General features: G+C 42.4%; 3 protein-coding genes across 14 annotated transcripts; 2 read left to right on the top strand and 1 right to left on the bottom strand.

Annotated features, from left to right (window-relative positions):
- The first annotated feature begins 607 nt into the window (after positions 1-607).
- Positions 608-2224, top strand: otulina (OTU deubiquitinase with linear linkage specificity a). Its single transcript, XM_055928076.1, has 3 exons — positions 608-829; positions 1297-1418; positions 1569-2224. The coding sequence occupies exons 1-3, from the start codon at positions 716-718 to the stop codon at positions 2008-2010; spliced, it is 678 nt and encodes a 225-aa protein (XP_055784051.1). The 5' UTR covers positions 608-715; the 3' UTR covers positions 2011-2224.
- Positions 2225-16630: 14406 nt separating this feature from the next.
- LOC129859368 (uncharacterized) lies at positions 16631-28355 on the top strand. 11 transcript variants are annotated; one of them, XM_055929073.1, is made up of 12 exons: positions 16637-18170; positions 19342-19398; positions 19510-19762; positions 20178-20858; positions 20986-21171; positions 23235-23522; positions 23655-23740; positions 23871-23977; positions 24247-24390; positions 24687-24809; positions 25488-25757; positions 27281-28355. In XM_055929073.1, the coding sequence occupies exons 3-12, from the start codon at positions 19608-19610 to the stop codon at positions 27494-27496; spliced, it is 2256 nt and encodes a 751-aa protein (XP_055785048.1). In that variant the 5' UTR covers positions 16637-18170; positions 19342-19398; positions 19510-19607; the 3' UTR covers positions 27497-28355. The 11 variants fall into 11 exon arrangements, with proteins under 11 accessions (XP_055785054.1, XP_055785048.1, XP_055785047.1 ...); XM_055929072.1 differs by having other exon boundaries at positions 19342-19428; XM_055929077.1 differs by having other exon boundaries at positions 16637-18182.
- Positions 28356-28390: 35 nt separating this feature from the next.
- LOC129859369 (progressive ankylosis protein homolog) lies at positions 28391-55024 on the bottom strand. 2 transcript variants are annotated; one of them, XM_055929082.1, is made up of 12 exons: positions 54490-55024; positions 49088-49304; positions 48717-48835; positions 48191-48274; positions 45790-45960; positions 45352-45486; positions 44457-44549; positions 44237-44329; positions 37304-37433; positions 36721-36844; positions 29652-29751; positions 28391-29242 (listed from the first exon to the last, which is right to left on the bottom strand). In XM_055929082.1, the coding sequence occupies exons 1-12, from the start codon at positions 54583-54585 to the stop codon at positions 29132-29134; spliced, it is 1473 nt and encodes a 490-aa protein (XP_055785057.1). In that variant the 5' UTR covers positions 54586-55024; the 3' UTR covers positions 28391-29131. The 2 variants fall into 2 exon arrangements, with proteins under 2 accessions (XP_055785057.1, XP_055785058.1); XM_055929083.1 differs by lacking the exon at positions 28391-29242 and having other exon boundaries at positions 29652-36410.
- Positions 55025-55251: the final 227 nt, after the last annotated feature.

Genomic DNA, 55251 nt, shown 5'->3' with positions numbered 1-55251 from the left:
GCAAAGATCCCAAAGAGATGGGCTGAAGTGCTAGAGGAAAGAATAAGAGACTGTCAGTGTCCACAGAGGCTTTAAAGAGAATACTCTGTATTTCTATTTTCACTAGTGACTAGAACAAGGTCATCAGATATTTATTTCCCAGATATGAATAGTGCGCATTTTATTTGGGATGGGTAGTAGATGGAAAGGTTATTGATAATACCAATCGTTAAAATGCATAAAATACTATCTATGATGCAAATAATTAACATGTAGGCTACAGTAAAGGCCCATTTGCATTTCTGTGTAGGCTATCTTGCCTTTGAAATAGACCTACTCCTTGGATGTTTATGAACTACATTCTCATTAATGTTTTCAGATAATTAGTTTTACTTGTTAAAAAATTTGGGATAGAGTAAACAAATGTAGATGACAAACAGTGGTACAGTAGGCCTTCATATTTTTTAGCAGCTCTGTAGACCTGTATGGGTTTAGCGCCATCTACAGTCTAAATAAAACCTAATCTGGAGACGAGTGTGTAATTTTACTTCACCGCAGTAGATGGCAGAATGTAAGCACTAGTCTCTTTAGGTATACATTGCCATCCAAAGAAGAAAAAACCTCAACGCGCATTATGATGACGTCGTTAAATGTTCTGGCCCACGTGACTTGCAGTCAAACTATGTTATTAAACGTTCAAGCTTGAAGAAGCTAACATTCCTTTTTAAAGTCCACGATGTCTTGGGTTAAGTCTGTACAGTACAGTGGAGAGGATGTATTTGACGAGGATGCGGATGATATTAATTTACAGGACAAAGAATGGAAGTACAATATGAAGAAACGTGTGAAGGTAAATGCATGGATAATGTTTATCAATCATGTTTCCACCTAGCTGGCTGTCATAGCTAGCTACATGTTCATTTTTCGTATTTTTTTTCCTAATATTTTACATATTGCGTTGGTTTATTGGACTTGTCACAATTATTTGGTTAATCAGCCAGTTATAACTAGAATGTTCACTTCTCTGTAGCACAGGGCTGTTCAATGTCGGACCTGTAGGGGCGAAACATTTCTCGTTTTCATGGTCCTCTCCTTCTAATAAGGGTAATTCAGACATGGGAAACCAGGAGAATGCAATTAACTACCAGATTGAAACAAACAACTCGAAGTGTTTCGCTCTGCTTCTAGCTTCACCCAGCACACAATGTGGGCATTGTAGGCAGCTAATGTAAATACAAACTGGCTGCATTGTAACCCACAGCACCCTCTCTAGAAACAATGTAACGAACGTTATGCTGTTCTGTGGTTCTCTGTCAGGACGGCTATGTTGATGGCATCGACCATGGAAAAGAAGCAGCACTCCAGCTTGGTTTCAACATGGGATACAGGGAAGGAGCTGCAAGCACCATGGCCATTGGGCAGCTAAAAGGAATAATAAGGTAGCTTTCTTTCCATGATGTGACCATATGACTATTTGTGCTGGCTACGTTATTGCTGTCCTCTTTGTTGTGCATGACCCATGCCTGTCCCACTCTGTTCTCTCTCCCATTGTCTCTGATTCTGTTGGCCCTTTGTATCTCTCTACACAGTGCTATACAGTGCTGGTGCCAGCTCCAGAGACCAGACACCCCCACCCCTGCCTCAGTGACTGACCTCCTACAGCGGGTTGTAAAGCATGAGGACTCTCTCATGGAGGCAATGAAGACGGCTTTGGAGAACCCCGTACCCAGCGTCAGTGACGTCTCGGAGAACATGGAGGATCTGGGGGTTGGAGAGGTTGAGTCGAGCTGCTGTGGAGGCGGGGGATGCAGCAAGGGCTCAGACTGCTGTAGGAAAGACAGTGATATGGACATTGGTCCCATCTTGCCACAAAAGCCCCGTTTGAGCTTCACACTGCCCACAGACCCCTTTTCCATTACAGGGGAAAGTCTTGAGCAACTTCTACAGTGTTGCATGGACATGGTGTCTGAACTGGGTCTGTCCCAGGAACTGATTCAGCATCTACAGCAGCTGAAGAGTGCAAAGGAGTGAATGTTAGCTCAGATGCAAAAAATAATGCCACGGAAAACTGAACGGGTCTGAATTTAATTGAATTTGTAATATGATACTGTATGTAATACATTATTTACTATACATTATTTTCTTATAATCCAATTGCATATATGCTACAGGATAAGTTGAATCCTTATACTATAGTGCATGTTATGCTAAATATTAAAAAGATAGACTTGTAGTCTGCACATGATATGTTGTCTTCATTTCTTTTTTTGAACGATTTTGTTGTCTTACCATGCAAACAATGAGCTAGATGTAAAATGTATTTACAATGCATTCCTGTACAGATGTAATGAAATATAGGCTATACCATTCTGACAATTAGCTGTCTTTTGTTGATGAAGAAATAGTCTACTACTGGTACTGCTCCTGGGTTATCTAGGCTGGTACAATATTTTGTTGTTGAGTGATTTCCATTGTTTCCTTCACAGAATTAGGAATTAGAATACTTCATATGTAATTTAAGAGGATCTCTATGTTTTTCCTTCACATCCCTAAAACTGATCCCGCAGCAGATTCGGAGGATCAGGACCATGGAGAGTAATGAAAAATCTATTCTATCTCTAGTGCACTCTATGTTGTTCAATCATTCAGCACTGAAAAATGTCATTCGATTAAAGTTATGAATGACTCAACCTCCCGGAAGTAATCTTAACACCGAAAGATTTTTGGTGTTGTGAACAATGATGTGTATATATATATAAACCCTGGATTGCTCATGCTATTTATTGGCTAGTCAGAGGCTTTGAAGCTACTAGTTGGCCATACTGAGGTGCTTAAGTACTTGAACTTGGCACTCTGAAATTCAAGTAGGCTCAGTGGCAGTTTTAGCATGTAAATCTTGGGGCAAACTCCCTCAAAAATGTTTAGGTGCATGCCAGCAAAGCCACAATACTAAACAATACATGTATTGCACTATAACGGTGACAAACGGTGCCCACAAACTGTTAGGGTCTACATAAAGCTGTCCCAACAGCAGAACTTTCTTTTCAGCACCAAGGAGGGAATTCTTACCACCGCTACACCTGGCAATCAGCGGAGCCTTGTCTGTCAGCAAAACAGTTCATTCACCCTCATTTACTGCCTTTAAAAAAAACTTAGCTGATATGGCTGACTTGCTGAAACAAGTGTGGTTTCTACTGACAATTGAAACGTACAAACTATGGCATAATGGGACGATGAGCAGGTAAGAGGCAATCCGTAATTTTGATTAGACAAAAATCAATTATTTTGATTAGACACTGACAATCTGTAATTTTGATTAGGCAGGCTGTACAATTTCACCTCTGGCCTTCACTATGGCCATGGAAGTCATCAGGACATCGAGATGGGTTGTCGGCGGTGAGAGAACTAAGGAAGGGCTCCGTCTCCCACCTATCCGAGCATACATGGATGACATGACTACACTGACCACCACTGCAGCATGTACCAGGCGGCTACTTGCAAAACTGCAGGATAACATCAAGTGGGCCTGGATGAAAATCAAGCCAAGCAAATCTCGAAGCATCTCCATAGTCAAGGGACAGCTTAAAGATGTGAGGTTCTGCATTGGAGATGACCCGATACCAACAGTGTCTGAGCAACCCGTCAAGAGCCTGGGTAGATGGTACAACGAAAGCCTCCGGGATAAAGATCAAGTGCAGCAAGTAAGGCAGGACATCGCCGACGGTCTTAAGAACATCAACAAGACCCTACTGCCTGGGAAGCTCAAGCTTTGGTGCCTACAGTTTGGACTTCTCCCCCGGGTAATGTGGCCACTCACCGTCTATGAGGTCCCAATAACAACAGTGGAGAAGATGGAGCGAACCATTACCTCATACGTGAAGAAATGGCTGGGTGTCCCACGATGCCTGAGTAACATCGGTCTCTATGGCAAAGGGGTCCTTGAACTACCTCTTACAAGTCTAACGGAGGAGTACAACTGCTCTAAAGTAAGACTTCAGATGACATTGAAGGACTCCAAAGACCAGACCATTAGCAAGGCTGCACCTCCCCTACAAACTGGATGGAAATGGACATCATCCAAGGCCGTGCAGCAAGCAACATCAGCCCTGAGACACCAAGACATTGTGGGGAATATCCAGCATGGAAGAGGAGGCTTTGGCCTGGCAGCAAGCAAACCAACGTTCCATAAGGCAACAACATCTGAACGCAGGAAGCTGGTGGTCGAGGAGGTGCGCAGACAGGAGGAGACTGCAAGAAGTGCAAAGGCTGTCTCTCTTGCTAAACAAGGGCAATGGACACGGTGGGAAGGCCTGGAGAGGAGAAAGATCAACTGGAGTGAGCTTTGGAAAATGGAGGCAAGCAACATCAGCTTCATCATAAGAACTGTTTATGATGTGCTTCCATCACCAAAAAACCTACATCAATGGTATGGCGAGGACCCGACCTGCCCCCTCTGCCCAGCTCCAGCGACTCTCAGGCATATAATGACAGGTTGCAAGACCAGCCTCTCACAAGGCCGCTACACCTGGAGGCACAATCAGGTCCTCAAGAGCCTGGCTACAGCACTTGAGACCAAGAGGAGTGCAACCAATTCATTACCTCCAAAAACAAGCAATCCCGTCAAAACAACAACATTCATCCTGGAGGGACAGAAAAGGCCCAAGCATCCTCCTACGAAGCCAGAAACTGGACACCTAGCCATGGCCCGGGACTGGAAGATGCTTGTCGATATTGGCCAGCAACTCATTTTTCCACCTGAGATTGCTTCTACCAACCTTTGGCCAGACATGGTACTCTGGTCCCCTTCACGAAAGGCTGTGTACATCATAGAGCTCACAGTCCCGTGGGAAAACTCTGTTGAAGAGGCCTACGAGGGTAAGAAACTGCGTTACACAGAGTTGGCAGCAGACGCAACTCAGCGTCTGCTGATAGCTAAAATACCGGGCAAATGTAGATTCAATCCGGCCTTCTGGGATCGCTCATGAAGCATTTTACTTGTTGTGTATTATATTTTTGTTCAATATAGTTTATCCATCTTTTTTCACCACGACATCACTGGACCAATAATTAATTTGCATTTTATTGCATGACATAAGTATTTGATCACCTACCAACAAGTAAGAATTCTGGCTCTCACAGACCTGTTAATTTTTCTTTAACCTCTTTCAGCTAGGGGGCACTATTTTTATGTTTGGAAAAATAACGTTCCCACGGTAAACGGACTATTTCTCAGCCCCAGATGCTAGAATATGCATATAATTGACAGATTAGGATAGAAAACACTCTAAAGTTTCCAAAACTGTCAAAATATTGTCTGTGAGTATAACAGAACTGATTTTGCAGGCGAAAACCTGAGGAAATCCAACCCGGAAGTGCCTTTTATTTGGAGAAATCCCTGTTCCATTGGCTGCCCATCCTCCATTTAAAGGGGTATCAACCAGATTAATTTCCAATGGCTTCCTCAGGCTGTGACCAGGCTTTAGACATAGTTTCAAGCTTTTATTTTGAAATATGCGCGAGATTTATCAAAATGCGTCAGGTGTCCTTAGATTAGTTCATGCGCCCGAGAGTTGTAGCTCGACATTTTCTTTCTCTATAGTATTGAATAGTTTACCGTCCGGTTGAAATATTATCGATTATGTATGTTAAAAACAACCTGAGGATTGATTATAAAAAACGTTTGACATGTTTCTACGAACATTACGGATACTTTTTGGAATTTTCATCTGCCCTCGTCTGTCCTTCAGGACCGGCACGAGCCTGTGGTTTTCTGAACATAACGCGCAAACCAAATGGAGGTTTTTGGTTATAAAAATAATCTTTATCGAACAAAAATAACATTTATTGTGTAACTGGGTGTCTCGTGAGTGCAAACATCCGAAGATCATCAAAGGTAAGCGATTCATTTTATTGCTTTTCTGACTTTCGTGACCAAGCTAATTTGCGGCTAGCTGTTCTTACTGTTTTGTCTAGTTTTACTGTTTGATAAACTCACAAACGCTTGGATTGCTTTCGCTGTAAAGCATATTTTCCAAATCTGACACGATAGGTGGATTAACAACAAGCTAAGTTGTGTTTTGGTATATTTCATTTGTGATTTCATGATTATAAATATTTTTAGTATTTTTATTTTATTTGGCGCACTGCAATTCAGCGGTTGTTTACGAAAATGATCCAGCTAAAGGGATCCGTGCGTCAAGAAGTTAAGAAGCTCTCCTGTTCTCCACTCATTACCTGTATTAACTGCACCTGTTTGAACTCGTTACCTGTATAAAAGACACCTGTCCACACACTCAATCAAACAGACTCCAACCTCTCCACAATGGCCAAGACCAGAGAGCTGTGTAAGACCATCAGGGATAAAATTGTAGACCTGCACAAGGCCGGGATGGGCTACAGGACAATAGGCAAGCAGCTTGGTGAGAAGGCAACAACTGTTGGCGCAATTATTCGAAAATGGAAGAAATTCAAGATGAAGGTCAATCACCCTCGGTCTGGGGCTCCATGCAAGATCTCACCTCGTGGTGCATCAATGATCATGAGGAAGGTGAGGGATCAGCCCAGAACTACACGGCAGGACCTGGTCAATGACCTGAAGAGAGCTGGGACCACAGTCTCAAAGAAAACCATTAGTAACACACTACGCCGTCATGGATTAAAATCCTGCAGCGCACGCAAGGTCCCCCTGCTCAAGCCAGCGCATGTCCAGGCCCGTCTGAAGTTTGCCAATGACCATCTGGATGATCCAGAGGAGGAAAGGGAGAAGGTCATGTGGTCTGATGAGACAAAAATAGAGCTTTTTGGTCTAAACTTCACTCGCCGTGTTTGGAGGAAGAAGAAGGATGAGTACAACCCCAAGAACACCATCCCAACCGTGAAGCATGGAGGTGGAAACATCATTCTTTGGGGATGCTTTTCTGCAAAGGGGACAGGACGACTGCACCGTATTGAGGGGAGGATGGATGGGGCCATGTATCGCGAGATCTTGGCCAACAACCTCCTTCCCTCAGTAAGAGCATTGAAGTAGGGTCGTGGCTGCGATAATACTGCCATCTGGTGGTGACTAGAAACAATTGCATAATATGAACTATTACAAATTGATGGTCCTTGAAAAGAAATTGGAGTGCTTGAAAAAGTACTTAAAAGTCCTTGAATTTGAATAGCCACTGTCTGTACGAACCCTGTATTAGCACTCCCCAGAAGAAGAAGTCCTCCATATGAATGAATGGAATTCTACAGTATTTCAATAAAAATTTCCAAGGACAAAAATACATGTATTTAAGTATTTTTGGGGGATAGTAACAAAAGAACTGTCAAAGAAATTGACATTAAGGAAAATGTTTTTATATATTTTTTAATTGTTATGTTTAGCTAACATAATATAATTTTAAAGTATGATTTAAGGTGTCTGTAATAGAATAACGTGGCAAAATATAGACATTAATGAATTAATTTCTATAGCTTCTAAAATATTATTTACAATGGTGGGGGGGTGCCAATATGGAGGCACGGTGGCTTCAAAACAGTGCCCCCTGTCAGTCATCTAGTGTATATATAAATCATTGGTTGTGACAGAGGTCGAAATTAAGTAATGTTTAGGCTTTTTCAAATTTACTGATATAAGTGGATGCATGTGTCATTCCGGTGTGATGGTCCTGATGGTTTGTCGAGATTGATGGTTTGTACAGTTGTGGCTGGGGAATCCACGCTTTAAAATTGACCAATCGGAATACACAGTTCAAGATTATTTTGATCACGCGGGTAGCCTCAGAGAATAATATAGATTTATACGCTGATTCGGTGAGTGAGTTCATAAGGAAGTGCATAGGAGATGTTGTACCAACTGTGACTATTAAAACCTACCCTAACCAGAAACCGTGGATAGATGGCGGCAGTTGCGCAAACTAAAAGCGCGAACCACTGCATTTAACCATGGAAAGATGACCGGGAAAATGGCCGAATACAAACAGAGTAGTTATTCCCTCCGCAAGGCAATCAAACAAGCAAAATGTCAGTATAACGACAAAGTGGAGTTGCAATTCAACGGCTCAGACACGAGACGTATGTGGCAGGGACTACAGACAATCACGGACTACAAAAAGAAAAGCAGCCACGTCAAGGATACCGACGTCTTGCTTCCAGACAAACTAAACACCTTTGCCCACTTTGAGGATAACACAGTGCCACCGACGCGACCCGCTACCAAGGACTGTGGGTTCGCCTTCTCCATGGCCGACATGAGTAAGACATTTAAAAGTGTTAACCCTCGCAAGGCTGCCGGCCCAGATGGCATCCCTAGCCGCGGCCTCAGAGCATGCGCAGACCAGCTGGCTGGTGTGTTTACGGACATATACAATATCTCCAAATCCCAGTCTGCTGTCCCCACATGCTTCAAGATGGCCACCATTGTTTCTGTACCCAATAAGCCAAAGGTAACTGAATTGAATGACTATCGTCCCGTAGCACTCACTTCTGTCATCATGAAGTGCTTTGAGAGACTAGTCAAGGATCATATCACCTCCACCTTACCTGTCACCCTAGACCCACTGCAATTTGCGTACCACCCCAATAGGTCCACAGACGATGCAATCGCCATCACACTGCACACTGCCCCATCCCATCTGGACAAGAGGAATACCTATGTAAGAATGTAGTTTATTGACTACAGCTCAGCATTCAACACCATAGTATCCTCCTAGCTCATCATTAAGCTTGAGGCCCTGGGTCTCAACCCTGCCTGTGCGATTGGGTCCTGGACTTCCTGACGGGTGGCCCCCAGGTGGTGAAGGTAGAAAACAACATCTCCACTTCACTGATCCTCAACCCTGGGGCCCCACAAGGGTGCGTGCTCAGCCCCCCCGTACTCCCTGTTCACCCATGACTCTGAGTGCCCTCACCTCCTCCCTATAGGCTGTCTCGTCGTTGTTGATCAAGCCTACTACTGTTGTGTCGTCTGCAAACTTGATGATCGAGTTGGAGGCGTGCATTGCCACGCACAACATGGCCATGCACGCCTCCAACTCGATCATCAAGTTTGCAGACGACACAACAGTAGTAGGCTTGATCAACATCATCAGAGAGGCTGCTACCTACATACAGACTTGAAATAATTTGTATTTGTATTTATATTTATTATGGATCCCCATTAGCTGCTGCCAACGCAGCAGCTACTCTTCCTGGGGTCCAGCAAAATTAAGGCAGTTTAGACCATTTTAAAACATTACAATACATTCGCAGATTTCACAACACAATGTGTGCCCTCAGGCCCCTACTCCACCACATATCTACAATACTAAATCTATGTGTATGTATAGTGCGTATGTTATCGTGTGTGTGTGTGTGTATGTGTGTGTCAATGTTTGTGTTGCTTCACAGTCCCTGCTGTCCATAAGGTGTTTTTTAATCTGCTTTTTAAATCAAATTTTACGTCAGTTACTTGATGTGGAATAGAGTTCCAAAGGCCGGCCGGGCTGCCCTGTTCTGAGCCAATTGCAATTTTCCTAAGTCCTTTTTTGTGACACCTGACCACACGACTGAACAGTAGTCAAGGTGAGTCAAAACTAGGGCCTGTAGGACCTGCCTTGTTGATAGTATTGCTAAGAAGGCAGAGCATCGCTTTATTATAGACAATCTTCTCCCCAACTTAGCTACTACTGCATCAATATGTTTTGACCATGACAGTTTACAATCGAGTGTTACTCCAAGCAGTTTAGTCATCTCAACTTGCTCAATTTCCACATTATTTTTTACAAGATTTAGTTGAAGTTTAGGATTTAGTGAGTGTTTTGTTCCAAATGCAATGGTTTTAGTTTTAGAAATATTTAGGGCTAACTTATTCCTTTCCACCCACTCTGAAACTAACTGCAGCTCTTTGTTGAGTGTTGCAGTCATTTCAGTCGCTGTAGTAGCTGACGTGTATAGTGTTGAGTCATCCGCATACATAGAAACTCTGGCTTTACTCAGTTAGTGGCATGTCGTTAGTAAAACTTGAAAAAAGCTATGGGCCTAAACAGCTACTCTGGGGAATTCCTGATTCTAACTGGATTATATTTGATAGACTTCCATTAAAGAACATCCTCTGTGTTCTGTTAGACAAGTAACTCTTTATTCACATTATAGGCCACTCTATCATTGGCCACTCTAACAAATGGATCACTAGTCACTTTATTAATGTTGTTTACATATCTTGCATTACTCATCCCATATGTATATACTGTATTTTATACTATCTTTTGCATCTTGCCTATGCCACTCGGTCATTGCTCATCCATATATTTATATGTACATATTCTTATTCCATCCCTTTACTTAGATTTGTGTGTATTAGGTAGTTGTTGTGGAATTCTTAGATTACTTGTTGATATTGCTGCACTGTCATAACTAGAAGCACAAGCATTTCGCTACACTCGCAATAACATCTGCTAACCATGTGTGTGTAACCAATAAAATTTTATTTGGATAACAGTTATTGACAACTGTAGCGTTTTAGCTAAACCTAACCGTAACACTTCGATCCCACCGACAGTGTCATTGCACAAAATAGTATGCAGCATCATCTGGATATGTATGCAACAAAAATTCAACATTCACCTTCTGCTACCATTTCTGTCAAACGGGCTATGCATACAGTTGCACTGCGTTCGGTGTGGTGCATATGTGTTCGATAAATCCAACATATGCACCACACCGAACGCAGTGCCACTGCATCTGCAAGCAATGCTGCAAGGCAAACGCAGCGCTTCACTGGAAATGAGTGTCATTTTGGTGTACCAAAATGCAATGACGCTGTCGGTGTGATCGAAGCGGAATCCTTTTCCTAACCTTAACCTCATTCTCCTAACCTGTTTGTTAATTATCCTAGCCTGCTGTGTTAGGTCTAACCTGCTATGTAAAGTCACTTCTGTCCATAGCTGGGTTAGGCTTAGCTAAAATCAATCTCGACAAACCATCAGTATCACCACACCGGCAACTTTGAGAAAAACGATCTAGTTGTGCCTATCATTCGCATGCGTATCTGCCCTCTCATTGGCTAGAATGGTCCCACCTGATCTCGTCTGCCTTCCCTCGTTGAGGACATTTATTTCCATTGTTAGAGCGTCACTCAAATATCTTGTCAATATAAGAGCTAATCTTTGGTTGTGACTAGATAGAGTACTGCTATGACCGTAAGTGACTTTTCCTAGCAGGTTAGGAGAACATTTGAACTAACCCTAACCCTTTTCCTAACTTTAACCTAATTCTCCTAAGCTGCAATGTTAATTATCCTAACATGCTGCGTAAATTTTCCTAACCTGCCACGAAAAAGTCACTTCCGGTCGTAGCTGTATAACACTAGTAAAAACCGATTTTAGAATAGAGACTTAAGAGGAAGCGGGACATCCCACTCCCTCAATTTTTCTGGTTCATATACAGTCAAATAGAGTTTGCCAGCATATAGTACTAAAAACCGGAAATTAGTTTGTTCAGCCATTCCTATGGGGAAAGAATAGCGTTTTGGGATAACCACAGAGAATACGGTCTGATGTTAACACAGGCTTAGCCTACGTTTTGTTCTATGAGATAATATCAGTCAGTTGAGTTCAGTTTATTTTTACAGGGACAGTGTACATTAATCAACGTTTCAGTAAAAGTGCCAGTTTTAGCCAGCCGGCTAATTTTCAATCGCAATCCCTGAAACATGACCTTTATCAATTCTGAAGCCTTTATGTGCTTTTAAAAAAATAACATACATGCTTAAAATATGTTTTTTTTAATGACGTTAGCTGATGAAGATGATCTCATAGAACAAATCATAAGATCTCCTAAGCCTGGGTGTTCTACAGACCTTATTTTCGGCATTTATCCCAAACCCATACAAAAACTCAATTTCCCCATATAGGCTTTGGCCAACGAGCCATAGCGGAGTTAGTGCCTACAAAAAAACGCCATTACTATTACTCTTTATAAATTGACAGACCAGGCCCAGCTGCTATCGCATTTTGTCAATAGCAACAAAACCGACGTGTGCATGGGACAAAACAACATCTAAACTATTTATTCTCCAAATGTTTAGTAAAATCATAAACACATTTGTACAATGAACACTTGTTAGAACATTGTTAGTCATTACAGTCGTTGGTTAGCTAGCTAGCGCATGTTATACATATTAACATAGACATGGCATGAGTCAAAACAAGACATGGTATCAATTACAAGGTACACTGAGCTGAAACGAGCCACCTATGATTCCTCTCATGCCAGCTTCTTGTCATTGTTGCTAGCTATCTGACCAGCCTTCTGCCTCATCCATGCACATGCATAATTTTCATAAAGTTGTCAGCCAACCCTTTTACGGGAGAGTAACTTCCGAGATACTGTACTTTTGAGGAGATGGGAAACGCCATTTAAATCGTATTAACACTGACTGTCTACATTGACTGTACGTTGTTAGCGGGGCATTCTGGGTAAACTCCGACAAAGAGATCTCTGCTTCAAGAAGTCGATAGGTATGGAAGTACAGAGAGAACATATGAATAAAACAAGCATTCCCTAGTTATGTCGAGATCACAACTTATTTATCTCATTATCACGACATGAAAAAGTTGTTTAGTTAAGATCACAAGATAATTTTCTGGCGATCACAAATCAAATCAAATGTTATTTGTCACATGCGCTGAATACAACATGTGTAGTAGACCTTACCTTAAATGCTTACTTACAAGCCCTTAACCAACAATGCATTAAGAAGTTTTTAAAAAGTGTTCAGTGATAAATAGATAAGTAAAAAATAGAAGCAGTAAAATAACAATAGCGAGGGGGTACCGGTTAGTCAAGGTAATTGAGGTAATATGTACATGTAGGTAGAGTTAAAGTGACTAGGCATAGATAATAAACAGAGAGTAGCAGCAGCGTAAAAGAGGGGTCTGGGTAGCCCTTTGATTAGCTGTTTAGGAGTCTTATGGCTTGAGGGTAGAAGCTGTTAAGAAGCCTTTTGGACCTAGACTTGGCGCTCCGGTACCGCTTGCCGTGCGGTAGCAGAGAGAACAGTCCATGACCAGGGTGGCTGGAGTCTTTGACCATTTTTAGGGCCTTCTTCTGACAACACCTGGTATAGAGGTCCTGGATGGCGGGAAGCTTGGCCCCAGTGATGTACTGGGCTATAGGCACTACGCTCTTTAGTGCCTTGTGGTCGGAGGCCGAGCAGTTTCCATACCAGGCAGTGATGCAACCAGTCAGGATGCTATCGATGGTACAGCTGTAGAACCTTTTGAGGATTTGAGGACCCATTCCAAATCTTTTCAGTCTCCTGGGGGGAATAGGCTTTGTCATGCCCTCTTCACAACTTTCTTAGTGTGTTTGGACCATGATAGTTGGTTGGTGATGTGGACACCAAGGAACTTGAAGCACTCAACCTGTTCCACTACAGTGAATAGCATTCTCACATAGGTGTTCCTTTTGTCCAGGTGGGAAAGGGCAGTGTTGAGTCATCTGTGGATCTGTTGGGGCAAAATGCAAATTGGAGTGGGTCTAGGGTTTCTGGGATAATGGTGTTGATGTGAGCCATGACCAGCCTTTCAAAGCACTTCATGGCTACAGATGTGAGTGCTACGGATCGGTAGTCATTTAGGCAGGTTACCTAAATTTCAATTTCAATAAGAATTTCTCTACGGCTGTCCATGCTTTCCTCCTGGCTACCCCAACCCCGGCCAACAGCTCTGCACCCCCGCAGCTACTTTCCCGAGCCTCACCAGCTTCTTCTTCACCCAAATCCAGATAGCAGATGTTCTGAAAGAGCTGCAAAACCTGGACCCGTACAAATCAGCTGGGCTAGACAATCTGGACCCTCTCTTTCTAAAACTATCCGCCGCCATTGTTGCAACCCCTATTACCAGTCTGTTCACTCTCTCTTTCATATCGTCCGAGATCCCTAAAGATTGGAAAGCTGCTGCGGTCATCCCCCTCTTCAAAGGAGGTGACACTCTAGACCCAAACTGTTATAGACCTATATCCATCCTGCCCTGCCTTTCTAAAGTCTTCGAAAGCCAAGTTAATAAACAGATTACTGACCATTTTGAATCCCACCGTACATTCTCCTCTGTGCAATCCGGTTTCCGAGCTGGTCATGGGTGCACCTCAGCCACGCTCAAGATACTATTTGTATTAATTTTTTTATTTCACCTTTATTTAACCAGGTAGGCTAGTTGAGAACAAGTTCTCATTTGCAACTGCGACCTGGCAAAGATAAAGCATAGCAATCCGACACATACAACAACACAGAGTTACACATGGAATAAACAAAACATACTAAATGATATCATAACCACCATCGATAAAAAACAGTACTGTGCAGCCGTCTTCATCGACCTGGCCAAGGCTTTCGACTCTGTCAATCACCGTATTCTTATCGGCAGACTCAATAGCCTTGGTTTCTCAAATGACTGCCTCGCCTGTTTCACCAACTACTTCTCAGACAGAGTTCAGTATGTCAAATCGGAGGGCCTGTTGTCCGGACCTCTGGCAGTCTCTATGGGGGTACCCCAGGGTTCAATTCTCGGGCCGACTATTTTCTCTGTATATATCAACGATGTCGCTCTTGCTGCGGGTGATTCCCTGATTCACCTCTACGCAGACGACACCATTCTGTATACATCTGGCCCTTCTTTGGACACTGTGTTAAATAACCTCCAAACGAGCTTCAATGTCATACAACACTCCTTCCGTGGCCTCCAACTGCTCTTAAACACTAGTAAAACCTAATGCATGCTTTTCAACCGTTCGCTGCCCGCACCCACCCACCCAACCTGCATCACTACTCTGGACGGTTCTGACTTAGAATATGTGGACAACTACAAATACCTAGGTGTCTGGCTAGACTGTAAACTCTCCTTCCAGACTCATATCAAACATCTCCAATCCAAAATCAAATCTAGAATTTAATTTCTATTTCGCAACAAAGCCTCCACTCACACCGCCAAACTTACCCTTGTAAAACTGACTATCCTACCGATCCTCGACTTCGGAGATGTCATCTAAAAAATAGCTTCCAATACTCTACTCAGCTAACTGGATGCAGTCTATCACAGTGCCATCCGTTTTGTTACCAAAGCCCCTTATACCACCCACCACTGCGACCTGTACGCTCTAGTCGGCTGGCCCTCGCTACATATTCGTCGCCATACCCACTGGCTCCAGGTCATCTATAAGTCTATGCTAGGTAAAGCTCTGCCTTGTGTCAGCTCACTGGTCACGATAACAACACCCACCCGTAGCACGTGCTCCAGCAGGTATATCTCACTGGTCGTCTCCAAAGCCAGTACCTCCTTTGGCCACCTTCCAGTTCTCTGATGCCAGTGACTGGAACAAATTGCAAAAATTGCTGAAGCTGGAGACTTACATTTCCCTCACTAACTTTAAACATCAGCTATCTGAGCAGCTACCCGATCGGTGCAGCTGTACATAGTTCATCTGTAAAAAGCCCACCCAATCTACCTACCTCATCTCCATATTGTTTTTATTTACTTTTCTGCTCTTTTGCACACCATTATCACTACTTGCACATCATCATCTGCTCATCTATCACTCCAGTGTTAATCTGCTAAATCGTAATTACTTCGCTACTATGGCCTATTTATTGCCTTACCTCCTCACGCCATTTGCACACACTGTATATAGACTTTCTTTTTTTCTATTGTGTTATTGACTGTACGCGTTTTTATTCCATGTGTAACTCTGTGTTGTTGTTTGTGTCGCACTGCTTTGCTTTATCTTGGCCAGGTCGCAGTTGTAAATGAGAACTTGTTCTCAACTAGCTTACCTGGTTAAATAAAGGTGAAATAAAAATCAAAAATGTAAGTGTTCTTGGGCACAGGGACTATGGTGATCTGCATGAAACATGTTGGTATTACAGACTCAGTCAGGGACAGGTTGAAAATGTCAGTGAAGACACTTGCCAGTTTGTCAGCGCATGCTCGGAGTACACGTCCTGGTAATCTGTCTGGCCCTGTGGCCTTGTGAATATTGACCTGTTTAAAGGTCTTACTCACATTGGCTACGGAGAGCGTGATCGTCAGAGGGCATAACGGGATTTCTTATAAGCTTCAGGGTTAGAGTCCCACTCCTTGAAAGCGGCAGCTCTACCCTTTAGCTCAGTGCGGGTGTTGCCTGTAATCCATGGCTTCTGGTTGGGGTATGTACATACGGTCACTGTGGGGATGACATCATTGATGAACTTATTAAGGAAGCCAGTGACTGATGTGGTGTACTCCTCAATGCCATCAGAAGAATCACGGAACATATTCCAGTCTGTGCTAGAAAAACATTCCTGTAGCTCAGCATCTGCTTCATCTGACCACTTTTTTATTGACTGAGTCACTGGTGCTTCCTGGTTTAGTTTTGGCTTGAAAGCAAGAATAAGGAGGATAGAATTATGGTCAGATTTGCCAAATGGAGGGCGAGGGAGAGCTTTCTACGCGTCTCTGTATGTGGAGTTAAAGGTGGTCTAGAGATTTTTCCTCCTGGTTGCACATTTAACATGCTGGTAGAAATGAGGTCAAACGGATTTAAGTTTCCCTGCATTAAAGTCCACGGACACTAGGAGCGCCACCTCTGGATGAGCGTTTTTCTGTTTGCTTATGGCCATATACAGCTGCTTGAGTGCGGTCTTAGTGCCAGCATCGGTTTGTGGTGGTAAATAGACAGCTATAAAGAATATAGATAAACTCTCTTTGTAAATAATGTGGTCTACAGCTTATCATGAGATACTCTACCTTAGGTGAGCAAAACCTCTAGACTTCCTTAGAAGACAACAAAAGTTGTTTTGTCAAGATCACTAGATAAACTCTATAAATAAGAGTGGACGTATTGATTATAGATTGACAGTACGGCTGAGGTGGCAGCGGTGGATCAGCGCATACATTTTTATTGTTTGCTACGTTTCATACTAACATAATGCTCTCATTTGTGTTTGGAGCTCATTACCAGTTAATATATTAGAACGTTAGCAAGATAAATGTCCCTTACCTTGAGCTAAAGAGCTTGTTGGGGAGCTAGCTCACAAGAGTAGACAATTATGCTGTGTTGTTTCTTGCATGCGATTGGCTGAGGTCTTGGGGGGAGCGCAGCCTGGGAGACAGAGCTGCCTGTCAGGCATCGTTCAGTGCTTAAATGCCCCACGAGATCACAGGGCTCCTTGAAGTGGTGCTTTAACATGCATTTGAACAAATTAATTAATGATGCATGATACTTTTTACTATCTCGTGATTTCGACAAAACAACTTGTGTTATGTCGTGATCATGAGCAAATGATCTTGTGTTTGATAACGTTCCATTTATTCCAATTCAGCAATTACAATGAGCCCATCCTCCTATAGCTCCTACCACCAGTCTCCACTCATACAGTCATTGATTAACAAGGGTCATGGCTAGAAGGGATCCAGCTTTTGTCAAATGTTAGACCCAACCAAATTCACATAGAATTATACATCTGTCATTCTCATTGAAAGCAAGTCTAAGAAGAGGTAGAGGTTCTATGTGAGCTATTTCTATGCACCCCCTTCTGAAGTTGGGCTCCCGAGTGGAGCAGTCTACGGCACTGCATCTCAGTGCTAGAGGCGTCACTACAGACACCCTGGTTCGATTCCAGGCTGTATCACAACCGGCCGTGATTGGGAGTCCCATAGGGCGGCACTCAATTGGCCCAGCGTTGTCCGGGTTTGGCCGGTGTAGGCCGTTGTGAATAAGAATTTGTTCTTAACTGACTTGCCTAGTTAAATAAAGGTTGGAAAAAAGTATCGTTTTTGCTTTTACTTTCGGTTTTGTACACCAGCTTCAAACCACTAAAAATACAATATTTTGGGTTATGGATAATATATTTCACAGCGGTTTAAATGGTACAATGATTCTCTACGCAATGACTGTTTTTTTGTCACATGAAATTAGGCGAACTATTTGAATTTTAGCAACCAGGAAAAGGCGGAGCGATTTCTGCATATTGCACCTTAAGCAGACCGGAACTGTGACCTTTTTTTTCAATGGTAAAATGCTGAGTATGACATCTTCATATATCAAACATCTTTGTTGTATATGTTGAACTGTCAAACACCCCCCCATTCCAGCAGAACGACGATTATCAACTGGTGGCTGTATTTCACAACAAGTGGGACAACTGTAAAACTATATTTTGGAACCGTGTACAGCAGCAGTCAGTGTTGAAAGTAAGTAGACATGTGAGTGTCGAATGTGCGTCGTTCATGTATATATCCTTAGCATTATGCTGTGTGTATGTTGGCCAAGAATCACATTTTTCAGACCTGAGCTGTCAAGAGTTTCAGACCATATTATGAAACTGTCGTGCGCTAAACTTCCTGCGTATGCAGCTGTTTTGTCTCGAGCGCATGCTGCTTGTAACATTGTAGCAAACTGTTATTATTAGCTTGCAAGCTTAGCTGTGCTACAATGTTGGAAGGAATAACAGATAACCCTTATCCTAGCGTTCTCACAACAAATTATATGAAACGTTTTCCAATAATCTACGTCACAATATTTGTCATTAAATCTAATGGCTCGCCACACTACACATTTCTTGCTGTTGGAAGACACACCCTCCACGTTTATTTATTGCACTTCCGTGCATCGGACGGGGTGGCACAAGCGTTGATCACGCCAGTCAGTAGAATTGGCTAAACAACATTCTCACGTTTCGAGGAGCGTCTATGACAGCCCAGCCGTGAATGATACAGTATGTTGTGTCTTTTCTGAAAATGAATCGAAACCGAAGGGTAATCGCAGCACCGTATGGTGGTAAACAAGCAACATCAAGGTGAGGTGCCGCTATTGCTCTTCGGTGTTTGCTATACGGGATCCTTGGGACGGCCCTACTCGATTGAAGTGGAAGTTTAAAATGGTAAGGGGGGGGGGGGGGGGTATGGACCACCCAAGGATCCAAAATTTGCACCGACCGTTTATCTTCTCTCCCACAGCCGCCTGCGGAGACGAGTCCTAATAGCGCATGCGCCTTTTTTTAGTATTTTTATTTTTTTTACTCCTTTTAAAAAGTGATTTGCATGCCATTGCTCCTCATGTAATTTTAGTCAGTATACATATATTCCAATCAGTATAAAGATATAGGCTACTTCATACAAGGGTGAAATAAATAGGATTCTGATGTTGAATTTCACTGCATGTCAGTGGAGGCTGGTGGGAGGAGCTAAAGGAGGACGGGCTTATCGTAAGGGCTGGAATAGTGTTAATGGAGCGGAGTAAAACATGTGGTTTCCATATGTTTGAGGTGTTCAATAACGTTCCATATATTCCATTTCAGTGAGCCCGTCCTCCTATAGCCCATCTCACCAGCTTCCTCTGCTGTATGTTCTCTTTTGCTCATAGGACCAACAATAAATCCTGACGCTACAGTATGGCCTGGGCTCTCACAGCATGGAATTGGTATCCTCTCTCTGTCCTATAGAGTTTTAGGTCAGGTTTTTACAAATGCTCTGAACAGTTTGTAATGGACCTAAAATATATATTTCTGAATAAGATCCTCCAATTCACCAGGGTAGGAACCAAGACCCTGTGGATTTCAGAGTAACGTTACACCATTTTACCCAAGACCTACTTTCGAGAGGCAGAGGGTGTGCGTTGTCTAAGTGGGAATGGGAAACTGGTGTTGTCCTGCTGCTAGTCCCTGTGACAATGTGGAGGAAATAAGTGGGTTACTTCATGGGGGTGTCAAGGTTCCAGAATCCTCATCAGAATGTGGAGAGGTCTCTGGATTCCACAATGGTTCCAAGGAAGATTCTGAAGTGAGGTAAGATTATGACTCAACACTGCCGTTGGTTACCTAATTAAATCAGTCATTGATTGGACTGCAATCAAAACCCACTGTACAAAAACTGGTTGAATCAACATTGTTTCCAGGTCATTTCAACCCCCATAAACAATGTGGAAAACTGATTGGATTTGCAAAATATCATCAACATAAGGACATTTTGTATTCTATTTCACCCAACTTGTAACCTAAATAGTTAGTTGACAACTCAACCAAATGTAAATCAAAACTGGACGTTGAACTGACGTCTGTGCCCAGTGGGAACACACCAATTGAATTAACAAGTCAAACCATTGGCAAACACATGAAGCACTTGTAATCTTCCATAGTTTTGCCTGGTAGTACATGTATTTTGAAACATGTTAGTTTTGTTTCCGTGGATGATTTATCGCAGGAAAATGGGAGGAGACGATGCAGAGGAAAAGAAAGACAAAGAGGTGGCTGTTGTGACTGTGCAAGTGTGGCGTGGTGTCCCTCCCAAAACCAATGGAAAGGAAGACATTGCCCAGCCCCAGACTATAGAGAAGAATGGACTCCTCCAGACAGACAGACAGGCTGAGGAGCCGTCTCCCAACACAGGCACTGGACTCATAGAAAACTCCATCCTTACAGCACTGGACAAAAGCATTGAGGATACAGCCACAGAGAGCACAAATGTAGAAGCTCAGATATGCACTTCAGATCCTCCCCAGGGTCCCCATAAGGAAGATGCGCAAGGAGGAGGAGATGCAGAGAAGGTCCCGGCTGAGATAGATGTAGCTGTACTTGCTGAGCAGACCTTCACCGTGGTCCAGAATGAACACTCAGATAATATAACAATTACACCTGATGCTAAGGACAAATGCCCTGAAGCCTTTGCCCTCAAAGCTGAGATACCAGTAGAATCCATTACCTCTGAAACTGTGGATGAGGATTCAACAATACCCCTCCACAATGCGGAGCCAGAGAAGTGTTGTCTTGGCACTGTGGTGGTCACATCTCTCCCAGACTCCCAGCTCACCCCACCAGAGGCCTGTGAGAAGGCAGCATCTACCGACAGTGTCCCTCACCTGCCCTCATCTCCATCTCCCACTATGTAAGTTAAATGTCTATGGCTAAAACGGCTGTAGCTTCAGTTCAAACCATTGGGATTTCTGGGTGACTCTTTGTGTATTCACAGTGTGCATTACATACATCTTTCCTCCCTGTCCCCTCGTGTATAGCACTGTGATGAAGGGGGTTGATGGTAAAGCAAATAGGAGCTCTGTAGCGCACCTGAATGACAGTCCACAGGATCCTGAGGCTTCTCCAGCTTTAACAGGAGCTACACAGAATGGTCTGGTTCCCCAAAACCTCACTGAACTAGTGAAGGAACCAGTGAGATTGAGTCCTTCTGGGACCAGGAAGAGGTGAGTAGACTCATATTTACAATGGAAATGTACAACTTATCAACTTATCACAACTTGTTGAAATAAACTGAATGATATAAACTGTGTAAAAAATATATTTTGGGTTGTAATTTCCTTTGCCACCATTAGGGGGCATCCAAAGACCATAAAAAGAATATCACACAACGGAATTGTGCAGGTGTGCTTTCAACCATCTATCTCTATGATGTAATATGAAAAGAATGCAGTCCTTAATTTCCTAAAAGTTAAGCAAAAAATGACCATGATTAATAGTGAAATGAGTTTGAGTGATAGGAATGAATTACTCTGAGTGGTCCACATTACTGTTCTCCTGGAAAGGCCTTTCAAGTCTCTACACCTTTGGCGTCTCAGTGTTATTTTGAGTGTAATTTGATCTATGTTCCATACTGTTTCCTGCTGTGAACATAAACTCAGCAAAAAAAGAAATGTCCTCTCACTCCTCTCACTGCGTTTATTTTCAGCAAACTTAACGTGTAAATATTTGTTTGAACATAACAAGATTCAACAACTGAGACATAAACTGAACAAATTCCACAGACATGCGACTAAAAAATTGAATAAGGGGGGAGGGGGTCAAAATCAAAAGTAACAGTCAGTATCTGGTGTGGCCACCAGCTGCATTAAGTACTGCAGTGCATCTCCTCCTCATGGACTGCACCAGATTTGCCAGTTCTTGCTGTGAGATGTTACCCCACTCTTCCGCCAAGGCACCTGCAAGTTCCTGGACATTTCTGGGGGGAATGGCCCTAGCCCTCACCCTCCGATCCAACAAGTCCCAGACGTGCTAAATGGGATTGCGATCCGGGCTCTTCGCTGGCCATGGCAGAACACTGACATTCCTGTCTTGAATGAAATCACGCACAGAACGAACAGTATGGCTGGTGGCATTGTCATGCTGGAGGGTCACGTCAGGATGAGCCTGCAGGAAGGGTACCACATGAGGGAGGAGGATGTCTTCCCTGTAACTCACAGCGTTGAGATTGCCTGCAATGACGACAAACTCAGTCTGATGATGCTATGACATACCGCCCCAGACCATGACGGACCCTCCACCTCCAAATTGATCCCGCTCCAGAGTACAGGCCTCGGTGTAACGCTCATTCCTTCGACGATAAACGTGAATCCGACCATCACCCCTGGTGAGACAAAATCGCGACTCGTCCTGTCTGGTCCAGCGACTGTGGGTTTGTGCACAGAGGCGGCATTGTTGCCAGTGATGTCTGGTGAGGACCTGCCTTGCAACAGGCCTACAAGCCTGTTGGTATAATTCGGGCAGTTGTTGTTGCCATCCTGTACCTGTCCCACAGGTGTGATGTTCGGATGTACCGATCCTGTGCAGGTGTTTGTTACACGTGGTCTGCCACTGCGAGGACGATCAGCTGTCTGTCCTGTCTCCCTGTAGCGCTGTCTTAGGCGTCTCACAGTATGGACATCGCAATTTATTGCCCTGGCCCCATCTGCAGTCCTCATGCCTTCTTGCAGCATGCCTAAGGCATGTTCACACAGATGAGCAGCGACCCTGGGCATCTTTCTTTTGGTGTTTTTCCAGAGTCAGTAGAAAGGACAGTATAAAGAGGCCTAAGTTTTCATAACTGTGACCTTAATTGCCTACCGTCTGTAAGCTGTTAGTGTCTTAACGACCGTTCCACAGGTGCATGTTCATTAATTGTTTATGGTTTATTGAACAAGCATACAGTGTTTAAACCCTTTTACAATGAAGATCTGTGAAGTTATTTTGATTTTTACGAATGGTCTTTGAAAGACGGGGTCCTGAAAAAGGGCTGTTTCGTTTTGTTGCTGAGTTTAGATGATTCCTCAAAAGGTAGATCAAAGTGTCGTCTTCTACAGTTGAACATTAGAATGGCACTAACATTGTGCCTCGCCTGAGGCCAGACTGTACAAGAGGAATGTGGTGTAAGAACATAAGACCATGACAGTAGCGATGCTCTTCTCATGAAATGTAGAGTGTGATGCCTGCCTGTATTACGTGAAGTGCAAACGCATGCAATTCATAGAATGGCTTTATCGACTTCTCTCTCCAGTCAAAACTCCTGTGAACAAGCGAAGGAAGGTATCCAGGGTGGATTGGTTGAAGTCCCATCTTTGAAAGGCCTCTTAGATGAAGGAGCAGAGGAAGAAGTGCCAGAAACAAAGGAACAGGAGGATGAGGAGATGGAGAGTGCTGCTGCAGGGGCCATGACAGGGGATGAGACGGGAGGGGAGGAGGTCCAAAAAAGAGAGGGCCATCAGGGGCCCAGCACCTCAGCTGATGTGGAGGTGTTACAAGTGAGGGAAGAAGATGGTCCTGCTGGGGAGGATCTGGGAGTTAGGTTTGTCAATATCTCCCTTTGTACCTTAGAACTGACTGCAGATCAGTGTCAATGTCACATAATTGAAGCAAAATTATCTTCTATTATTTGACATGTTAATAATAACATCATTAACTATCATCCGCTTTTTAGCGAGGAAGACCTGTATCGAGGAGCTGAAGAGCTCCCCCAGGGGCCAGTCAAACATGTAGGACCGGAGCCACTGTTTGAAATCACACGTCAGTCACTTTCAGATCATTTCCTTTTTTCCCAGAACACCAGTGTCTCCTTTAATGGTATACCCACACATATTTTGATTCAATATTTAGTATTCTCTTTCTCAATTTTTCTCTTCTCTCCCTATCTCAGTTCCAAAGGTTGAGGACCGATGCAGTCTGGAGCCAATGGTGGATATTACGTCCTACAGTGAGAGAGAGTGGAAGGGATACACTGCCAAAAGTACCCTTATTAGAAAGGTCAGTTGATTAGCCGGTTACTATGATCTTATATTTTAAAAAGGAAATATGGGATTGGTTCCTTCATTTATGGACCTTTTGTAAAGATGGAATCCGGAGTAGGGTGAAACGGCGCCACTGACCGCCCCACCACTGCTGTTTTTGTTGCGGAGCAGAGGAGCGACTGCGTTGTTGTTGTTCAAATACCAGATTGTCCCATTTTAAGATGAATATTTAGGACATTCTTACAAGATGAGTCATACTAGTTTGCTCTTCCTGTCTGGTCCCAGGGTTACACTGAGTTGTCTCAGAGGTTTGGGAGCCTGAGACGGGTGAGAGGAGATAACTACTGTGCCCTCCGAGCCACTCTGTTCCAGGTGCTCTCCACCAGCACCCAGCTGCCTGTATGGCTGCAGGACGAACACATTTCCACGGTACACCATGCTTGCATAACTAATGCTGTGTACACTATTAAACTTGTATATTAGCCCTCATACTGTCTATACCTACGACCCCAGTACCATGGACATTAGCTGCCTGATGGTCAGTATGGCTTGCCGTTATAATCTGTTGTATCTTGGTCGCATTCATTAGTGTGCACCGTAGCTAAACATTTTGCAATGGAAATCAAAAATTTCCTATTAGACAAGTTCAAGGATGTCCCTCCCCATTTTAATCAGTTTTCTTCTGTTTGGTGCATAATGAATACACCCCTGTTTCTTCTCCACAGTGGCTGGAGGAGCTGGAGGGCCTGATTGGCCAGTGGATGTTCCCCTCAGAGTGCAGACCGAGTGAGGAAAGCGAAGACGCCGCCCAACAGCTCAAACGCTACATGGAACTCCTCCAGAACAGGGTACCGCCCATGCCTTCCTTACCCAGCCCTATGTACTGTACACGTTGTACTGTATTTAAGACAGAAACACCAATGTCTTTTCTCAGACTTTCAATGGAGACGTAGCTGATTCCCAAACCTTATGGTTGTAATTATGACCACATGGGAGAGGGTTTTAATGGCAGTTTTAGAGTAGTTTGTGGTATACTGCACTGACTGCACCCTCCCTTGTGGATTGTTGTGTTTTATTGAAGCAGCCTGGTATTAAACAGGAGGAGACAGGACAGATTGATCCTCAGTCTTCAGGAAACAGTTTAATACATATCTGTGGAAAGTAGACTGTATCGCAACGTGAGACCTCTGGCTGGCATCAAACAGCCTATTCCACCTCTGGAGGATTCTGTTCTTGATTAGACTTCAAAGACTTCTCCCTCTGTCGTTAGATGGTTGGTAGCTGTACCCTAATATCACCAACTAATGGGAAAATTGTGTATACTGTCACCTTCATATTATGGTGACAACTGACTGACACTGAAGTCATGAATTGCAAGATAAGAGCAGTATGACATCCAGCCATTAAAATGTTGACTGTGTGTGAATTGTGGTTGAGAAAAGAGCAATAATTCAATATACATGCAGTATATGATTTCCAGCCACGGTGATGTTGACAGTATGTGGCGTGTGTGTTGTTGTGCCCAGTGGCAGGAGGCGGTGGGCTGCTCCAGTGCGGAGGAGAGACTGTGTCTGTGTGAGCGTGTGTTCCAGGGAGGGGAGGAGGAGCTGGGCCTGCTGGAAGCCCTGAAGCTCCTCATGCTGGGCCGGGCCGTGGAGCTCCACACCACCATGCAAGAGGGAGGAGACGTGCCCGTCTTCTGCTGGCTTCTCTACGCACGCGACTCTTCCGACTGCCCACGCAGCTTCCTGTCCAACCACCTGAGCCAAGTGGGATTCAGCGGGGGGCTGGAGCAGGTGAGCAGCAGGTTGCTGTGGAGACGTAACACACAAACATGGTCCCCTCCCTTGTTCAAATGAACATGCATTAATACTTCTAGATATACATACGCCCAAACACTGTCTCTAATGGAGTTTTCATAGGCATCAATTAAACGTCTTTCAGTGTTGGGGTAGTGAACTAAATGTAGTTCAACTAGTCATTTAACTATATTTTTCAATAGCTTGGTGGTAGTTGACCTAAATAAAAATGTTTTTTTTTTTCAGTAGTTAAGGACCCTCTTGCCATGTAGAGGTGTAGCTAACTACTGGAACTACACACTTTTTTTTGCAAAAAGAAAAACTCTGGATGAAGTTGACGTTCTCTTTTTCATCGTCAGACCTGCCTAATTCTCTTGAAACAGTTTTTTTTGTTTAATAGACTAATCTGAGAATTCTGTTCTCGCAACTTGTACTCTGACATTTCAGATTTTCATGCTATCATTTTTCACAAAGTACTTTTTTAAAGTAACTATATAAATATATTTTAAGCTGCAATATGTACCTTTTTTGGGCGACCTGACCAAATTCATAGAGAAATGGTATTTGTTTCATTAGTCCAATGTTGGAGTCCCAAAATGTTTTGCTTGTCAGCAATCAAAGTTTCAACATAGAGATCTGACCCGTATGATGCCCCGTTTTGCATCATCGTACGGATCAGATTTCTGTATTTTGAAAGTTGCATCTCTTGAAACTTTGATTGCTGACAAGCAAAACATTTTGGGACTATCAAAACAAATACCAAAATAGTTTTGGGGTGGAATTTTCCTTTAAGGGTAGCTTGGTAAAATATATTTTCCCCAACACTGCAGCCTTTCCTGGCAGTTAAATGGTGGTAAACCAGGACCTTTTTGGTATTTTAGCTGGACTTTTCCCATCCAAACCCATAGTAGAGGTACCATTTAACCGGTAGTCATAATCCGTGTTGAGCAAAACAAGAGGATACAATAGGATGGGTGTGTTTTAGTTTTCCCACAAACCAAACCTTGAAGTCTAACATGCACACACTTGCACTGTACCATCTGTTCTTATGTCCTCAACAGCAGTTCAGCCTAAGCCTCAGGGTCTTTCTGGATTGTTCAGTGACTCTTGGGAAGGTCAGAGCAGGCCAGAGATTAACATTCGAGTTTGGATTTGAAGCTTAGTATCAATGACAGAGCAGTGTCTCAGGGAAGAATGTATAACATAGTATGGGCTCGATTCAATTCCGAGCTATAGCGCAATAGAATTTAAGGCAATGTTCCCGCGTTCGGAGACTGCATTCACGTTAAGTGCTGCAATATGTCGGCTCAATCGGAAATGACTTTGATTTAACTCGCGCTATAGCGTTCAACTGATCCGAATAAACCAATATTCGAGCCCTAGTACTTAAGAGGCTTGTACAGAACTTAATTTTCAGAGTCCTCAGACAATGGATCCAATACTCCCACTAACTCTCAATACCATAATGATGTTCTAAGTATAAAGCGTCAACTCCCTATCTCATTGGTTCCTGAGTGTAGGTGGAGATGTTTCTGCTGGGGTATGCCTTGCAGTGCACCATCCAAGTCTACAGGCTGTACATGGCACACACAGAGGAGTTTGTCACCTATTTTCCCGACGACCATAAGGAAGACTGGCCCTGTGTATGTCTGGTCACAGAGGATGACCGGCACTACAATGTCCCAGTGGGCCAGCCCAATGGACTCCAGGTCCCAGAAGACCTCAATGCAAGCTGATTGGACTCAAAGTCCCTGATTTGCCACTGAAGAAGCTGCTCATGGCAGGCAGAACAGAAAGCACTCATGTTGACTGGGTGAACACTGAACATATTCCTGCCTATTGACATTATGGCCCCATTTACACCTGTTGGAAAAAGAGCTTTTGGAATCTGACTAGAACTGATGATGGGATGCATTTTTTTTAATAGCAGGTGTAAATGGGTACTAAAACACCCATAAAGGGTGAGAGCAGAGTAGGCTACAGTATGCAGAGGTTGATTCCTCACAGCACATTTTAGCATTGTTTGACACTGAAACCATGACCTTGAATCAATTTTAGCTACCAGTTAGTTATTGGTACTTAAATTTAGAAGATTTATTTTATGTAACTCGTGAAATACACAATTTTAAGGCACTGGTAAGGTTAGCAGTAACTGCATTACTGGAGTACAGAAGGGAGGAGTTTGTTTGATCATTTGTCCCTGCATCAGTGGCATGCCAGGTCTCTGCTTGCTGCCATACGCTCGAGTAAAGGTGTGGTATTATTTCAAAATATAACATGCTGACTTTAACCAAGGTGGTCTTGGAGAAAATGCATTGTGCCAATGTTGTTGCAAAATCCAGATACTGGCAACAGCTTCCTGGTTCATTGTCAAACCAGCAGCCTCTGAGTTGGGTTCTACATGTTGCCTTAAGTCATTTATGCACAATATGGGTGAACATTGGTTGCTGCCTGGAGACCATTTTGGAAGAAAAGGTTGAAAAAAAGGCTAACACTGATTATACCACTTGGGTAAACACTTTTCTACAGTGTTGAATTTGTGCAGTATGATTGCAGAGTTTTTAAAGGAAATAAAATCAATATTTTCAAAATAAATTCTCACTACGTGTCAATGTTTCAATAGTCAGATGGGCTCTTTAAATAACAATTTATTTGCCAAATAATATAATGCCTTTACAATATGTACATCGAACAGTCAGAATGTGCTATTAAGAAAATAGCTATACTTGTCAAAATAAAATGAAACATTCCCAGACTGCATAAAGTGGACGAGCATAATGATGCAAACACAGTCACACACACCCACTAAGATACTGAGGGATTCCCGACCCCTTTCTGCAAGTTAATATACACTTTGCAAATTCCCGTCGCCTATATAAAACAGAACTATAGTTCTTGAACACAATTCAATGTAAAATACACTTGCCCAACTCAACAGGTCCTTTTAAAATGTTCCGGCATTAAAATAAAATAAAGCTGTGCTTCTTTTACTTGATTATCCAAGTAAAATAATGTTTCAATTTCTCCAACACATTTCCCTTAGCTGAGGACTGGTTTTCCTACCATCAGTTATTTCCCATGCTCAATTAGCAGTAACACGATGAAAGTGATTAATACTTATCCTATTTCTGCAGTTCATGAATACATTAATTGTCCAGAGGATTGGAAGGTATTTACATGGATTTCAGTGCATGGCTTGTCTGTACAGTGCGTGTTCCTCATCATGGCAGATCATCCACTCAAGGAGCCTATTAAGCGATCTGTGTTCTCTCAGGTCCGGTATTAGAGCCTACCAATGGTCCTCTTCCGCTGGAATTCCCTTTTTCTAATGGAGCTCAGCTCCAATTTCTCCTCTCTCTCTCCAAGTGCCTCTACTCCTGGAGCTCCTCAATGGCATCCATCTGAGTTCTGGAACACACCTCGCTCATAGGAGCCGAGTCCTCTCCCTCCACCACCAGCTCGCTGGCCATCTCATTGTTTTTCTGTGGGAAAGGAGAGAAAGAGATGAAGAGCAATTTCTAGTTATTTTGTACTTCACTGTTAAGACTATACAGCAGGGCTCATCAACTAGATTCAGGCACGGGACAATATTTTCTTGAGCAGATGGTCAGGGGGCCGTAACATAACTACAAATTGACCGCAAGAAGCACAAACATATAACTACAACAATCATGCTTGCATTTGTAAAGGGTCACATATCTCACGTGTGGGAATACTTTGGAACAGATTTCCTAAATTAAAATAACTTGGAGCTTACTCTGTGTTTTTACAGTCGTATGTTCAACAATAAATTGCTCAACTTGGGGGGCCAAATGAAAATCACCCGAGGGCCGCCAGCTGGGGAACCCTGCTATACAGTTTCTTACTCTTCCTTTATGTAGGGGTTCTCACCTGTTTTCGATAGACATAGCAGGCAGCAATGGCCACCATGGTAGACTCCCCTATGAAACCAGCCAACAGGGACCCAACCCCCAGTGTGGCCCCGTGGACACTGAAAGACAAACCCCAGCTTTCATTAACACTGGAACAACTGACAGTAGAGCTCAGAATACAGGATATACCGTAGGCCTATGTGGTACAGACTTACCCTATTGGGATACATTTTGGGGGGCCGTATAGACTAAAATAAGCCCATTTCACCCTTCCTCCAAAGAAACTAAAGCAAAATGGCCATTTAGTGTGTGGCAAGTGAAAAATGTGCGAATTAGTTCTGGAAGAATGCAAGTCATCCTAGATGTCTTGTTGTGAAATAGCCTGGCGTCTAGCAAACACGGATGTTTTTTTCTGGGGTAAAGAAAGTATAGCAGCAGGTCTGATGTACTGGCTTCGGCTTGTCAGTCCGGATGAGAGGCGTTGCTAAGCGATGGAAGTCCTCTCTAATATGGTCAGTCTTTTATAGTGATTTATGCTCAGATACCATTTGCCCACAGTGAAATGACCATCTTGAAGTGACACCGCTTTGTCGCATGTGGTTCAGACAGAAATGGCAGTGACACATTCACTTGCATTTACAGATAAGGTAGGGTAAAAGGGCAGCTAGTATTGTCGATGAGTCAAATTCTTGTGCAACAAAAACACTCGCTTTGAGCATAGCACATAGATACATGTTTTATTAACTCGGTACCAGTCCAAAAGTTTGGACACACCTACTCATTCAAGGGTTTTTCTTTATGTTTATTTCTACATTGTAGAATAATAGTGAAGACAAACTATGAAAGAACACATAGTAACAAGTGTTAAACAAATCAAAATATGTTATTTGAGATTCTTCAAAATAGCCAGCCTTTGCCTTGACAGCTTTGCACACTCTTGGCATTCTCTCAACCAGCTTCATGAGGTAGTCACCTGAAATGCATTTCAATTAACAGGTGTGCCTTAAAAGTTAATTTGTGGAATTTCTTAACGTGTTTGAGCCAAAACAGTTGTTGTGACAAGGTATGGGTGGTATACTGAAGATAACCCTATTTGGTAAAAGACCAAGTCCATATTATGGCAAGAACAGCTCAAATAAGCAAAGAGAAACGACAGTCTATTACTGTAAGACATGAAGGTCAGTCAATACGGAAAATTAAGAACTTTGAAAGTTTCTTCAAGTGCACGAGCAAAAACTATCAAGCGCTATGATAAAACGGTCTCTCATGAGGACCGACACAGGAAAGGAAGACCCAGAGTTACCTCTGCTGCAGAGGATAAGTTCATTGGAGTTAACTGCACCTCAAATTGCAACCCAAATAAATGCTTCAGAGTTCAGGTAAGACATCTCAACATCAACTGTTCACAGGAGACAGAGTGAATCAGGCCGCCATGGTCGAATTGCTGCAAAGAAACCACTACTAAAGGACACCAATAAGAAGAATGGACATTAGACCGGTGGAAATCTGTCCTTTGGTTTGACGAGTCCAAATTTGAGATTTAGTTTTTAATATTTATTTAACTAGGCAAGTCAGACAAGAACAAATTCTTATTTACAATGACGGCCTACCAAGGTTTCAACCGCTGTGTCTTTGTGAGACGCAGAGTAGGTGAACGGATGATCTCTGCATGTGTGGCTCCCACCATGAAGCATGGAGGTGTGATTGTGTGGGGGTGCTTTGCTGGTGGCACATTTAACCAGCATGGCTACGAAAGCATTCTGCAGCAATACGCCATCCCATCTGGTTTGCGCTTAGTAGGACTATCATTTGTTTTTCAACAGAACAATGACCCTCCAAACACACCTCCAGTCTATGTGAGGGCTATTTGAACAAGGAGAGTGGAGTGCTGCATAAGATGACCTGGCCTCCACAATCACCTGACCTCAACCCAATTGAGATGGTTTGGGATGAGTTGGACTGCAGAGTGAAGGAAAAGCAGCCAACAAGTGCTCAGCATGTGGGAACTCCTTCAAGACTGTTGGAAAAGCATTCCTCATGAAACTGGATGAGAGAATGCCAAGAGTGTGCAAAGCTGTGATCAAGGCAAAGGGTTGCTACTTTGAGGAATCTCAAATATTTTGATTTAACACTTTTTTGGTTACTACATAATTCCATATGTGTTATTTCATAGTTTGTCTCCACTATTATTCTACAATCTAGAAAAGAGTAAAAAATAAGGAAACCCTGGAATGAGTAGGTGTCCAAACTTTTCACTGGTACTGTATATTATGCTACCTTATGTTTAATTCAAAACCATGCACAAAGAACCGGTCTAAAGATTTAATGAGGCTATTGGTTAAATATAAAACCGCAGAGAACCCATCAACTCATACCCTCACACTGAATTTGCAAAGTCTGCATTTGATGGTAGGTGATGTGGTGAACAGTAACAATTTACATATTCCTGATTACATTTCTATTCATGTTTGCTTATCATGAAACAGAGAGCAGCTCCTCAACTCCGTGTCAGATTGGAGTCCAATCAAAATTTCACACTAAGCAATAAACAAAGTTTGCTGAATTCAAATAGACCATCTTTAGATATTCAGTTTTAGAATTGGACATAAATCATATTGTAATGTGTCAAATCAAAGTTTATTGTTCGATTTGAGGATGTTGTCGTAGGTGCAGCGAAATGCTTGTTTCTAGCGCCAACAGTGCAGTACAACACAAAAATAAACATTACACACATAATCCATAAAATTTTTTATTAAGAAATATCAAAACAATCAATGTCAGACCAGAATATAAATTGTGTGTATATATTAGAGGTCAGCCGATTGTGATTTTTCAACGCCGATACCGATTATTGGAGGACCAAAAAAAGCCGATACCGATTAATTGGCCGATTTTAAAATAAAATGTATTTGTAATAATGACAATTACAACAATACTGAATGAACACTTATTTTAACTTAATATAATACATAAAATAAATAATGAACCATGTTCAATTTGGTTTAAATAATGCAAGAACAAAGTGTTGGAGAAGAAAGTAAAAGTGCAATATGTGCCATGTAAGAAAGCTAACGTTTAAGTTCCTTGCTCAGAACATATGAAAGCTGGTGGTTCCTTTTAACATGAGTCTTCAATATTCCCAGGTAAGACGTTTTAGGTTGTAGTTATTATAGGAATTATAGGACTCTTTTTCTCTATACCATTTGTATTTCATCAACCTTTGACTATTGGATGTTCTTATAGGCACTTTAGTATTGCCAGTGTAACAGTATAGCTTCCGTCCCTCTCCTCACTCCTACCTGGGCTCGAACCAGGAACACAGCCACCCTCGAAGCAGCGTTACCCATGCAGAGCAAGGGGAACAACCACTCCATCTCAGAGCGAGTGACGTTTGAAATGCTATTAGCACGCACCCCGCTAACTAGCTAGCCATCTCACATCGGTTACACCAGCCTAATCTCGGGAGTTGATAGGCTTGAAGTCATAAACAGCGCAATGCTTGAAGCAAAACGCACGAAAGTGCTGTTTGAATGAATGCTTACGAGCCTGTTGCTGCCTACCATCGCTCAGTCAGACTGCTCTATCAAATCACAGACTTAGTTATAACATAGCAAACATTATTTGCTGAGAAAATAATGGAAAACAAAAATGACCCTAAAAAGCTTTGGAAATAATTTAAGGAACTAGGCTGTAGTAGTACTACCAAAAACAAACTAAACAGTATTGGACTGAACATCAAAGGGGAGATGGTATATGAAAAGGCTGAGGTTGCCAATGAATTCAACTCTTTTTTTACTTCTGTTGCCAGCAAGCTGGTTAGCAAGCTGCCCACCAGTTCTGGTTTGTATGGAAGCAACCAAGTCAAGAAGTATTATGTAGAGTTAGGGGTTCAGCAAAACTCTTTTTCTTTTGCAAAGGTAGCAACAGCCAAAATAGTCAGTATGCTGGCAGAGCTTAAATGCTCCAAAGCCACAGGCCTGGATAATATTCCTGCAAGGTTTCTAATAGATTCTGCTGAGCAAATTGGCCCTTGTATTACGCATATTGTTAATCTCTCTCTTGAACAAGGCACCTTACCCAGGGACATGAAACAAGCTAAAGTTATACCTCTGTATAAGAAGGGGATAAAGTCTGACCCTGGGAATTATAGGCCTGTATCTATCATCTGTGTAACATCAAAGATCCTGGAGAGAATTGTACATGAGCAAATGTATGAATATGTTAACAAACAGGGTCTAATGTATGATTTTCAGTCGGGTTTTAGAAAAACATACTCCACTGATTCATGTCTACTTTACTTGACTGACTTCATCAGGAAGGAGATTGATGAGGGAAATCTGTGTGGAATGGTACTGCTTGACCTACAGAAGGCCTTTGATACAGTTAACCACTGTCTCCTAATCTCCAAACTTTAGTCACTGGGGTTAAGCTGTATCCCTCTAGGCTGGGTAAAGTCCTATTTATCAGGAAGGGAGCAAGTAGTAGAGGTAAATGGTTCACTGTCTCAGGCAAAACCAATGAGTTGTGGCGTTCCGCAGGGGAGCGTGCTTGGGCCTCTGCTGTTTTTATTGTATATTAATGATATGAAAGATGTTGTTCTTGCCGTATTTTTCTTTATGCGGATGACTCTACACTTCTGGTGTCTCACAAAAGCAAAACTATGTTGGAGAGCATACTTAGTACAGAGCTTACTAACATTAGCAAATGGCTTGGAGATAACTTATCTCTGCACTTAGGGAAAACTGAAGCAATTCTTTTTGGATCCAGGCCTAAATTGTGTAGGTTGTCTGAAATCAGAGTGGAGTTAGGGGGTGAGGTGCTGACTACTAAAACCTCTGTTAGCTACTTGGGATGTATCCTTGATGGATGCTTGGGAGGTGTGAGCATGGCCAATAAGGTGCTATGGAAGGTTAATGCCAGGATTACGTTTTTGGCTAGAAAGTCCAAGCTGCTTGATAAGGACTCCATGAAAGTGCTAGCTACTGCCATCTTTCAATGCCATTTTGACTATGCTAGTACTTCCTGGTTTGGGGGCTTATCTAAACTTATGAAGGGGAAGCTCCAGATAGCCCAGAATAAGTTGATCAGGGTAGTTTTGAAGGTGAGTCCACATACTCACATAGGCAGGAGCTGCTTTTCCCAGATTAGACTAGGTTTGGTTTACAGGAGTATTTATGGTCCTGCGCCCAGATATTTAAGTGATTACTTTCATTGTGTGCATCCCTAACACGATCACAGCACCAGATCAGGTGTTGCTGATGTGTGCTTATACAGGTTCAGGAGTAATGCTGGGAAAGGTACTTTCTTGTATACTGGAGCCTCAGAATGGAATGAGTTGCCTCTGCCTATTAAAACAATGTCCTCTCTGGACAGCTTTAAAAATAAAGTCAAAATATGTTTGATGTCCTCTGTGCCATATGAATAACCCTTATGATGTAACTGGAATGATGAGAGAGATGTTCTTCTTTTATGTTTTTGTTTTATTATTTCACTGCCGTACTGTGTTCGATCTTGTATAGCCTTCTTGTCTCAAGAGGACCACAATGGAAATAAGTCCCAGACTTTATTGTGTGTTATCCTCGATGATTTTATTCATGTGCATGTATGGCTTTTAAGTTTTATGTGTGCTTGTTTTTTTAAATGGTCGAATTAATAAACTAAACAACACACAGAAATACGAGCCTTAGGTCATTAATATGGTCGAATCCGGAAACTATCATCTCGAAAACAAGACGTTTATTCTTTCAGTGAAATATGGAACCGTTCCGTATTTTATCTAACGGGTGGCATCCATAAGTCTAAATATTCCTGTTACATGTTACAACCTTCAATGTTATGTCATAATTATGTAAAATTCTGGCAAATTAGGTGGCCCAAAAGAGAAGTGACACAATTTCCCCTAGTTAATATTGCCTGCTAACCTGGATTTCTTTTAGGTAAATATGCAGGTTTAAAAATATATACTTCTGTGTATTGATTTTAAGAAAGGCATTGATGTTTATGGTTAGGTACACATTGGAGCAACGATACGCACCGCATCGATTATATGCAACGCAGGACACGCTAGATAAACTAGTAATATCATCAACCATGTGTAGTTAACTAGTGATTATGATTGATTGTTTTTTATAAGATAAGTTTAATGCTAGCTAGCAACTTACCTTGGCTTACTGCATTCCCGTAACAGGCAGGCTTCCTCGTGGGGTGCAATGTAATCAGGTGGTTAGAGCATTGGTGGACTAGTTAACTGTAAGGTTGCAAGATTGATACCCCTCGAGCTGACAAGGTAAAAATCTGTCGTTCTGTCCCTGAATGAGGCAGTTAACCCACCGTTCCTAGGTCGTCATTGAAAATAAGAATGTGTTCTTAACTGACTTACTTGCCTAGTTAAATAAAGATTAAATAAACGTATTTAAAAAAAATCTGTGTCCAAAAATACCGATTTGAAATCGGCCCTAATTAATCGGCCATTCCGATTAATCGGTCGACCTCTAGTATATATACACACACACAGTGGGTAAAGCACTATGTAAACATTATTAAACTGACCAGTGTTCAATGACTATGTACAGGAGTCTCTAAGGTGCAGAGCACTGGGCGGAGGCCGGCTAGTGGTGACTGTTTGTTTAACAGTCTGATAGCCTGGAGATAGAAGCTGATTTCGTCACTCTCAGCATATCACACAATGTTATGCAAATTGGTTTCTGTAGTTGATGACGCTTTGGCATGCTGGGTCTGTCAGTTCTAGAGGCGTTTATGTGCGTCAGGTCGGTGCGCGCTGTTGATCCAAATAAACAACAATTTGATTATTTCATGGGAAATTATCGTCATGGGCTGTTTATGCTAGTTAACAAACTACGTGTGAGTTTTGGTGGCCATACAGGCTCGTTACAATATCAAATCTCTCATACCACATCAAAATTAGGCCACATCATAGCTTACATTATTATGAGACTGGTGAATCAGGAACTCATACATGTTAGCTAAAGGAAACAGACCGTGTGTACTAAATGGAACTCTATTCCCTTTACAGTGCACCCAGTCAAAAGTAGTGAATAGGGTGCCATTTCAGTGAGGTGTCCACCTACCCCATATAAGGCAGCACGACCAGGCTTGTGATGAGGACGATGATGCGGAGCACAGAGCTGGGGGCCAGCACAAAGGTCTTCTTCAGGGTCATGAGCCAGCCAGTCAGGTGGGCCCGGACTGTCACTACACACACGGGATAGAGTCAGTGGAAACGTCACATCAGACTGCTGTCTCAGCAGACCATGGCAGCATCCCAAATGGCCCCCTATTCCTTTTGTAGTGCCCTACTGGCACCCTATAACCTTTTATAGTGCACTACTTTTGACCAGATCTAATGAGGTTTGGTCCAAAGTAGTGCACTATATAGGGAATAAGGGTGCCATTTGGGCCACAGCCATGACTCCGGGCTCAGCATTGTGTTAACACACAGAAAACCCTCGTACTCAGATAGGAACAGGTCAGGACACTACATACTAGGAGGCTCATTTGGGTGACTAATCCTAAATGGTCAGACATTTCCAGCAGACATTTCCTGTAACACTTCCTGTTATATATAGCAAGTATGTGTGGGTCATGGGGGAATCAAACTCACAACTCTAGTGCTGCAAACAACAGATATTACGCACTTTGTGCACTCCTTACCTGGCAGAGGGAAGAAGGAGAAAATCCTTAGTGGAACCACACAGAGCTCAGCGAAAGCAAGGTCCACACCAATCACATTCACTAGAATCTTCTCAGAGATGTGAGGGGTCCAGAACACCACAAAGCAGAGCTGGCCGCACAAAAACCCACAGAGGTGTTATACACCACACGTAGCCGGGCAAACAAAAACAAAGTTATTTAACTCAGTTACATAACCTTGCCAAAACATTCCTCGTTGGAATTTACTAGATCATTAAGGCGCGTGAGTTTAGGTTCACCTTAGTCCCTTTTGAAGTTAACACAAGCCAGGCGTGTAACCCAAATATAATTCATTCTAATTGCAGTAACAATGTATAATACCGTACATAACACAATATTGCAACTCAAAATCACTGAGGTAAAAGACAACTTATAAACTACACAGAACAAAAATAAACGCATGTCCCATGTTTCATGAGCTGAAATAAAAAGAATACAAATGTTCCATACGCACAAAAACCTTATTTCTCAAATATGCTGTGCACAAATTTGATTACATCCCTGTTAGTGAGCATTTCTCCTTTGCCAAGATAATCCATCCACCTGACAGGTGTGGCATATCAAGAAGCTGATTAAACAGCATGATCATTACACAGGTGCACCTTATGCTGGGCACAATAAAATGCCACTTAAAAGTGCAGTTTTGTCACAACACAATGCCACAGATGTCTCAAGTTTTGAGGAAGCACGCAATTGGCATGCTGACTGCAGGAATGTCCACCAGAGCTGTTGCCAGAGAATTGAATGTTCATTTCTCTACCATAAGCTGCCTCCGTCGTTTTAGAGAATTCGGCAGTATGTCTAACCGGCCTCACAACCGCAGACCACGTGTAACCACGCCAGCCCAGGACCTTCACATCTGGCATCTTCATCTGCAGGATCATTTGAGACCAGCCACCCGGACAGCTGATGAAACTGTGGGTTTACACAACCAATAATTTCTGCGCAAACCGTCTCAGGGAAGCTCATCTGCGTGCTCGCCTTCCTCACCAGGCTCTTGACCTGACTGCAGTTTGGTGTCGTAACTGACTTCAGTGGGCAAATACTCACCTTCGATGGCCACTGGCATGCCCCGAGAAATGTGCTCTTCATAGATGAATCCCAGTTTCAACTGTACCCTGCAGATGGCAGACAGCGTGTATGGCGTCGTGGGCGAGGGGTTTTCTGATGTCAACATTGTGAACAGAGTGCCTCATGGTGGTGGTAGGGTTATGGTATGGGCAAGCATAAGCTACGGACAATGAACACAATTGCATTTTAAATCGATGGCAATTTGAATGCACAGAGATACCCAGATGAGATCCTGAGGCCCATTGTTGTGCCATTCATCTGACGCCATTACCTCATGTTTCATCATGATAATGCACAGCCCCATGTCGCAAGGATCTATACACAATTCCGGGAAGCTGAAATTGTCCCAGTTCTGAAATGGCCTGCATACTCACCAGACATGTCACCCATTGAGCATGTTTGGGATGCTCTGGATCAAGGTGTACAACATTGTGTTCCAGTGCCTGCCAATATCCAGCAACTTCGCACAGCCATTGAAGAGGAGTGGGACAACATTCCACAGGCGATAATCAACAGCCTGATCGACTGTATGTGAAGGAGATGTGTCGTGCTGCATGAGGCAAATGGTGGTTACACCAGATACTGACTGACTTTCTGATCCACGCCCCTACTTGTTTTTAAGTATCTGTGACCAACAGATGTGAAATCCATAGATCAGGGCCTAACGAATGTATTTCAATGGATTCATTTCCTTATATGAAATAACTCTGTAAAATATTTGAAATTGTTGCATGTTGCGTTTATATTTTTGTTCAGTGTATATGATGTGTTCCTCTGGTTCTGGTTAGAAATATTTGAATTGTCAAAGAAAATGTAGCAGTGCAGTCGTGCCGATGAATCTCGGATGTTTTGCTGAATGTCTATGTTTAGTCAGCATGACCTGTCTATTTGTATACAGTATTGTGACTGAGTCATCATTGAATCAGTGGTTTTCCTCCGTTTTTCACCAGACTTCCTCACTCTGTCTAAACCCCTAAAGCCATCTAAAGTCAATTTGTTATAAAGAAAATAATTTAAAACCCATTTGCTCTGTTTACAGTCTAAACTGGCAGTGAAACTTTTCCTTTGTGGTGTTTATTGTACACTTGTCCGTCTTCTCTCTGCACTGTTTTCTTTCCCACAGAGTCAGACGCAATCAGAGCAAGTCTTGGCATGTGGGCTGTCAGAGGCTGAGCCTTGGTTTCCATAAAGCCCGTAGGCCATGGCTATCTGGCCCAATGTGCAGTATGCTATATACAGGTAACTGCCAAAATAAAGGAAACACCATCATACAGTGCCTTCAGAAAGTATTAATACTGCTTGACTTATTCAATTTTGTTGTGTTAGAGCCTGAATTCAAAATGGATTAAATAGATTATTTTTTCCTCACCCATCTACACACAATATCCCAGAATGACAGTGTTAATTGACTTGCCTAGTTAAATAAAATGTCAAATGAAAAATATATATTTTTTATCATTTAAATAAGTATTCACACCCCTAAGTCAATACTTTGTAGAAACACCTTTAACTGCAATTACAGCTGTGAGTCTTTCTGGGTAAGTCTCTAAGAGCTTTCCACACATGGATTGTGAAACATTTCACAATTATTATTTTCAAAATTCTTCAAGCTCTGTCAAATTGGTTGTTGATGATGCAGGTCTTGCCATATATTTAAGTTGTTTTTTTTAAACTCTAATTCAGCCACTCAGGCATATTCACTGTCTTCTTGGTAAGCAACTCCAGTGTATAATTTGGCCTTGTGTTTTATGTTCTTGTCCTGCTGAAAGGTGAATTAATCTCCCAGTGTCTGGTGGAAAGCAGACTGAACCAGGTTTTCCACTAGGATTTTGCCTTTCTTTTTGATCCTGAAAAACTCCCCAGTCCTTAACATGATGCAGCCACCACTATGCTTGAAAATATAGAGTGGTACTCAGTAATGTGTTATTGGATTTGCCCCAAACAACACTTTATATTCAGGACAAAAAGTGAATTGCTTTCCCACATTTTTTGCAGTATTACTTTAGTGCCTTGTTATTCTGTACAAGCTTCCTTATTTTCACTCTGTCAATTAGGTTAGTATTGTGGAGTAACTACAATGTTGTTGAGCCATCCTCAGTTGTCTCCTATCACAACCATTAAACTCTGTTTTAAAGTCACCATTGGCCTCATGGTGAAATCCCTGAGCGGTTTCCTTCCTCTCCAGCAATTTAGTTAGGAAGGACACCTGTATCTTGGTAGTGACTGGGTGTGTTGACACACCATCCAATGTGTAATTAATAACAACTTCATCATGCTCAAAGGGATATTACATTTTTTGTTTTAACCCATGTACCAATAAACCTCCTCACTGTCACCTGCATTTTTTTTCAGCAAACGTAACATGTGTAAATATTTGTATGAACATAAGATTCAACAACAGACATAAACTGAACAAGTTCCACAGACATGTGACTAACAGGAATTGAATAATGTGTCCCTGAACAAAGGGGGGGTCAAAATCAAAAGTAACAGTCAGTATCTGGTGGCCACCAGCTGCATTAAGTACTGCAGTGCATCTCCTCATCATGGACTTCACCAGATTTGCCAGTTCTTGCTGTGAGATGTTACCCCACTCTTCCACCAAGGCACCTGCAAGTTCCCGGTCATTTCTGGGGGGGAATGGCCCTAGCCCTTACACTCTGATCCAACAGGTCCCAGACGTGCTCAATGGGATTGAGATCCGGGCTCTTCGCTGGCCATGGCAGAACACTGACATTCCTGTCTTACAGGAAATTACGCACAGAACAAGCAGTATGGCTGGTGGATTTGTCATGCTGGAGGGTCATGTCAGGATGAGCCCGCAGGAAGGGTACCACATGAGGGAGGAGGATGTCTTCCCTGTAACTCACAGCGTTGAGATTGCCTGCAATGACAACAAACTCGATGATGCTGTGACACACTGCCCCAGACCATGATGGACTCTCCACCTCCAAATTGATCCCGCTCCAGAGTACAGGCCTCTGTGTAACGCTCATTCCTTCAACGATAAACGCAAATCCGACCATCACCCCTGGTGAGACAAAACCGCGACTCGTCAGCAAACTTTTTGCCAGTCCTATCTGGTCCAGCGACGGTGGGTTTTTGCCCGTTGTTGCCGGTGATGTCTGGTGAGGACCTGCCTTACAACAGGCCTACAAGCCCTCAGTCCAGCCCCTCTCAGCCTATTGCGGACAGTCTGAGCACTGATGGAGGGATTGTGCGTTCCTGGTGTAACTCGGGCAGTTGTTGCCATCCTGTACCTGTCCCGCAGGTGTGATGTTTGGATGTACCAATCCTGTGCAGGTGTTGTTACACGTGGTCTGCCACTGCGAGGACGATCAGCTGTCCGTCCTGTCTCCCTGTAGCGCGTCTCACAGTACGGACATTGCAATTTATTTTTCTGGACACATCTGCAGTCCTCATGCCTCCTTACAGCATGCCTAAGGCACGTTCATGCAGATGAGCAGGGACCCTGGGCATCTTTCTTTTGGTGTTTTTCAGAGTCAGTAGAAAGGCCTTTGTCTGTAAGCTGTTAGTGTCTTAACGACCATTCCACAGGTGTAAGTTAATTAATTGTTTATGGTTCATTGAACAAGCATGGGGAACAGAGTTTAAACCCTTTACAATCAAGATCTGTGAAGTTATTTGGATTTTAACGAATTATCTTTGAAAGAGAGGGTCTTGAAAAAAGGAACTGAGGTTAGGTGCCCTTTGCGAGGCATTGGAAAACTTCCCAGGTGGTGAAATCTGTGTTTGAAATTCACTGCTCAACTGAGGGACCTTACAGATAATTGTATGTCTTGGATACAGAGATAAGATCGTCATTCAAAAATCACGTTAAGCACTATTATTGCACACAGAGTGAGTCTGTGACTTGTTAAGCACATTTTTACTCCTTAACTTATTTAGGCTCGCCATACCAGAGGCGTTGAATACTTCGAATAGCTTTGCCTAATAATTAATAGCCCTTACTTTAGTGAACTTGCGAGACATTGCAAGCCAAGAAATTGTGAGATACAGCTTTTGATTAGTGATACATGGTTCTGACTGTATGCCTGGTGGCTGACCTGCCTGGATGTGCCCCTCTCCCACATTGCTCTTTCTTTACTGTGAAAGATGCGAGAGATTGTTCTCGGAAGTAGCCTACGGCAACTAGTCTACTCAGTCTCCTCCGTTGCAAAACTACTGAATCTTAGGAGTCGAGGAGTTGATTCTTAGCATAATCAAAGCTTGACACCGGGAATAGACGGGCAAGGAGTCGAGGAATCGATTATTTTGGAGTAGACTCGCAGCCACTCTGTAGCATGGATTTCGTACTCCTCCACAACTGTGTAGCACCCACTTGGTTGATGCTGCTGCTACAGCGCAAAAAAAAGCCCACTAAACATCAGTCCAGACCAGTAGTCACCCTCACTACGAGCACTCTTCCATTTCCATAATGCAGTCAGGTCTCATTGATCAAAAAGCAGCCGGTGCTGCTGATGGATCTTTTAAATGCAAACGTTAACGTTAATCAAGTCAACCTGCAATCAGTCCTGCAACTATGTGGGTTAAAACAACCATATCTCAAATCAACAAGTCAATAGCTGATACATCTAAAATATGTACACAATTTACAGAGATCTCGGTTTAGGCTGCCTTACGGCACCATGGCAACCACAGAACCCTGGTTGCCAGGCTTGAGCCCACACCCACTTGTTTATAACAGTGGAATTCCACATCTGGTTGGCATGCTACTGCCACTCCTCTCTGTGGCTCCAAGGCCTTAGCTTTTCCTCCAACTTCCTGTTTTTCACATCCCAAGTCATTAGGGACACATTTTTTCCACCCCATCAAATCAGTCTCGGGTTTTTTTTCTGTTCCCATTTCTACCCTGTATTTACCACATATCCCGATACCGAAACCGTGAAAAAACAGATTTATGACAAGGCGGAACTATACCTTTCTCAACAGTGCTTTTACAAGACCAACTTGTTGTGCTCTGTTCTATTATCAATAGAGCTGGATGAAAAATAGAAGTCAGCTTTCATTACTTTGCTCTGAAATACACATGCATATGTAAACTGATATGTTATGTGAAACACATATGTTTATGGAAATGCCACAATTGTATTATGCCCTTTAAACCAGGAGAAGTGTTCGGGGAAACGACAGTACACCAACCTGGTGTGCCTCTCTCTCTCTCTCGCTCTGACACTCACACACTACAACCTGACTCCTGAAGTCAGATATAGAACAAAAAAAACACTGCTATATAAATACTGTACATTCTGTTCAAACATACAGGTATTGAAACCACTTATTCCGCATAGCTGGTTCTATACCTGCTCATTTGGTGGCTTAGCGCTTCAAGCTCCAGGGCTTATCCAGAGCCTAAGTATATATTTATCTATGGCATAGTGTTTATCCACCCAGTGTCATCTTCGCCTTACTTCTTCCTTTTCACACGAGGCGTCGTTTTCAGCAAGGACAAAAAAAAAACAAAAAAAATAGGCTACTGTCCAGAAGATTATTAAGTAGGATTACCCGTCTGACTAGATCATTATGTAAGAAGCATTGACAGGAACAAATGCCGAGAATGCCCACGTAGAACACTGAAAGGATGTTCCGCTCTGCTTGCGTGAGTCTCAAAACTGTTTTTTTCTGATCTGTGGCACAACTGACAAACAGAACACAAGAGCTAAGATCGTCTGGGTTTTGGCTCTGAATTCTACACTCTGGATTCTCTATTTCTCTCTCTATAGTTAGTATACTTCCCAATAGTATTCGATTGTGTGACAGTATTGGAATAAAAACAAAAAAAGAGCCATATATCCTTCTTACCGTGAGCGATAGCACCAAACAGCAGGCTGTAAACTTTTTGATATGAGTCTTTGTGACCGGTGTGCCGGATATGAGCTTATTGCTGGGATTGGTCTATTGAAGAAGAGAACATTATCATTAGTGGGAAATTAAATGCATGCCACCTGGACTCAGTACCCAAAGATATATAATATGTTATGATCTGCAACAAGAGGCTATTGTTAGACTGGCATTGGTTTACCTTGTCGAAAGCGGGATAGACAGCCCTCAGTTCAGTCAGCCAGCCATAGGGCATGTGACCCACAGGGTAGGTGGCAGTGAGCACAGCCACTGCCTGGCCAAGCAAAAAGAGTCATTAGGATTCACATGACATTTAATTTCCTTTTTGGACAGTTTACAGCAATGTAGCCAAGATGTTAAAACATGACTGACTAGCCAAAACCTGTCAGCAAAGACAATTAGCTTAGTTAGTAATCGCATTAGGATTTTCCCATGTTCCTACCAGGGCAAGTGCCTCGGGCTTGTCAGCATTGTGTGTAACCAATAAAAACAGGCAGTGACAGTCTTTGCAAAGGCAGGGCAGAGACGTTTAGGAATGTTTTCAGTCACTGTCCATGTGAGGTCATCCTCTGAGTTTCAGGTTGAATCACGTAAACACCACTGGCAGCCACTATGCTGTTGATTATTTCCAGTTCATTCTGGTAAACAGCTTATTGTTTTGCCTCTGGTTAGGTCTCTGAATGCACGAAAGGTCCAGACAGATTGTTCAAATTCATTTGGGCCTTTCAGCTGTGATATCATGAGAAGGGAATCAACCTAGCGAGTGGATAAATGCAAAGCCTGTACTACAGGTCGAACTGATGCTAAGAGTTCAGCTGTATGAAGTCACCTTAGTGTCACAGTACAAGCATGGTAATGAACACTGGCAGTCAATAGTCCCCACCCACCCACACAGTTGACATTAGAAATTCCTCCTCCCATGAGCCAGCAGCCTCTCTCTTCAGACAACAAAACATTAGATTAGAATCCAGACTACTTCTGGTAAAGGACATTGTGTTTGGCAGCTGCCGAATAACAGTGGGACTGAGCTAAATGGGTTATTATTGGGGAGTGGACTGAGTAGTCTACAAACTCACCTCAGTAGCTGCGCTGCTCCCCTTGAGGTCCCGGGACACAAAGAGGTTGACAATGGGCCTGCTGATCCGCTGGGTAGCCAGGATGAGGGCCAGAGGCCACCAGAAACTCAACATCTTCCTGATGGTAGCATCTCCCTGCAAAGTGAAGTTAACAGGAACGAGAGGGGGAAACAAGGGTATGTTCAATCTGGGTGCTTTGTAGTTGTAGCGCTAGCTCCTCATGTGAGGGCAGTAGTATTGATTACTAGATAAAATAGGGGCCATTGACCTGGTTCCTTTTGGGACATAAACTACTATTAAAGGTAGTCTGCAACTGCAACAAAGACAGTTTTAGAAGACCAAGATGAATTGATGCCCCAGTAAAGATACACTACGTGTTGAACTCCATCTGTGTCATTTAAAAAAGGTCCCAGTAGGGCGACTAAGGAAGCGGCGTACCCCCACGTCAAGTCCACTGGAGTCCGGGATCTTGTCGTGGATGTTGTAGTAGTAGCCTAGGCCCACGATGGTGAAGCGCACCAGGGCTCCCATGTACAGGGAGAGGATGGGGATGAGCAGGGGCTCCACACACGGCAGGTTACTGTGCAGCAGGATGGACACAAACACAATCTACCACAGAGAGGAGGGAGACCACAGTCAGATCTCTACACACTCACTGACACTCCCAACACACACGACTCACTGCATTTTCTCACACACATAACATGCACACACATTTATACTGACTCTATACACACGCATTTAGATACAATCATCATATACGCTGATGCTACTCTGTTTAGCATATATCCTGATGCCTAGTCACCTTACCACTATCTACTTTACCACTATCTACCTTACCATATCTACTTCTAGCACTCCAGTATCCCTCCACATTGTAAATATGGTAATGGAACTGACCCTGTATATACAGTTGCAGTCGGAAGTTTACATACACTTAGGTTGGAGTCATTAAAACTCGTTTTTCAACCACTCCACAAATTTCTTGTTAACAAACTATAGTTTTGGCAAGTCGGTTAGGACATCTACTTTGTGCATGACATAAGACATTTTTCCAACAATTGTTTACAGATAGATTATTTCACTTAATCACAATTCCAGTGGGTCAGAAGTTTACACACACTAAGTTGATGGTACATTTAAACAGCTTGGAAAATTCCAGAAAATGATATGGCCTTAAAAGCTTCTGATAGGCTAATTGACATCATTTGAGTCAACTGGGGGTGTACCTGTGGATTTATTTCAAGGCCTACCTTCAAACTCAGTGCCTCTTTGCTTAACATTATGGGAAAATCAAAAGAAATCAACCAAGACCTTAGAAAAAAATTGTGGACCTCCACAAGTCTGGTTCATCCTTGGGAGCAATTTCCAAACGCCTGAAGGTACCACATTCATCTGTACAAACAATAGCACGCAAGTATAAACACCATAGGACCACGCAGCCATCATACTGCTCGGGAAGGAGATGTGTTCCGTCTCCTACAAATGAACTTACTTTGGTGCGTAAAGTGCCAATTAAATCCAGAACAACACCAAAGGACCTTGTGAAGATGCTGGAGGAAACAGGTACAAAAGTATCTATATCCACAGTAAAACGAGTCCTATATTGACATAACCTGAATGGCCGCTCAGCAAGGAAGAAGCCACTGCTCCAAAACCGCCATAAAAAGCCAGACTACGGTTTGCAACTGCACATGGGGACAAAGATCATACTTTTTGGAAAAATGTCCTCTGGTCTGATGAAACAAAAATAGAACTGTTTGGCCATAATGACCATCGTTATGTTTGGAGGAAAAATGGGGGTGCTTGCAAGCCGAAGAACGCCATCCCAACCGTGAAGCACGGGTGTGGCAGCATCATGTTGTGGGTGTGCTTTGCTGCAGGAGGGTCTGGTGCACTTAAAAAAAATAGATGGCATCATGAGGAGAGAAAATGATGTGGATATATATAAGCAACATCTCAAGACATCAGCCAGGAAGTTAAAGCTTGGTCGCAAATGGGTCATCCAAATGGACAATGACCCCAAGCATACTTCCAAAGTTGTGGCAAAATGGCTTAAGGATAGCAAAGTCAAGGTATTGGAGTGGCCATCACAAAGCCCTGACCTCAATCCTATAGAAAATGTGTGGGCAGAACTGAAAAGCGTGTGCGAGCAAGGAGGCCAAGAAACCTGACTCAGTTACACCAGCTCTGTCAGGAGGAATGGGCTAAAATTCACCCAACCTATTGTGGGAAGCTTGTAGAAGGCTACCCGAAACATTTGACCGAAGTTAAACAATTTAAAGGCCATGCTACCATATACTAATTGAGTGTATGTAAACGTCTGACCCACTGGGAATGTGATGAAATAAATAAAAGCTGAAATAAATCACTCTATTATTCTGACATTTCACAGTCATAAAATAAAGTGGTGATCCTAACTGACCTAAAACAGGAATTTTTACTAGGATTAAGTGTCAGGAATTGTGAAAAACTGAGTTTAAATGTATTTGGCTAAGGTTGTATGTAAACTTCCGACTTCAACTGTAGCTTACTTACTTCTTGTGTTCTTCTTATTTCGTATTTTATTTCTCAAGTATTTTTGTTCTACCTTATGTTATTTGTAGTACTACATTGATATTGATTACAGCATTGTTGGGTTTAGAGCTTGCAAGAAAGGCATTTCACGTGACATTAAAACTTAGACACTCCCTTAAGACCACATCACTGTCACAACCTATCAGAGCAAGGCATACTGCCAAGTCCACTTTTGAGGTCAATTGCATTAGTCTTGGCAACAAGGACCAATCTTCACTGTAATGGAGATTAGTGAAAAACAAGGAAGCAATCTGCTGAGTACCTGAGCGATAACATCAGAGATGGAGGCAGAGCCTACGATGACGCTGTATTTGTGCTTAAGGAGAATTCCAGCATGGATCCAAGCCTACAAAACAAACAAAGAGACAATTGATGCTTCTCCACCCAAGAATTTCAGAACACCAAGTACCCATTGTTCTTGTCTGGCTTGTTTAATAAAAGCAAGCCAAAGGCCCACATTGAAATCTGATTTCGACCAAGCAAAGAGAAGATATGCAGTCGTTGAAATACAGGGACAGGCGTCTGTCCATTTTAAGACCCAGCATGATGAGCAGAGGATTACAAATCATTTTTCTAGGTCAGGTGTTTTGAAGCTTCCCTCTGCCATGATTATGGCTCTCTAACTGGCCATACTTTGGGTCATGGAAGAGCTGGTATGCGTCCCAAATGGCACCCTATTCTCTATATAGTGCACTACTTTTGACCAAAGCCCTATGGGCCCTATAGGGAGTAGCGTGCCATTTGGGACGCAGCCTTGAATCAAGCCGTATACTCTACTCAGCGCTCACCATGGCGTCCAGCAGAGGGAAAGCTGCCAGGTAGAGGAAAGCCCTCCTGGTCTTGTTGCCCACGGAGTCGTCCACATGGTGGAGCTTATTGATGATGTAGTAGCCTAAGTCTGTATGGGCTGTAGACGGGGAAGACAGTCAGGATACTATAAGAACTGAGGAGATGACACAACTAAATCGATTAGAAAAGTTGAACATGATATAAGGAAAACAGTAGTAGGTTTGCCCCAAAAAATAAAAGCTCACCCAAAAGCAGTTTACAACTGACACATATCATTGGATTGTAAATAATAACTTGGACTTAATAAGAAATATGGGTAGTTACTATTAAAATGTAATAACTTGGGATAAAACCACCGTTAAAGCCTCACCTATGAGAACATGAAGGATGAATGCTATTGTGCCTGCTACCGCCATGCAAAGCACAGCCTTGGCCCTGTCCCTCTTGCTGTTGACAAACACCAGGCCCACGTTCTTGAAGTCACTCATGGGCCCAGTGAAGAACTTCATTAGCGAATAAGCCAGCCCGTAGCTGGCTAGCATCTCAACTGCATCCTCTTTAAAGCCTGCTAAACCCCGGTTAAGAGCCTGCCAAGGACCAGAAGAGAACTTGTTAGCCCCACTAGGCTCATCATCATACCATCATCATTTATACCAGTGCCGCGCTAAGCTGGTCCCAAATCGGTTTGTGCTATCATGTCAAATCCTTGTCACTCATTGTCATACCAAACATGTTAGCTGACATGATAGCACAAAGAAATTTGGGATCAGGCTAGTACTGCGATTTACTAGTAAACAAATGGCAGGTTTACACTGTATATAGTGAAAAGATAGCAGTGACATACTTTGTAAAGGTCATTTCCATGTAAAAAAAATAAAAAATAAAAAAAAGGACCCATGAGCACTGACGTGAAGCTCATTAGGAACACATCAAATTGGGTGTCAAATGAAAGCTAAGAGTTTAGATGCATTTTTCAATCATTTTCCATCTAAAAATAAAAATTTGGCCTAAGTAATGGCTTTGATTTCTGGTGAAACGGATGGAAAAGGGAATTTAGAAAACCATGTAACAGAAGGTATTAGAAATACATGACAACATAATCATGTTGAAGTAAAGACCCCTGCCAACTAATATCGACACTTATTTGGTTTTGGAGAAAGGATTTGCTTTCTATAAGTTTAAGAAACATTGCCTTGTAATTCCGTTACCAAAAATTTACATATCGGGATTTTGGTAATTAGGAACTGCATCTACTTCCCCAGAGTCAAATGAACTTGTGGATACCATTTTTATGTCTCTATGCTGAGTATGAAGGAAGTTTGGGGTAGTTTCGCCAGCCAATGCTAACTAACAAATCGGTAACAGAACTACTGAAAAATCTTTAACGGAATTACTGCAACTGAATTGGCTACAATGGGAAATTATAGTAGTCACAAACCACAGTTGGGTTACCTACTACTGTCCTCCCTTCCACTGGCATATTGTTATGTTAAGCTTCTAACTGTTTTGTTGTTGTTTCATTTGATTTCAATAACTTTTTGACTGCACCTCTTTTGATTTGAATGAAACTATTCTTGCTGGTCGGTAGAAGTGGTCAGAAAGTGACTTTTTGGACCGGAATCCCAAAACATAGAGGTGCTCAAAGTTCACCCATTTTGCATCTCCCACTATACCATGAGACATCCATGTCTTAATCACTGGAAAAGATTCACGGTTGATTTTTACATAATTTAAAAGCTTACAAACAAGGTTGTCACATTGCTTAATAATTTCTTGAAAAAAAATGTTAGAAAAAAAGTAATTTTAACCTTTAACGTCAATTATCTAAAAACATAATCTGAGGTGTTTGTGTTGTGCCCGCCATCAGTTGACACAGCATACTCGAATACAGGGTGGGTGTCATTTCAATCATAGAAATATAATTAATAGAATGGACATATCCCTTCAGACGACTGCAATTTCGCTTGTACACCATTGAAATTGAAATGTTAACTTGCAATAAGTACCACAAATATGGCCGCCGGTCCACCCACCGTCGAATGTCAACTTAAATGGGAATGTCTATTCTGTCATCTATATTTCTTCTGATTTCAATAGGTTTCCTATGGAAGATTGACAGTTATTTAAAACAACTGATATTCCCATTCAAGTCAACATTCTCTGATGCGTGGATCTCTTTGTGGTACCATTTTTAAAGTTTAAATGTCCATGTCATTCCCCTTTTAGTACATTTATCCTCCCTATATTCAAGAGCACGCTGTGTCTCAGCCGATGGCGGGCATTACACAAACACCTTAGATGATGTAAAAAAGGGTCTAAGCTAGGGCTGGGCGATATGGCCAAAATATCATATGGCGCAGTTGTGAAACAGACGTCTATGATTGGTTCAGATTTGGTCTGGTCTGGACCAACCAAATTTGGTCTTGTTTGCAGTCGGAGCTCATTTGAATAATAGCCAGAGTGTAGAATAATACTTATATGCAAAGGACTCATATATGCAAAGGATGCAATTGCAAATTTCTACCTTTGTGTACCTAAACAGGATACATCACCATGAAAAAGAAAGAAATGCATAAATATGGATATGAATGTCAATGTAGTGCAGATCAGGGACCCATGATGTAATTCTACTTCGCTTACTGTACTTCAAACACCAAAACAGATTTTTTTCAAACTCAAGGTGTCATGTCATAGCTGACACACCCTTCTTTCTACACATATTTGAATATTAATTCGGAGCAGATATTTAACAGAGCTTTTGGAAAACGTGGTCGTGTTTTTGTGAACATTTGTGTAAATTGTTCAAAGTAGTCCTTGTGCATAGAGTTGTATGATTTGTTAAACTTTGAAATCAATGGGTTTTATTTGGCATACATTTTAAAGTGAAAAATCCGAGTCTCAGCCGCGGAAACACGATTTTTCTGTGCTTTATAAATATTACCACAATATGAGGTTTGGAATAATACTGTGAAATGTTGAAAATTATGATAATCTTAGTCTAAGATCTGTTTGAAAAGGCCGCCTGAAATGTTACCGTGTTTTGATGAGATGGAGTTTTGGCCTTCCATGGTGACATCACCATGCGGTAAATTGGTTAATAGGCCAATGAGAAAGAGAGTTCCAAACTTCTCTGCCAATAACAGTTCATTTTCAGTTTTCCCTTTTCCACTCACACCACTTCCAGACAGTCCTCGCAAAATTCTTACTTGAGAAATTGCTCTTAGCTAAGTTTTGTTTTGTGGAACATTTTAATTGAAAAAAATCACAGTAAAGTACTTAATTGTTACTCAGAAATTATTTAATATTGAGATAAAATGACTGCATTGGACCTTTAACATAATGGATGTTTGGAAATATGATCGGCTAGGGCAGCCAGGATGCAAAAACACTGTTCTCCGTTACACGCTGTCGTGATCCTGAACCACTGAACTAGTCATTCAACTAAATAAGACTTCCATTTAGCTTTGCCTCCAGAGAGCATCCACAGCTGCCTCTTTCCATAGAAGGGAGCCGGGTGCTATTTATATCTGCTCACGTGGCCATTACATAAGCATAATCCTAACCTCTTCCGAGACACACTGTGCCGCTTGGACTCCCACTGTCCACAAGGCAAGAATACCAGCTAGAATGCTAGGCCTGTCATCTGTCATATGACTGGGCCTGAATGGGAGCTGTGGGTCACTGGTGTGGGGCTATGACAGGGGAAGGACCTTCATAACATCTCCACTGAACTGTGCTTTAGTTCTGCATGCATTATGGCATTTTCACGAGCCACAAAGATGCACAAGTATCAGTACATCTACTAATGATTAAATCAGTGACAGCGTTTATTAAACTAAAATCTACTCTTATTTCCCAGTTATATCTAGCGGACCTCACTTTGATTACTGCCCTAGATCCCTATGACAATTCAAGGGCTTTTTAGTTTACATTCACTGCTCTAGATATCACTGATGCATATATAGCCCAATCCCTCCTAACCACCAATGAAGGCAAGGCTACATCGTATAAACCAGTGGTGGTTGGTTACGTTTAAGATGAGGGAGGAGTATTTATTTATTTTTTCTTTCATGAGCATGGCCTTATTTCTATTACAGCATATTGGATGACTGTCATTCATAAAATCTAGGGTGTAATCATTAGTCCAAAAGTTACAAACAAGTTTCTATTGGACAAATTCAGATGTTTATCCCCGTTTTGTTTTCTTCCGTTTAAGCAAAGTTTTTCAACAGAATCGGCGGAATGAATACACCCCTGATCACACTTAACCACAGTTCACTTTCATAGCAGTCACATACAAACAGCTTGTTATTTATATTTATATATATACTGTAATTCCTTCTCGCAACTATCTACGAGCACTCCGCTCACCTTTTTCCTTAGCTTGTGGACTTCAGTGCACAACACATCAGCTGTCTGACCAGGTGAAAAAAACATTCCAAGCCAAACCTTCATTTCATGACTGCTAACTGCTACACACAGCCTACATCCGTCACATTATAGTCAATCACCATAGCTACTATAACTAACATGTTAGTAAACCTGCTACAATCATGCAGTACAGTGTAGTCAGCAGCAAGCAGTTTAGCAAATACACCGCAGGCCTTAGTGGCAATAAATTTATAAAAACCAAAAGCTTACCTTGACTTGGAAGAGTTCCAGTGTTGGATAGCCATATCCAGCTAACTAATATAGACTCCCTCTCCGTTTGAGCTGGGTGTTTGAGTAGGCTAAACTAGCTAGCCGCATTTGATGCTAGCTAAGACAGTGAATGTGAAAAAATATATACTACGAAATATGGCTAGCTCTCGCGTCTCCTTAATTTCGGAAGAAATCAATTTGTTCAAAATTTGTTCAACCATTTTCTTTCTCTGAGTCAACTACTCAACACATTTTATGCACTGCAGTGCTAGCTAGCTGTAACTTGTGCTTTCAGTACTAGATTCATTCTCTGATCCTTTGATTGGGTGGGCAACATGTCAGTTCATGCTGCAAGAACTCTGATAGGTTGGAGGACGTCCTCCGGAAGTTGTCATTACTGTGTTAGTCTATGGAAGGGGTGAGAACCATGAGCTTCGTAGGTTTTGTATTGAAGTCAATGTACCCAGAGGAAGACAGAAGCTAGCTGTCCTCCAGCTACACCATGGTGCTACCCTAGAGTGCTGCTCAGGCTACTGTAGACCTTCATTGCATACAGTGTGTTTTAATCCATTATTTGGTGACATGTGAATATATTTACCATAGTTTTATCTAAAAATGTTTTTATTTATGAAATTCACTGAGGATGATGATCCTCCCCTTCCTCTGAGCCTCCACTGGTATAAACACAGAAGAGCAGCCATTGTCTAAATATGGGTTACATCAGCTGCTAGCTAGATAATTTGTCTGTAGCAGAATTTGTTTACGGTTTACCAACATCAAAATATCTAGTCGCACTCATTTGCACAAACATACATTTATACACGCGTCTGTTTTGGAATCTCTAGCCTTAGAATGGTCAAATGATGTAACTGTTGGCCACTACTACTAGTATTGGTGGTGGTCTTGTGGATAGATAAAAACATTATGTACCATGTTGAAAGCTTAGCTCAAGTCAACATAGTAGTCAAATCAAGCAAGCAAGGTTTAGTTAGCGCGACAGTATTTTGACCGTGCCAGGTAGCTACTTAGCTGCTTGACGTTCCATGCCTTGCCTCACCCCCAATGTTGGCTACTGACACATATCCTACGCAAACTAGGTTGTATCATGTCAATTTGATGTCGCAAACCTACCTGTTCGCCGAGGTCGATGGCTACATTGGTAATAGCCAAAGGCACCAGAAAGCGGATGAGAGGCCAATAAGGAATGAGAGATGGAAATTCCACCATAGTGTAGCCGGGGTGACAGAACGAGGGGCATCTGCCTCTGTCTTGACTATTTAAAAAAAAAAATGTTGGTAGAATAGATTGTAGGCACTTCACTTCTCGTGAAATAAATGTCAATTCAATTGACGATACTGTACGTTACAAGTCAGAACGCTCCCCGCATCGCAGTTTCCAAGAAATATGCTTCGGTGTGCAGAGGAGAAGGTCATCAGCAATTGCAGATGGGCGCTTCTCCATTGCTCGACATCGGTGAAGGAGAAAATGACAGCTAGCTGCATGAAAATTAGACAGAAAATCCAGCGATAAGGTCTCGACTTGAATCATAACAATAATCGGGCATTCCAGAGACAGCTCTTGTAGTATAATATTCTGAGCGTTCGACAGCCTGCCATCCCGCCTTGACTGGCGTCAAACCACGTGTGTGTCGTGAACAACATTAGCGTGAGCAACAATAGTGAAATCGACCGTTCGCCTTCAAAGTAAAGGTCCCTCCCATTGAAACTGATGCAAACGGATAAAAATAGTGGAACATGTCACAATTGGACTAGATAATGCTACACAAGGTTGGAATGTTGTTATATAAATTCAACAAAAGACAATAATGACTTGATTTGACACACAAAAAAAATGTGTTGAAATCGCACTGTGGATGTGTTAGACTTTAGAATT

This window comes from Salvelinus fontinalis, chromosome 7, assembly GCF_029448725.1.
Source record: "Salvelinus fontinalis isolate EN_2023a chromosome 7, ASM2944872v1, whole genome shotgun sequence".
In the NCBI taxonomy this organism is placed as follows: domain Eukaryota; kingdom Metazoa; phylum Chordata; class Actinopteri; order Salmoniformes; family Salmonidae; genus Salvelinus; species Salvelinus fontinalis.
This window is presented reverse-complemented; position numbering and strand designations above follow the sequence as displayed.

Bases quoted from the DNA above. Each gene is read 5' to 3' on its own strand.
- otulina (XM_055928076.1), top strand. From the start codon at position 716: ATGTCTTGGGTTAAGTCTGTACAGTACAGTGGAGAGGATGTATTTGAC. The intron at 830-1,296 runs GTAAATGCATGG...GTTCTCTGTCAG, and splicing joins ATATGAAGAAACGTGTGAAG to GACGGCTATGTTGATGGCAT. The intron at 1,419-1,568 runs GTAGCTTTCTTT...CTCTCTACACAG, and splicing joins CAGCTAAAAGGAATAATAAG to TGCTATACAGTGCTGGTGCC.
- LOC129859369 (XM_055929082.1), bottom strand. From the start codon at position 54,585: ATGGTGGAATTTCCATCTCTCATTCCTTATTGGCCTCTCATCCGCTTT. The intron at 45,961-48,190 runs GTACTCAGCAGA...TCTCTGTGGTAG, and splicing joins TCTCTGATGTTATCGCTCAG to ATTGTGTTTGTGTCCATCCT. The intron at 29,243-29,651 runs GTGAGAACCCCT...CCTTTCCCACAG, and splicing joins GCTATGTCTATCGAAAACAG to AAAAACAATGAGATGGCCAG.
- LOC129859368 (XM_055929078.1), top strand. From the start codon at position 19,608: ATGGGAAACTGGTGTTGTCCTGCTGCTAGTCCCTGTGACAATGTGGAG. The intron at 21,172-23,234 runs GTGAGTAGACTC...TTCTCTCTCCAG, and splicing joins CCTTCTGGGACCAGGAAGAG to TCAAAACTCCTGTGAACAAG. The intron at 23,978-24,246 runs GTCAGTTGATTA...GTCTGGTCCCAG, and splicing joins AAAGTACCCTTATTAGAAAG to GGTTACACTGAGTTGTCTCA.